Genomic DNA, 72,089 nt, shown 5'->3' on the forward strand with positions numbered 1-72,089 from the left:
AAATCAAATCTCTCCCCATCTTCTTATCCCGAAGACGAACTCTGCATGGTGACTCGATTTCTTCTGTATTTATCAGAGGCATCTATCCCTAGCCATTGTGGAATTCCCGGTAGCGAAAAGGTGGACGCGTTGGCAAAGGATGCGGTCCATTCCGGGAATCCTGCCTACAGTAACTTCCTACCACTAGGTGATATCCTTGTTATGACAAAGGAGAAACAAATTCGCACATAGCAAGAATATTGGGTAGCCTCCTCCCAAGTCAAGGGAAGACACCTTTTCCAATTGAAACCAAATGTAACAGAAAAACCTTGTTTATCCAAAGTGATTCTGAACAAATTCGATACATTTTTTATATGCAGAATGCGCATTGGACATTGTTGTAATGGTTCTCATTTGTTTAGAATCCATATCCGGGACTCTGCCATGTGCGAAAGTCAGCTTGAGGAGGAAGATCTCAATCATGTTTTCTTTGGATGCCCATAAATGATTGTTATCCTGAGTTCCTATTTGACCTCTCCGATATCAGCGTCCTATTTCCTACTCATATTTTAACTCTCTTGTCCTCACCCAATAAACATATATTTTAAATTTTATGTAAATATGTAGTTATAAATGGTATTAAAATAAATAAGTTATATATTATGTAAAGTGTATGTAATATTAAATACTAGCACAGTAACTTGTATGTATAGTACTAACACATGTGCAAATATTTAAATAAGTCAATCTCAAACTTGACACTGGCTAGAACAACCCAGTTAGGGGTGAAAAAGGCCAAAAAAAACAACTTAGAAGAGGTGGTAAAGGTTGCTAGCATTTATTTTGTGTTTTTTCAGAATCTCATTGAGGAAATTAAAAAATTTAAATACTGCTACCCTGTTGAAACCCAAAATGCATGCTTCAGATGTTGCTTCTGGTTTTCTCAGACTTAAATCAGTGTGACGCTTCAAAAAACCTTTAATCTAGTCTTCTCCGGCCATTCCCAAAGTTTTGTTGAAATTATGGCTGTTATTATTATTTTCTGCTAGCTGGTATACCAGTTGACGAAATTTTTTCTTTCTTAACTTTTTATTAACAAGAGCTTCTGGATTTTCCCGTCTTTTCCGAACATAACTCTCAAGTGTTGATGATGGCACTAAGTACCGATAAGACGCCGCCATGTATCCTATTTCTTAACTTATGGCTGCATTAACAGCTCGATACATAGCATCTGCAGACCTGGAGTGCCAGGTGGTTTTTCTTATATATTTTCGCACCATCTGCAGTTGAAAAAGTGACGTTAGAGGTATAAAAGCGTAACCAACAAACAAAGAAAATCACTTTCGCATTTATAATATTAGTTGGAAAAAGGATACCTACAAATATTTTAAGGGGCGGAACGGGGTACCACCCCGTTGTGCCCCACCCATTGTGCCCCGACAGTAGCGTTTTTTAAAACACGGGAGTTATGGCCGATAAAAGTGTAGATCTTGAGTTATCACTAGACTTTAAGTCAGTCAAAAGGAAGTTAAAATTAACATGTTATGTAATTTTTTTAGTAAAAAATGGTGTATAATCATTTACCTTGGTGTAACAGAGCAAATATTCGAAATTTCAAGCTTTTTCTCCAACATTCGATGAATTTCAAACTAAGCGCACTCCTACACTGACAGTAACCGTTTCATATAGCGCACCGCAGTGAACTTATTTATTTAACACTTAATATACATATACAATATATATTTATATATATAAGGGCGGGCATGTTGCCTTGAGGCAATTTCTTCCTACCTACCCAAACTGTTCAGTTTGAGAAAATTACAAATACATGGACATATTGAATCTTACAATTTTACACAAAAATTAAGATCAACAAAATAAAAATGTATGAAAAAATAACACTATACTATGAAGATAGGAGAGGGAGAGGGAAGGAAAGAAGAAGGCTAAAGGAACAATTTAAATATTAAGATAGTGACATTTCAATCTTGACTTAAATTTAAATAAAGAAGGGGTCTCTAACATTGGTTGGTAGATTATTCCACAATCGAGCGGCTACTACTGTGAAAGAAGAGGCAAGAAAATTAGAGCTTTGAATTGAACTGACTGTTGTGCGTAAAGTTTACGCATCTCTGTCGTACGTAGCGAATCTCCTGCCCATTTCCCTTTCCGTACCGGTACCCCGTTCTACCCCGGGTTCCTCTACCTGCATTAACATACTATCAGAATGAATCGGAAATGAAAAAAGTGATAATGTGTGGGGTACTTTCTTATTGAAATATGGTGGTGAGATCAAGAAAAAAATAATATAAGATGAGGCTGTAAAATCAATTTCCGCGTTCGCGCCTACAAATAGACGGAAGCTGTCCGTCTCTTCGCTAACTGAGAGGAAGCAGGAATCCGCCGATCGGAAGCGAGAGATAAAATGGAAGATCGCGTCTTCCTAGTACCATATCGGATATGTGGGATAGAAAGTTAATTCGCCACGTGTTTTCCCTATTTTGATTCCCCGACATGATAGTTTAATTCTAATTCAAACTAAATTAATTTAATGCCCAAAAGAAAGTAAATGAACTTAAATCTTTCCTGAAAACGTTTGAATTAGAAGACAATTTAAAGAGCTTGAATGTTTTATGTACCTATTTTTATTAATCCAGAACATGAAAAATGACTTAAGACTAATTAAAAACGTGAAAAAAATATATTAACAGAGCTATCTCCTTAACCAAAGCAATTCGCGATTGTAAGTTTTCACTTTTTTTTATGTACCACGGGCGCGGATAAAAAAATGATGGAGTAAAATTTAACCCTTAGACTGCTAAACAACGATATATCGTTGTTGTTAATCCCTATCATAAAGTTCTAACTAGACTGATGCTGACGTCATAATCCCCAAAAGGGTAAACGAATTCGGGAACTGCTTGTTGCACTTAACCGTCAGTGGTATAAAACATTTTCAAAACATAAAAGTTACTTATTCGACGGGTTATTATTCAGTTTCGTACCTATTTCAGCCCTACGGAAAATTTAATACAAAAAATGTTTTCTTACGCGCGGTAAAAATTCGAACATAAAATTGTACAGCAAAGTTTCTTGAAAATTAATAAAAAATAATATAAAATATTTTAATAAAAACGAACTACTTTGAACGACGTCACTTATTCATATGAATCATCCAAGATATATTTTACTCAAATTTTGTTTATGGAAGTGGTAGGTTTGATAATAAGGGCACTTTGCCCCGCAATCAACAAAAAAACCATCATAATACTGTCGTTTCAATAATAACTATTAAAACAATGCGCCTTGAGATTGCTGTGCGAGATCATTTTTGTTTATTTTTATTTTCGATAAGAAAAGGTTTACAACCGCTGTACGAGAATGTGTTGCGGGCGGCACGAGTCGTCTATCTTGCTCACTCCACTGGGCTTGAATTAGATATTTATGAAATAGAAGATTTTTCTTGGAATTGCTATTAATTTTTAAAACAGTAGTGTGTTTGGAAAACAACGTATTCGATAAAATATTTTTAAAATGTATGAATAATAAGATTTCTGATTAGATTCTTGAAAAACTGCGTAGCAGCGTAAGGGTTAATAGAGTTTCATGAATATATGTCAAAAGTTTGAATAATTGGCGCGCGTACATAAGATCACAGACTACAGATATCTTCATAAGATGTATGAATTTTGAACAAAGAGGTTTGTATGTCTGACCGAGGAATAAGGTTAGGGTTTTATTTAAAAGAGTTGATGTTTTCCCCAGCGGAAAACATATGGGTCGATAAATTTTAGAAACAAATGTTTTTTGGAATTCTAGAGGTAATTCATCGCTCGGTCATTTGAATTTAACCCAAGGTTGAATCCTAATTGACTTTAACAATAGACGGAATATTTTTATACTTAGTAAATGTTCAGATAAATATTAAATAAATTGATTTATTTTTAACGGCGGAATGGGGTTCTTTTCAGAATTATTAATATTTTTAAAACTTTATATATTAAATAACATATTTACAACTAAACACTATTTGTTTCTAGATATTTGCATAAAATTTTAAGTACTTACGTGTTTATTGGGGGGGATAGGAGAGTTAGAATACGAGTAGGGAATGGAATGTTAATATCAGAGAGGTCGGATAGGAAATCAGGATAACAATCACTTATGGGGCGTCCAAAAAACATTTAAATCTTCCTCCTCAAGCCGACATTCGCAAATGGCAGAGTCCTTGACATGGATTCTGAACAGATGAGAACCATGCACAGCGTTGGCTGTGTGCTCCAACAAATTATGAAAAATGTAAACTAAATTGTCTCTGATCCTATCTCTGACAACAAAATTTGCACTCTGCACAAAAATTTGACAGCCGCCGGCTTCGTAAGCAGAATCGACGAAAATTCGCCAAAGTCCGGGAGATTTAATTATTAGCAATTATTAAACTATAAATATGAATTTTCTGCAGCTGTCTTTGCCTGTCTTTTTAACATTGCTAGTGTTCACACTAGCCGACGAAAAGCCTAAAAAGAAGCTACAAATTGGAATTAAAAAACGCGTGGAAAACTGCACATTGAAATCCAAGAAAGGTGATTTTCTTCATATGCACTATACGGTATGTATTTTACTATTCGTAAATCTGTTTGCAGCTTTAATAGATTCAATTTGTTTTATTTTTGCAAATTACATTCATACATGATAATATGCTATGAATACATTATTTCATTTTCAAGACCTTTGATCGGAGATAAACCATTTGACAGAGAAATAATCTTTTCAATGTTTATTACGGTGTTTTTTGATATAATTTACTGCTCATACTTCATGTAGTAGTAGTAAAAATATCTATGTGTTTTTCACAGATACCACAAATTTAAATGTAGGGGTTTTTAAGTTTATCTATTCATAAAAAAAAGTGATTGTTATAAGCGCATTGCTAGTGACAGAAATGATTTTGAGTGCCTGCAGCCCAATACGTTTTGTTTTCAATTAATGGTTTTTTTTTCTTTACATTTAATGGTACATGAGATATAAGCCACAGATTTATTTTAGTGTAGTGTTACGCTTTTTTACTGGGGTTTTCTATTTCTAGGGAACCTTGGAAGATGGGACGGAGTTCGATAGTTCCCTCCCCCGAGATCAGCCTTTGACCTTTACACTAGGCGGGGGACAGGTCATCAAGGGCTGGGACCAAGGTCTGCTAGGCATGTGCGAAGGGGAGAAGAGGAAGCTAGTCATCCCTCCTGAACTTGGCTACGGATCTTCCGGGGCTCCGCCCAAGATTCCGGGAGACGCCACTCTCACATTCCACGTCGAACTGATCAAAATTGTTAGGAAAGAGGAACTGTAGCCAATAATTTAAGTTTGATAATATTTTTAACATTTCCAAATCCGAATTAAACCATCGGGGGATTATATTGACAGATTTAATACATCGCAGTCCCAGTTGTGTATAAATAACATGCATAAATTTGTCAAACTGGGAAAACCAATGCTGAAGATTTTAAAATTTGCAGTTTTTGGCTGCAAAAATCATAAACAATTAACTCGACATACCTTCTTTCTACTGTAATATTATCCTTGAATAAATGCTGTTTTTTCTAAAATTATGACAAAATTTTGTTCCAAAAACCTAAAATCACAATAAATAGCGCTGGTCACAGAAACATCACTTCGCGTAACCCAAATCAGAATGAATATTACTAATGATTGAATTGTTAATTCTATACGAATAGTTCGGTAAATATCTAAGGTATACTTTGATTGAAAAATCGAATTAAAATTTTCTAAATCCCATGAGAAATAAATGATGCAACTTACTTAAAAACACACGAAAATGCCTTTTCTATTTGCATCTTTGTGGCTATTGCAGACATTTAATTTCAAAATCGTTCAATAATCCAAGACAAAATAAGTTAAATAATATTCTAAATGTATTGAAACTGCATCAAAGTAATTCAATTTTCACTGTAATTCAGTTAAACTTTGGGAATAATTTGGATTGTTAAAGTAGCCATTTTGTGTCAACATTTGTAAGCGCACGGAGCGGCGTGGCGGTCGCGAAATTCTAAAATATATCAAAAATCAAAATCATTTATTTTTCAGTACGGAGTGAGACTTGGATGACGTTTGTTGAAATTGCGAATTATTGTTTTTTCATAAAATGAATCACATTCAAATTTGAAAACAAATCGTATGGGGGAAGTCGAGGCAACAGTTCGTCTCGATAAATATAATATGAAATAATAATATTAATATTTTCAATTTATTTCTTTTTTTACCTATTCAACTAACCACACAATTGTTTAAACATGTTTCAGGTTATCAAAATGTGGAAAAGAAAATTTTGGCCACCCAGTTCGTATAAATTGTAACAGTAATGATATTTGGTTTTTTGGCAACAATGCGAGTTACTGTACCAAATATTATTTATTAATTTACCTACAGTATAATATTTTATTTACTGAATATTCTACATATATATATGCACCAAAACAGGCCAGGAGGTCCGGTCCAATCACAGTTGTGAATTACATCACAGAACACCCAGGCTTGAGAATAATTGCATTTAATTTTTGTGTTCTTACCGGGAATTGAACCCGAAACCTTCTGTGTGTGAGTGAAGCGTCTTGACCACATACCACGGAGGCCGCCTAGCTGCCATTGTGCATATATTTTTATTTTTTTAAATGTTATTTGCCAAAAAACCTTGTAAAATGTATTCCTCGGCATGGGATTTCCCAGTGAGGAATACATTATAACCAAATCATGTATATTTTTCATCAATAAATTACTTAATATATAAAAATAAATTATAAAAAATTAAGGTGGAATCTACCTTGCTTAAAAATATTTATTTATACATTCAGACTTCATTACTTTGTCGCCATTTTTTTTAATGTTGGTTATTTAATTTTTTTTTTATTTGTTTGTGATTTTATGTTTTAAAAAATAATTATCTTTGTACGTCCAATAAAGTCAAATTTACCCCATGCAATTCTGCCAGTGTTTGCCCCAAGGTTCCCAACGTTAAGTAACTTGGCCAGAGTGAAAAAGTATGTATGTTAAATACCTAAAGCGCTTAGTCCGTTTAGATGGTACTGCGGCCTTAATTTTCAAACATAACTGACGGAGCTAAATGTTTAGATTATAAGTTGTTTTTGTGTTCGATTTGTGATTTTAGTATACATCCAATAACAAGAATTATAAATACTTTTTTAAAACTAAAATATCTTCTTCTTTATCTTTTAAGATATCCTAAGATCTGTGTTACAGAAGACTAGATGTTCTCCTGAGATGATGAGGTCCAACTGTTCCTTCATCTCTTGGGTAGTCTTCTAGGCGGACGTTGTCCAGATGGGATTTCATTTCATTTGCTCATCCTGCCCAAATGGTGCCTCCAGTATCTTCATCTGGATCTGCTCCATCGCCTTCTATTACCACCTTCTATTTCACCACTTATATCTAATTATAATATTACAGATTCGGTCTCAAGGGTTTTTCCAGTAATGGACCTTAAGACCTTAATTTCAGCAGTTCCGAGTAGGCCTTTGGTACAAACAGTGTCAGCCTACACTTCCACAGCATACTTCACGATGGGTCTCAGACGTATCTCGTATATTAAGACCTTAAAATCAATACGCACATCCTTATTTCTCCATATTACATTCCTCAGACACCCTGACGCAGTTGTTACTTTGTTGACCTGTTCTCGGACTTCAGTATACAAACTGCTATGACTTAAGATTTCTACTTCCAGGTATTTGAAACTCATGACTTCTTCCACTGGCTTGTTGTCAATAGTTTGCTTACAAACCTTATAGGTTGCTTGGATAGAATATACCTATAATCATCATGTTGACTGCCACATATTATGTTCCTTATGTAGTTCCTTATAAAATGAACTTTTTCTGTTCAGTGTACTTAATTCCAAATTCAATAAAATGACAACTTTCTTTTTTTACACTATTTTTCTTACTTTTGCCACTCTTGGGGGTGTTACAGATATGGTAAACCTTGCAGAGAAGGAATACGAAAATCTTGGTGTTTTCAAGCTTTGTGTGTGACCTGTCACTGGATGGTTAACACAGGCAGAATAGTGAATACAGATTGCTCATAGGTTCCTAAAATGCCCATAGTATTATCTTTTTTTTTAAAAAGGTTTTCCATATCTATTATAGTGTTTCTTAATCTGACAATTTTGATAAACGATTCTAAGTGGAAGTGCCCCTTCAAAAGAAAAATGACAATCAAATTTTTGATAAAGTAATATTCGTTTTCAGTATGTAGTGGTGATTTAACTGTAAAATGGTTTGTATTAAAATAAAGACAGTTGTAATATTCTCTTATTTATGTTCTGTAATTTGTTTAATAATTTATTTCTTCTTATTATCTTTTAACTGTTTTTTATTCAAAACCAAAATTGATTTTGGATAGTAATTTTTATTTGTAAAACTTATCAATCAATTTATTATATAAATGTTTGGACCAAGGTAGTATATTTTTCTTGATTAATAAAACAAAGGCACAAAATGCAAAAGCTAATCACAAACCAAAATCACAATAAACAGATATTTTTTAATAAAAAACCGATGGTGAGCTAATTTTTCAAATTACAAATTACTTTTTGTTTTTTAGTGAGTTTCAATTTGTGATTTTAGTATGCTAGCTGCCTATTAATGATCATCATTATAAATAGTTTATTAACGTAAGATTGTTGTGTATAAAAAACACGGATGCAGATTAATATTTTTTAATAGCCTTTCTAATAAGCGCCATTCTTTGTTTGTGTGCTTCTGTGACTGTGGCTCTCTTATATGGTCTTAATTCGTCGGTTCCAAATCCAGGGATCCACATATTCCAGTTTCGTTCTGAAATTAAACAAAAACAAGTTTTTTCAACCATACGAAAAAGGAAACTAACAACATATCAAGCTAATCTTTAAAAAATATATATTTTATGCTAGTTCACATCTATCAATGCTAGTCGTCCTTAAAGAGATTAAATTTAGTTAAAACCCAATAATAATTTAATGTCTAAATCGACAAGTACCGTGTTCAACCCTTGAATGATATCCAGCAGAAACAGTGTTTTTTTTTCTCAAAAGGCATCAAATTTATATGAGATTTCATAGTTCCTCAACTGGATTTAAAGAGTAAACTGTTTTGCCTTCATGTATCAAATGATCAAGGCATCCCGCAATTAGAGCAACTCAACACTGGGTTTGGATAGGGAAATAATAATGATGGTATTAAATTTATTTAAATAAAATGCATGTAGTTCCCAAAAACATCTTGTTAGACCTGGGGACCCGTTAAGGTTTGAAAGTCCAATTAAAATAAAAGTAAAAGAATTATTACCAGTTTCAGCTCTTTAACTTCACTAAAATCAACAAATGGAAGAATTGAAGAAATGTGGATGTTCAAACATAGGTAAAATGGTGAATGTTGCAGTGTGTAAAGTGGCCACTTAGACCAGCCCCAATGACAGGTCATAAGCCCTGTAAGTGCCTAGACTTCCATATTCCCTTTTTTGAGATATTCTCCATCCCTGTTGTAATTTGTTGCTTATTACCTAAATGAAGTTGGACATCTTTAACTTCTACTGTAGAAACATGGCGGTGTTTGGCCAGTAAACAGGCGGCATTCATTGTGCTGTCGATGAAGTCATCCGCCAACTGCAGCAGTAGTTCCTCTACTTCTTCGTCAAGTTGTTCTGTGGGGTCGACTTCACGCACCAGCTCCTGAAGTCGGGGTCTGGTTACTATCTGTTTACAAGATTCAAAACAGAGATTAAAAAATATGCTTGTATACAATAACGTCAGCATAAATTTCAAATACAGTAAGGAGTAGGGTGATGCTTAAAAGACACAAAAATATTTTTTGTTTCTTTTCTCTTGGATCACCCTTCCATTTTGTTCTACCTAATAAGAAAAACTTAACTTAATTTTTTGAGATTTAAAAAAAAAAATTAACGGTTGCTACTAAAGATTTAAAAAATCTAACATTTTCCCAAAAAGTGATTATTTCAAAAAATTGTATTTATTATAAAATTATATTTTTTTACATAATAAAAACTAAAATGAGGTTTTAAGGTCCATATATTTTACCCAAAGCTAGTTTTGTATCATATATGTGTTACAATTTACTTTCGAGATGTGAACGAAGAAGAGGAAAATTAGACAAAAAACTGATTTTTACAAAATTTCTTTAAGTGTCACAATTTAAAAAAAAACTTATTACAGAATTAATATAAGTTTATAGTAGTTGTCGAGTCCTCAAAAAGATTTTGATGCACAATTAACACATAAAAAACTCGTTATGCAGACAGCAAAGTGCAGAGAAGCTGATCCACCCCTTTACCAGAAACTAAAAGTGGAAGTCGGTCAACAACTTCATGGCCTGTGATATCTTCTAACATCTTTCCGTCCCAGTGCACAGTTAATGGAACATCAGGGTCAAAATCTTTTTTTAACATTTTTTATGAAATTCAAAGCTCGGTAGCGACCCCTAAAACTTAATGAAATCCAACAAAATTTTAGTTAACTCCATTTTATATATGAGAGATCAAAATGGGAGTGTGAACCGTTGAATTTCTTAACTTTCATTTTTAAGCATCACCCTAGTAAGGAGCAAAGAGTGAATTGTTATTGTGTAAATATATTTTACATGGCATTACTAAAAATATCCAAAATGATGTACCTATCATCGCGGCAACTCTTTCTTCAAGCTTATATAAAGGCTTTGTAAGGTTTTTTTTAAAAGTATTTCTCCTTGCAGTAGGACGTGCTACTACCTTACTACTACTACTACTGCTACTTTAAAACTTTCCAAATCAAAATGATCACCAACACCAACAACAATCACAACAAGCAAACGTCAACTCTCGACTTGGAGGGGGAATTTTAGTTCTTATAAAATATCGCGGTGATTCTTCCAAGTGTCTAGCTGTGGTGCAAAATAAAATTATGTCATTTATTTTTAAACAGCTTACATTTTTATTTTGTTACAAATTACATTTTGGGTCCTGCCTAGCTAGGAATTTCTTGTATTAAGTCAAAATTGTTTTTATATAAAAGAAAATTGCATCAAAATTGAAATATTAGCATAAATCATAATATCGCAAATATTTTTTTTAAACAGTACATAATATTATTATTGATTTCATAATTTATTTATTATGGCAATCATAGTCTTTTTAATAAACACAAGGTACAAGATAACGATTTTAAAAAGTAAGATCAATTACAGATTTCACATTCATTTATTATGAATGCAGGAGAGTGAAAAATAATTAAATACTGAAGAAAGAAATATAAAAATTAAAGAATGGGAGAAAACATGGTATAGTTCCAACTCTACTTTCCTCCCCTCTCTCTCTGCTTCCATGACCATTTATATTTATTGCTAAAAAATTACAACTAACATTAGATACAGGTAGTAGATGTATGTAAAAGTTAAGCAGAAGAAAAATTAAAAATGTCTTTAACAGAACTGATAAAACTATGGTATTTACAGTGTATAACGTACGCATTACCACGTTTGTTCGCTGGTTCGTCAACCGCGTCTGCCGCAGTCAGGCTTCCCGGCGTAAACGAGAAGCCGCCCTCCCAGACAGAGTCAAAGACAAAGTCGGAAGGTAGGGGCACAGCTGCACCGACCGCAAGTCAACCTCAATAGCCCTGAAAAGGACTTTCCACCCGGTCCAAGTGGTGTAGAGAGGCGAAGGCAGTCAGCTGGCAGAGCGGAGCGAAGTGCAGGAGGGCGAACAGGGCGGAGAACTGAATAAAATACGTCTGAACTGTTCAGAGTTAGGAACTCAACTGATTTATAAAGCAGTGCGCGTCGGGCTCCGTGAGTCAGCCATCCCACCCGCTCCGGCTGCCTTGGAGTGGTGGGGGTAGCTCACCCCCACCACTCGCTACATGCTGCCAGCCGCAGGTGGCGTAAATACGGGCGCCTAGCGCCCGTAGGGTCTATTTCATCGGCAGCCGCGACGTGCGCAACATGACAATACAATATACAATATAGGCCATTTTCAGGGCCTTACAAACACAATTAAGATACAATATGAAATACATAAAATACAGACATAAAAGAGTAATCTCTGGCTATATTCCCCCGGTAATACTAAGGCCAGGCTCGAAAGCGAATTATTTATCTTTATTGGGAGCCTAGCGCTCAGTCACACAAATACCGGGTTCCTAGCTGCGTTTATCAATTCACTCAGTTATTGTTTACATATATCACTTTCATTTGTCCGATTCAACGTTATTCGCGTGTCCGGAACACAGTGTAATACATAAATGTCACTAAAGCTGTCATTATGGGTAGTTTGTATTCTTCGAAGAGTGCTATTTTTCATATAATTAGTCTGTGAGCTCGGATTGTCGAAGAGTACAGAATGACGAGTTCTACGGACAAAGACTCTACACGAAATGCTTCTTACAATTTCTGGGCTATCGATTAGGTTATTGACAATTTTATAGAGAAAGCTCATATCCAACATGATATGCCAAGTTGTGAGATTTTGAATTTTATGAAAATTAGCGGACTCAGTCCTACTTGAAAAGGTGTAAACTGATTATCGATAATGAATCAATTGAACAAGACTCAAGTTTCAGATATTTAAGAATTTCTATATCCAGCCATGTTTTGTACAACTAAGTCTGAGATCAAGTCTACAAAGCCTCTCAAGTGTCAGGATGTCTAAAAGAGATAATATGGAAAAATAAAAACATGCAAATTGACAGTAAAGTCAGAATATATACGACATATGTGAGACTCATCTTAATATATTCTGTAGAAACACGAGAAGACCCCACGAGAACAAAGAACATCAAATATAAGGGGCCTCAGATTGATTACCGGAAACACTGCGCGACCAGGTCAGATGTGATTTTAAACAGGAAATATGCAAAATCGAAGATAGAGTACACTGGAGCAGATACTGTAGAAGATTCTGGAGAGACCACATAAACAGAATGAGCAGTGACAGACTGGTGTCCACAGCAGCTCAAGAATTGCTTTCCGGACGGCGTCTATCTCCTAAACGGTGGAAGGATAGTTAAGCCCCTTCACTGGAGACTGAGTAGTTTGAGAAAAACAGATCATCAGATCTACAAGAAGGCGAAGAAGAAAAACTAGAGTTGATGCATCATTCTGTTGATGATCCAGTATATATAAACGAAAATTATATTTAGACAAGATGAATTAAGGTGAAAATAGAATATAATAAATTCGAATAAAAATAACAATACCTGAGTTGGTTGATCCGAATTATTTATGGTTGACTTCCCGGCACCCTGTGATTGGCTGGACATGGGACTGTGTTGGGAAGGCGATGCCTGCATTGTGCTCGTTTCAGAATTAGCCGTTTGATCTAAAGGTGTCCCTGTTGGATATTGAATTGCTGAAGATTGATGGTTCATTATGTCCAAGGCGGGTGCTATATAGATTGAGGTTGTCCGATCGTGTTATAATTTGACATATCTCAAGCACCCTGGAATGCATCCACAAATCACACATAATATTAAGGACATTTTTGTTCGTCATGTAAAATCAACGTGCCACTATTTAATAAAAGCGGTATATGATAAATTGTGTGAAATTAGTAACGTAAACGTACCTGAATATTGAGATAAAACTCCAGTAGTTTAATTCATAAACGTTTATAATTTTTAATTGATTTCATGTAATTATAACAATCGAAAACATGTACAGACGAAGAGTAAATAAAATACAAAACGTCACAAACCCACAATGTCAGATTGTTCCATAGAGAATAGAGACAACCACAGATTACTAATAGGAGACAACTGCGACTGGTTTCAGTCATAAACACACCATAGACATATCGATAATATTACCATCGAGTATACCCTACCTTCCTGCACAATTGACGGTGCCATATAAAATTGTAGTTTTGGTTTTAAATTATTGTAAAAATCAAAGTTGTTCAACTTTTTTGATTTATTGCAGATAAATGTATTTTTCATATATATTAGTAAGGCCGGGCTCGTGGTGTAATGGTTAGCGCGTGCGCCTACCAAGCAAGAGGTCTCGGGTACGATTCCTGAGATGGTTGACATGAAATATTTATTTGTAAAAGTGTTTTTACACTAGAATATTTCATAGTCCCTGGACTGGTACTTCAAACCTTAGACTGATCATCTTAGCTTCATGTAACATAAAGTATCAAGATACCCTGCGATTGGTGTACCAATTCAATGCATGCACCATTAGGTGCGGAAAGGGAATGATAGTGATGAGTAATATGGGATTAAAGATTTCGGACATCTATGTAATTTATAAATAATTATTATTGTAGGTAGCGGACACAACGAACCTAATTATATAGCTATGGAGGTAGGACCATTAGATATTTAAAAAAATTATCTTACTATTGCGTTTTACATTTTTATGTAAAATTCGAAGTGCACAAATCAAAAACCTTTGCTCACCAGTATTTTATTTAATATCCCCACATTCTTACGTTATTGGGATATTCTTTTATAACCCTTTGTTATTTATCTTGTAAATTGATACCTTTTTAAATTGATCTAGCTTTTATTGAATCTGTTTGTATAAAAATAGAAAATAATAAGAAATATCTGAAACGCACAATATTGTTTTAATCAATATGACATGATAGAATGATATATATATAAGATTTATAATATATACTTCTGATGTCTGTAATTGGAGAAATATTGATTGAGATAAGCTTCTTTGAGTATTTTCTTCTTTATTTCCCTCACTCCGATTAATTTAATAGAATTGTTGTACATTTCATGGTGGTGGGCAAAGAAACAGTCCCGTATTGGCTGAAAAAAATAAGTTTTTATTTAAATTATCATGCATTATTATTATCTTATGTACAAAAGTATCAAATACATTTTTAATTCTGTAATGTGTTCAACAGACATTTCTGCGAAAAATTCGACATTTGTGTTCGACGAACTGACGTGTTTTTTTTGCGTTTCTTTATACAATAACTGTCTACTAGAGGGGAGTATAAAATAAAAGCTACTTTTTTTTTCATCAATAAATAAAGCATGGAACTTATTGAAAAGAAAATAAACAGTTTGATATACTTACCTTAAATTCTTCTAGTTGTAAAACCGTATATTTGGTATGTGTCAAATGTTGCTTTTCGTAACATAATCTGCACAAAAACAATTTGTTGTCGTGGTGCCAATAATCTCCTTGAGCACTACACCCGGTTGAACAAAGTGCACATACATCATTGTTATAGGGAACACATTTAATCTAAAAAACAAAAAAAGTTACTCGTTTGAAATTAAGTATCTAGAGTGAAGTCAGGCAGGTGAAGAATACAGTTTCGATTGTGAAATAGAACCAGAACTCTGCACGAGTGTTTTCGACTTGATGGCTACCTCAGGTAAATTTGAAAAAATCAATCAAGTACAGATAAGTCTGACAAGTAGCGTAGTGGTTGGCACGTTCGCCTACCATTCCGGGTTCGATTCCTGGCAGGGGGATGTGAAATATTGGTTTTAAAGGTGGTTCTACACTGCAATATTTCACTGTCTCTGATCTGGTAACTAAAGCGCAAGCCTAATCACTTTACCTTCTATGTATTAAAAAATATCCAAATGTGCTGCTGGTGGAGGCCAATACAGTGCTCTATGCACCACATAGTGCAATTAGGCAAATTGTGATGATGACAGTACATACTGCATAATGTAGTTTTAAGTTTTTGAGATTGCAGAACAAAAAAATGCAAGTGGCATCATGGCCCCGATTACAAAGTTAAAGTTGTCTTCAATTGCCTATAAAGAAAAACATAATTTTCTGTATGAAAATGTGTATAAATACATATTGGTATCTTCATCGGTAACCTGTAATTGAACATGTCTTGAAAAAAAATCTTACAGAACATTCTATTATTTTTTATAAACAATTGAAGATAACTTTGTAAACTTCCCATTGTAAATGGCATCCTTGTACAATATACGAGTACATACACATTGTGCAAATATTATGATCTCTATCCATCAAAACATGTTTCCGCGCATTTAAGATCAAATTTAAGGTTTATGGGTATTATATTATTACTGTATTATTTTACAACTTGCGCTTTAGTAAAGTACGTACGCATCATTTTAGTTATAATAATAAATATCAATATCGAAGTGAGTGAATATTGTAAAACAAATAATAAAGATACAAACAAATTTCGTAATTTTATCGCATCGCAGCGGACATAAATGCATGTTTATTCTTTTTTGTTTATTCTAAAAGATAACCTCTTTTGTACGTGTAAATTAGTCATTATTGCAAAATGATACAAAACATTAAGCATAACATCCTTAGAGCCTAAAAATAAATATCAAAGTAATTTTTTTAATTAGAATAAAAACATTGTGAAGGAAATGTGTTTTTTGCGAAATTTGCTATTTTAATTAGTTTTGACGAATCACAAAGAAAACTTTTTTTGTTGAGGCTGTAGATTTGAATTGATATATAACAAATTGTGTGTTAACAGTATTAATTATCTAATATTTTTATATAACTTACGTCAACTGCTGGAACAACAATAGTTTTTCCTCCAAAACTGTGATTGAATTTAATCTGTCGTTTTTTGTAGGATCCATTATAAGTCCCCGGTCTGAAACAGTCACGAAATTTCAACTTATTCAATTTATAATTATTATCTTATATTTGATAGGTGCCGCGGCGCACTTGGTTTGACGGCCAACTGTGAAACTAGCGTCACGGGTTCGATTCCCGCCAGTTGCAAGAAAAAAATCCAAGAAAGATTTTTTCCAATTGAGTCTGGGTGTTGTGGTGTATTTTTCATTACCTCCTTCCATATCCCCTTTATCCCACTTGCTGACAAGGCTCAAAATAGAGGCTTAGTGGGTTATTCCTTGAAAAAAAATTTTTTTTTTAAAGACATGTGCTTTATTTACCGGCAACACAAATACATATTATAAAAAAATCCATTGACATAGTAATACATAGACATGCCCTATAGAGTAAAATATATTTTAAAGCAGTGACACGAAAACGTACCCATAGTTATCGAGTTAGTTTATTATCATATCTACCTTTTTCAAAACTATTACTCGAACCGAATAGAATATTTTCATAATTTAATTAGTGAATGTTTGTCCTAATCAGTGCATGTGCTTATAAAAATGCATGTCGTGTTGGTTTTATATTTTTTGCAACAACTACGGTGAAGGTGTATAGTGGGTTTTGCATGTTGGTTTAATTGGTGTCCTGGCGAAGAGACGGGTACGTCTCGAAACCGGTAGACATAGAAAAGTCGGTAAGTGGTTATATACAAATATTTAATAACATTTAGAATATAATACCCTTAACAATTATTGGCGAACAATGTTTATTGGACAAAATAACTGTTTTTTTGAAAACTTGTAAGGCAAAAACATGTTTACTAAAATACGAATTCTAGTGTGGGCATTTTTCAAAACGCATTATGCCGCGTAGTATTGATTGACATTAATTTGTACAAGTACATAGATATTTCACTTCTGTCAATTAGCAAACAATTATAACTGACATATTTTCTTGTCAGTAACAGGGTCGATTTGATTAGGATCAACTATGACATTATTAAACATATATGTATATAACATATATATGTTTAATAATGTAGTATAATAATTTGTCTTTGTCTGGGCGAATAAAGATTAGAGTTATGTGTGTCAAATAGAACGAGAATCCTGGACTAGTGTTCTCGACTCGATAGGTTATTCTTATTCTGAAAAATGGGAGCCGGTGCTATATAAGATTCTGACGTCACTGCGACCTGTGTATACCTATTGTGATGGGTCCCGACGGGAATGGTAAATGTTACACAGTTTGTAAAATGTCCACTTAAGCCAGCCAATGAAAGGTCATAAGCCCTGTAAATGCTCAGACTTCTCCATCTCTGTTGTATGCCTGTAGTCAGTATTTTGAAAATGGGTGTTTTTAAAACAAAATTAAATGATGATAAACTGAACATTTTTTTTTTTTTAATTTTTTGTAATTATTATTGGAAATACATAATTGAGTTGGCAAATTATGTATCACAATTGATTTGTAAATTGCCTAAGTAAAGGTGTCAATAATCGCGTAAAGTTTTGCTAACTATATAGTTAAAATTATACATGTTTTAAAGGGTCATTTCAGAGAATTTTTGGGAAAATTTGATTTTTTAACCAAAATAAAATTAGGATTAAAAACCTATTTTACGAACGAAGCTATACGCATCGGACGCGGATTAGGGAAGCTGCGGGTAGGAGAGGGGAGGTGGTTTATGTAAGGGATGCTAGTTCGAGACATTAAGGATTGTCTCCATTTTCAAAAACAAACAAACAAACTAAACATCACGCAGTTTCCTCGTATTTTTCACATCATTGCACCTAAATCCTTCGAGCATAAAGATCAGAAATATAACAGTGGTCAGTCTATTTTTCAAGGATTCAATGATTTCTTCAGTTCGGTCTTCAGCGAACTTTGCACTTCATATTACGTAGAAAATCTTGCACCGCCATATTGTGATGACGGTAGTTTAATATATAAAATTGAAACTACTGAAGGGGAGGTAGGCAAGCTCTTGTCTACACTCGACGTAAATGGGGTGCTGGAAGTGACGGAGTACTTCCATATTTTATTGTAAAATGTGCTAAATCTTTATGTATACCATGTATACCCAACTTGATAGAGTTTATAGATTATGTTTTTCGTTTCATGGACAAACTCGAGCAGGTTGATGTAATCTACACAGATTTCGAAAAAGCTTTCGACCGAGTGGATCACATAATTCTTATGAGAAAACTTTTAAACTTGGGTGTAAAAGGTGACGTTCACAGTTGGACCTCATCTTATCTCAGCAAACGAAGCCAAGCTGTTGATCTCGGGGGTTTTAGACTTGAGTTTACTGATATTTCCTCTGGAGTACCCCAGGGATCGCACTCGGGACCATTGTTTTACAACGCGTATATCTATGCTATTTATGTTGAATTTAGGAACGCAAAGTTTTTAATGTACGCAGATGATAAAAAAAAATATCTTAAAGTTAAAAATCCCCTTGACTGTCATAAACTTCAAAATGATCTAAACCGTTTGACAGAATACTATTTGAAAAATCGTATTAACGTTAATGTATCAAAGTGTTTGCCTATTTCTTTTTCGAGCGGTTGACATCCCATCGCATATCAATATACGAGGATTGTGTAAAAAATAAGGTTCTCAAATTTTTTTCAGGTTTAAGGCATTTTTTATTTGAACTGAAAAATACATAATTGGAAAGCTTAATTTCTTAACAATTTTTCAACATAATCAACACATTTTTCAACACATTTTTGTTGACGACTTATCTACTTTTGGAATCCAGCTTCAAAGATGTCCGCCGCCAGTCCGTGGAGGAATTTGGAAACCGCTTCCTGCACTCTTTCATCAGTTTCGAAAAGTTGTCCACCCAAGTATTGCTTTAATTTTGGAAACAAGTGGAAGTCACTCGGTGCAAGATCAGGGCTGTGGGAGCCTGTTTAACGAGATTTTAGCCAAAATTTTCGAATAAATTCTTGGTTTGGCGAGAGACGTGCGGGCGCGCATTGTCGTGGTGCAGTCTAATGCCTTTCATCAGTCTTCCTCTCCAGCGATTTTGGATGGCTCTTCTTGTTTTTTCGAGTTTTTTCAAGGTCTTGCAATAATTTTCCGAATTTATTGTGGTCCCTCGAGTCATATACCCGTATGCAGAGACAAAACTTAAGGTGAGGAAAGTGCATTCTAATTTCAAATGCAGAGAATAACCCGAAGGTGAAGACAATAGAATGTACTTTCCTCACCTTAAGGTTTGTCTCTGCATACGGGTAATAAACTTAACAAGTAGAACGGTCAGGAAATAATCTAATTGAGATACACAAAAAACAAATGCTGTTTGTAAACATTCAAAAACAAACTTTTTTCATAATAAAAAAAGATCATTTTTCCATTTTTTTTCAAATGCATTCTCCTCGAATGCAACCTTGGTAGATCGATGAATAAAACATTTATGCTCCTAACGTATTTTTTTACACATTAGATTGAAAATTTTAATATCTACGAACATGCACAGCGCGAAAATCTATATTTCTTTGAAAACCGCATGTAAATCGGTTAAGCCGTTTAGGAGAGTACGGTGACATCACACGTACAGGGGAATTATATATATAAAGATTTGATGATTTAAACACACACGAAAAAGGGTAATAATCCTTATTTCGTGATTTCACAACAAAATCTTCTTATCTCTGCCGGATTAACAATGTCTAGTCGAATGCAATAAAATTGCGATAAAACTAATCATCAAAATTGCAAATGACAAGGACGTGGCGCAATAAATATTATGACGAAAATTTCAGTATGCGAAAAAAATTATGAATGTTTATTTAGGCTTTATTGATTGTAAAATTATTAAGATAGTTTACAAAGTATTCACATATTAAGGTGTTGACATAAGTTGTGTCCGATTTTTTACAAATTTAAAAAAGAGCACCAAAAGAAAAACAAAATGGTAAAGGTTTGTAATGGTCATTCTAAAGAAAATTTTCTGCTCTACAAGATATTATATTTGCTCTAACGTTAAACATTTTATTTTATTTGATTACAAGCCATCTAAATAAAATATCATTCCGTTTTGTTTGCCGTCTACTATGCTATGATTCATTCTCACCTATCTTATTTATCATGTATATGGGATTTTGCCAGCAAAAATGAGATCTCGGAAATACAAGTCAGACCTCTAAGAAACATTCTTGGACTTAGATGGGATTCCCATGTCAAGGATATTTACCGACAAACAAAGATACTTCCTTCAAGGTAATGCCACTTAATTACCAAATTAGAAAACTTGGATTTGTAATAAGGCTCTATGGTCCTTTAAATATAGCTTGATTATAGTGACAGTTGTCAGCAAACGTGACGACATAGTTTTGTAGTGACGTCTAAGGAGTGATTTATATTGACACGAAAAATCATTTGTATCCGGCATGTTAATTAATGTAATACAATGCTTGACATTAAATCCACATACTTACATAAAATCAGCTTTAAAATTAAATAAAACTCAAATAAACCTAATTATTAACGACGTTCTTACAAGGTTACGTCAATTTGCATGATGCAGATAAGACAAATTGATCAATGTAAATCGGTTGAATAAAAAATAATTCATTTGTTGTTGTTCGTGAAAAAAAGTATTTTATGTCTTAATTTTTAGTAAAGAATTGTCTTAAACACACCATAATAGGCTTGTTTTTTGCGTTTTTATATCAATTTTCGGAAACAGAGTTTCATGTTTGCACGAAAAAACTGATAAAATTGATTTGATCGGTACATGACCAGTGATCAGTAATTTCCCATCACTAGTGACATTAGTTTGGCAGCTATGATTTTAATCAAGCTATATTTTAAGGACTATAGGTGCATACAACATTATATTTAAACTCCATAACAGCATGACCTTTTGCAAGGTAAAATGTACTTGGCCGCGGGACCATCGAACGATTTCTGCTTTCCGTAATCATGTATAAACATTATTCACTGTAAACTATTTTTAAACAACTAAGTACCTACATACTATGATTTTTTTAAATAATGCGTTCGTATGTGGAGAAATGCGATTATAAACTTTGATTAAAATTCACTGATGGAACTTAAAATCAGATAAATTACTTTATAATCAATTTTCATAATTGGCAAAATCAGGTATATTTTTCATAAACATAACATGTAGTGACTAGTATTTTAATATTAAGCAATAATTTCATTTAAATTATCTCAATTATTACGATAAAATCGATGGTTATTTAAAATACATAATGTTATGAATGAACAAAATATTATCTTAGGATCAAGTTAGTTTGTTTATGATAAGATTACAAATCTAACATCGGAATCATTTTATATCCATCTAAACTAAAACCACAAATGCGAAAGTGTGTTGGTTTGTTTGTTTGTGTGTGTGTGTCCTTCGCGTCTCAAGTCTCAACGGAGGGACCGATCGACTTGTTTTTTTAGCACAGGAATAGTTGGAGAGATAGGAAGTAAAGTGGGCTTCTTAATCTTCATCCCGAAAAACAAAAAAGTACAATAGTCCCTGGGTAGCGGTTAATATTAACATATTACAACAGAGGTGAAAAACATTTTAGAAAAGGTAATGTAGACATAAAGGTTTCAGCTTTTTAACTTCACAAACATCAGATGAAAGAATTGAAGGGATATAAATGTTTAAATATGGGCAGAATGGTGAATGTTACACAGTGTGTAAAGTAGCCACTTTTACGAGCCAATAACAGGTCATAAGCCCTGTAGATGACTAGGCTTCTATATTCCCTTCTCTAAAATGATCTTCATGACTGTTGTAATATGTTAAATTCAATTACTATTATAATAATATTGAATTCTCTATTTATACTGATTTTGTATAAATACATTTAATTTTATAGTACACATAATTTCGCGGATGTTACGAAAGCGACGAAACCGGTTGCTGGATATTAAAATTTGTGGATTTCAGTATCACTTGACTTTTATTTCTATAATTATTGTTAATTCTAAATTCTACATACAATAAATCAAACAATAATGACATTACGAGACGCTATATTATTGTTATTTGTATTGGAAAACTAAATGTTACTTGTACTTTTTCTCACACGTGTTTATTAGTAAAAAATGTATTTTATACGCTGTTTATTGAGTGTGCAAGTATAGAAATGTTAGTGCGTTATTTCCAAGTGCAATTTGGATCATGTCCAAAATTCCATCGTCATTTTATGATCAAAGTTGACTAGTCATTAAACTTCGACGTTCGTAATTTGTAGACAGATGACTATTAATTATACACACATGTATGTGTATAATGTCTAATTATCTATTTTGATAACGTAACGGAAGTACCGATATACTATATAAATTATTTTAAAAATAATCTATTTCCTGTAATTTTGGTATTAATCAACATAACAAACTATGATAATACATCGCACAATCGCGCTGAAAACCCATTTTATTATAAAACTGTAGATATAAATCATTGTTATTTTACCACAATCCATACTAATTTTATCTATACTATACGATGTTTAGTAGAGAGTGGAACAAAAAAAATGCTGGACAGGGTCATTTCGTCATTTGGTACAAATTTGCTGTAGTGGCCCGTTCCCAAATGTCACCAATTATTTACAACGGGTTTTTCAAATATTTTTGTTCTCATTTTCCTAGATTTTAATCTCGCGCCTTTAATAAGAAAATCTAAGCCTTGTATCAACTCAAAATAAATAGAAGTGTTGTACCCTTAGAGTAATAACACGCCACAGGCTAATAGAGTCGTCCATGCGGACAAAAAACATTCTATGATTATCAACCACGAAGTTTGCTTCTCTATTTACAGCAATACAATGGGCCGTAGGTACTGGTCGAGAATTGCAGGCGCAAACTGAAACCACCCGTTACACGTTTGTTGTTAAACTAAAAACCAAACCAAAAATTTGGAACCCTTTGGTTCTATGCAATAGAGTTAATGGGGTTCTCTGGTGAAGTATTATTACTCTGAGGTTGTACCGTCATTCAAGGGCAAAAATTTTGTGCAGATAATCATTGCTAATCGGCACCAGGGAGCAATTGAACGTAGTTATACAGAAAGCAGCCAGCCATAGAAAAGTGAAACTGAGATAATAGCCATTTTGTGAAAAGAGTGAATTTTAAAATCTACACAATAGTTTGAATGTTTTTGACTTTAACAAACAATAAACAATGAATATATAAGTTTTTTTATGTATTATAAACAAGAATCTTATTGTGTATTTGATAAGTTTAAAAGATTTTTAAATTACCATAAGATTTTTCTAGTTTTGTGGGTGTTTTCGGCAAATTGAGAAATGCCGTTTTTATGATCGACACCTTTTTCTGGAGGTGATTAATACAGTTTTTTTATATGAAAGCGGTCTAGCTGTTTATAGCAGAACATAGAATCGACCTTACTGCACCCGATAACATCAATATATAATTTTTTTGAAATTGTGGACTGGCTGCTTTCTGCATAACTACGTTTAATTCTAAATCCTTTCGACCCCCTTCAGACTGATTAATTTGGAGATTTTTATTTTTTGCATGCATTTACACTTTGCTTCACACATGGCCACACTGATGATTAAATGTCCAGTAAATATGAACACGTGAAACCAAACATGATGGTTTTTTATTTAGAACATTATTGAGACCTTAAGCATTACCCAAAACACTTAATTAGGTTGAATTGACCGAACCGTATTAGTTTTTTTCCATTTTTCAAACAGTTTTATACATCATTTGATGTTTAAGCATCAGTGTGGCCATTAATGAAGCAAAGTAAAGTCGCATGCAAAAAAAAAAAAAAAACTCAAATTATCCACTCTGAGAAGATTCAGAATACCACCCCTGGGCCGCTATTACAAACGCTATCTTCATCGGTACATATTGAGATGGTATAAAGTAAAATCGCTATTTATACACGAAAAAAAATATATAGACATGGATAAAAATTAAAATATCTTTGTCGGTAACATGTAATATAATTTTTTTTAAATTTTTTTTTAATACATATATTTTAAAAATATATATAATAAAGTAATGCCTAGTAGGAGAAGACCCGTGCTAAGGCAGACTAACATATATGTTTATTTATATATCTCCATATACATATACACACAAACACACACATTCACACACACGTGTACACCCTTATAAACCTCTTTTCTGATTTGAACTGAAGTGAACATGTTTAGAAAAAATGTATTTTAAGTAATGTATTCTGCGAAGTTCAAATTTATCTTCAATTTTAAATACAAAGTAAAATTAAGTTTTCCGTATGAAAATTAGAATATGTTTACATTTTTTTTCTAAACGTGTTCAATTACTGGTTACCAACGAAGATACTTTGAATTTTCATACAAATATACACATTTTCGTACATAAATATTGATGTTAGTTTAAACCTTTTACCTTCCTATTTTTACAAACAATATGGCACATTTTAAGCCCATTTCAAAAATGTTAAGACTGCAACAAAATAGAAAAAAAAATTAACATGGACATTAATCATGATAGAGTAAATGATTATAAAAAATCTTGTGTTTCTGAAATCAAATGTCTAATCTATATTTTGGTGCGTGTAAATTAATTTTAGTTTATTTTATTACTTCTTATTTCGTCTTACTTTCTCTTTTCTTTTCGTTAAAAAAAAGTAGTTTCTTTAAGTCAATCTTTATTATTACTTAAATTTATTTAATTATGCTACACACTTATTTGATATAATTTATGAAAGATGGTGGAGTTCTGCAATGCTTACTTACAAATTGTATCTATTTTATGTATCCTTGTTGAACTTAAAATTATAAATAAAATTTAAATTTAAATTTAAAAAAATACCGTCTCGATATGTACCGATGGAGATAGCGTTTATAATCGCGGCCCTGGTGCAGGTAATAAAAAATATTCACAATCATAGGTAAATAAATACTGACAAAAATGGAAATACTTAACAAGGTTATGAAGCTATTGTCTCCCTTACCCTGGAATCTTCCTGTCGATAAATTTAACACTGCGTTTGGAGCTGGAGTTGAAAGGGACGTAAGAACCTCCCTTACGGGAGGGTGGGGGCGAGGGGATACGTGGAGGGGGTTGATACACCTTCACATCCACCCAGCGGAGTGCCTTGGAGATAGTCACCATCTTTGTCTAAAAACCACTTTATTTTTTATTCAGAGTAACCATACTTTCGAAACTCTAGATATTTCAATAATACTACTGCAATTCGCACATTTTATCCGCAGCATACTGTTCTATTTTATTTATTTATTTATTCATATTTTACTCTTACAAACTATAATCAATAATGAAAATAATGTGACCTCACTGGGGTTACCCGTGCCGAGGACACTTAACAATATTCTTTTTTTAAATGTTTTTTTACATTTGAGAATAAACAAAGAAGACTAACAGAAGAAACATAGATAATTAACAAAATATTCAGACAGTTTTAAAAACTAGGTATATATATGTATATCTATATGAATATGAATACTAGTTTTTTTTAATATTACAAACAAGAATCTAATTATGTATTTAATCAGTTTTAATTAATTTTAAATTACCATAAGATTTTTCAAGTGCTGTGGATGTTTTCTGCAAATTAAGTAATAGCGTTTTTGTGATCGACACCATTTTCAGAAGGTGATTACTACAGTTTTTTGTATGAAAACGGTCTTGCTGTTTAAAGCAGAACATAAAATTGACCTTTTTGCACCCGATAACATCAATGTATCATTTTTTGAAATTGTGACTGGCTGCTTTCTCCATAAATACGTTGTAATGCAAGTCAGAATTCCCCCACTAATAGGACAATTCGCTTGCTAAATACGGCTTCTGCGGATAATATGGATGTATTTTTCTGTTCATTTCAGCAGTTTATCAGCTATCTGATTTCTATTCATAAGCTCCTAACTTATATTTACACTCTACATTACGTAAAGAAATGCAGACTACAATTGTCATTTTTTTCGATAACTTTCTTTTTTAATCCGTTATATTTCAGTAATCCAAACTATTGAAACCTGTCATAACAGAGAGGGAAATCATTTTTGAGAAGATAATATCGAAGTCTAGGCATTTACGGGGCTTTTGACCCGTCGTTGACTGGTTTATGTGATCACTTTACAAACTCACGTACTAATGATAATATATGTAGTATGATATATATTGATTATTAATTACTATAGTTACATAAATAATACATGTTTTTTTCTATTTTAATCTACTTGTATAATTTTAGTAAATGTTGTCACTTTACAAAAAAAGAGATTAGCTCTTATGCTTAGAGAGTGACTAAACTCTTATTTTATTTTTTATTTTTTATTTTTTTTATTTATTTATTCATATTTTTCTCTTACAAACTATAATTAAAAATAAAAATAATGTGTCCTCGCTGGGGTTACACGTGCCGAGGACACTTAACAATTTTCTTTTTTGAAATGTTTTTACATTAGAGGATAAAAAAAGAAGACTTAATAAACAGAGATAATTAACAAAATATTCACAGTTTAAAAAACTAGGTATATATGTACATCTATATAATTTATATTACAAAACGCACAATGAAAATAACAAAAACCTAACATAAGCTATACACTATACACATATTTATTTATTAATTTGAAGTTATATAATTTTGAATACCCATAAGAATAAAATAAAAAGAAAAACAGAAAATAATAATACAATAATGCAAATTAAAATGGAATGCTGGTTTTGTTTTTATAAAAACTGAATATTTATGTATAAATTATAATATGTATATATATGTATGTGTGTTTTTATGTATATGCACGTATGTTTATGAATGCATTGCAAGTGCCCCGACTTAACACGGATTTTCTAGCGAGTCGAGGCAGGTTTACAGGCATGGGTCGTTCCTAGTTGTGTTACTATAAACTGTACCTCTGCAATCAACTAATGTATTTATAATATTTTATAATTATTTTTTTTAAAGGATTATCCCGCTAAGCCTCTATTTAGAGGCTGTCAGCAGGTGGGATAGAGGGGATATGGAAGGAGGAATTAAAAAAATAAAATTTTTGATTGCAACTGGCGGGAATCGAACCCGCGATTCCAGTTTCACAGTTAGCCGTCTTACCAACTGCGCCACGGCGCCTGTTAATAAATTAATTACGTGCTAGTAATGCTTTATCTATTCTCTAGAGATGGATTCCACGGAATCCTATATTTGTCTGCATACGTTTGTACATGAGATATTGCTAAAATAATAAATATAATATATTAACAATATATTGTCAAAACAGTTGTTCCGAGCATGAAGGTACTGGATATATAATAACTTTACGCAAACGATGTACTAGCGCACTTCTGGTCGAACAATAAAGGCAGATTTTAGGAAAATGTTCGTACGAGGTTTTCCTAGAGCACGAATTATATTATACCTAAAACCCGTACGCCTTTTGCTCAGAGACACCTCTTCTTTATCGCACTGAGAGTGTTCAATATTTTGGAAGAGCATATTAAGCTATCAAGGACAAAAACAATTTTTAAGAGAGGTGGTAAGGACTGGATTTTCCTTAGCGAGAGGGGTCTGAGTAACGATTATTCGAATATTTGACCACCTTTTTTCTGTTTTATTTATTATTTATTATTAAATTTAAATAAAATATTTGTGTTTCCTGTTTATCAAATTGATGTGCCATATATACAGGGTGTTCTTTAAACCCTGTCACATCCGAAACCACAATGATCAGTATGGGCAAGAAGACATATTAGCATATTTAAAAAAACATTTAGAAGAATGAAAATTTTCAATAATAAAACATTTAAAAAAACAAATGGTTGCTTACATCTGCAGGGGAGAAGTGAGAGGAGCGCGGCGCAGTATCAGACTCCCTCTCTTTGTTTCTCCTCTGCAGAAGTAACAAACCATTTGCTTTTTTTGATATTTTATTTTTTTAAATTTTATTCATTCTAAAAAATATTTTAATATGCCAATATGTCTTCTTGCTCATACTGATCATCGTGGTTTCGGATGTGACAGGGTTTAATGAACATCCTGTATGTTTTCTTTATTTTTTTATAATCATTTTTCTGATTTTATGGAAATATGCCTGTGTTAATTAATAATTATTCGTCCCAACTCAACACGGGACTTTGGCCTTATGGAGCTGGGACTTATGTTTAAAAAATGTATGATAAGCTGTGAGTAAATAAAAAAATAAAATATATTTATAAGTGCTATCATAAATAAGCTATGTTTACCGTATCGTGCGGCGGGGGCACATGAGTGGCCAGCCCAGTAGAGAAGGCGGGGATGTAGCCCCCCGTCTTGCGCATAAAGCCCGTTATATTGGGGCTCCGCGCCGGCCACACGACCCGAGGCTCCTTTGAACCGAAGCAAACTGACGGGCGAAATTTCTTGTCCACAACGTACTCAAAACCTACGAAAAAATAAATATAGGTCTCCTATTAAAATAAATTCAATTCAATTCAGAAAGCTACACCCGTCCAAGCCAGTTCCGCCGCCGCATCCTCAAAACGCTCATTATAGGATGCTGCTGCGTCCGTTTGTCGGAATTTTAGTTATGAAATCTAACCACCTTATGCCGAATATTTTCCTCAAGCAATTTTTTAAAAATAAAATAAAATATTCATAAATTTCATAAAAGGTACTTGTTTTTTAAAAGTTCTATAAAGATCTACTTTTATACATCTAGTAAATGTTATCACTGTAACTCTCTAAAAAAAGAGACTAACTCTTGTGCTTGGAGAGTGACTTACACTGTTGTAGTTGTTTATTTATAAAAGTTTATTCAATTTTAAATAAACGAGTACATGAGAAAAAAAATACAAACATAGGATATATAAAGAAGAAAACATAAAACAATAATACATTCATACTAATTAAGATTAAATGTAGTTTTTACACGTGTTAAAAAAATTCTTTAGATTTACTTTAAATTTATTTATTGATATATTATTACTCTCAAAACTCAGAAGTTTGGTTTTTGAGTTTTGGTAAGGTGCCAATGTTTATATTAATTTGACAAAAAAAATCTAAAACTTGGCAAAACAATTTATTTTGCATAACATGCTACTGTTTTTTTTATTTTTTAAAGAAAAAAGAAATGGCTATTTGAGTTATTATTTTTTACCCAAATATTAAAAAAAAATTAGACCATTTCCTTAAAAGTCGTAAACAACTTGTGCTGGAAAAATAGGAATTGTGTTGTGGAGCTGGTAATCAGATTTTCATCCGTGAGTCTACAGCACTACCCCGGGACCACAACCCGTTTAATTTATTCAAATAATTTTGTGGGTTTTGAGGTTTTAAGTTTCCCTCTGTTAGAACTTACATTTACATATAATACATACATAGGTCCACATGTCTTCAATTTTGGAAACCTGCATAATATTTGGAATCCCTAAAGCTAACACTTTTTGAACATGAAAATATGAGAACGTCATACAAAGCATTGCTTTTAAAGTTTAAACTTTTAAACCTAAAACAGTTTGCATTCATAACACTTAAATACATGTCTAGGTATGGGTACAAGTTTATGTAAACTTACGATGAAAATTCCTTTGAAAATAGTTGTTCAATCCACCATAAGAACTTGTTGATTTACCAAGTTTTGAAGAAAGTGAGCGGAGTTTCGTAAATTTTAGTTGAAATTATGATGACTTTATAGTTCACAATTAAAACATAAAAATTGATACAGCATGGAAATTAGGTTGTAGTGGGTCTGATATGATTCTTTTTTTGATTAGAATAGTTTTACATTTTGAATCCTTTTTATTTCTAAAGGTATTTGATTAAAATTATTTTTCCCGAGAAAGAATAGTGATTTTGTGCTACATAAGTGTTGCACCTAGGCACGCTTAAATCAAATGGATTTTTTTTTCTTACTGAGTAAAATAGTGGTTTCTTTCTCTTTAAAAACTTGTTTTATAGATTCTTCAAAACGGAATTAATTTTATTAATTACTTTTGGCTTTTATTAAAAACTACATGTATTTTTTAATGCTTATGTTGATAAATTTGTGGTTCCATCATAGTCTAAAATACTGCAGTTTTAAGTTTAAAGTTCGCTTCTCGTTCTAAATTTTATTCCCATGTTTTTACTCAGTTACGTAAAGAAAAAAGGCTTAAAAAATATCTTTATAAACCTAAATAATTATTCTCTTTTGGCATAAATATATTTTATATTAAAACATAATATTTACAGCACAGTCGAAAAAAATATATAAATACTAACTACGCAATGTAAAAGATGGATTGCCTAAAAAAAGAAAACTGAACTAAAGCCTTATGTATTATTATAGCCATTAAGTATGCACATCGAGTGTACAAGTATACAGCCTTCAACATAATTTTCAAGTAATATTATTTTGCATTCTATCGGGCCTAGAGGCCCGATTTCGGTATTGAAATTAATTTATTTGATTTTTGTAATTTCATCGGGAATCGAACCCTTAACCCTACGTACGTGAGGCAAGTGTATTATCCATTTCATCGCCAGGACCACCGACAAATAGTTAATTTTTCATAATTCAAAAGTAGTACCTATTTATTTATCTTTTTGCTAAATTTCATTTGTAGATTGAATAACTTATTGCCAAATAGTAATTTCTCATTACTAATATATACTTTATAATCAATTTCTTTTTTGTTCCCAACCGTGTCACCAGTAGTCAAAATCTATATTTATCAAATCTTCTATAAGCAACTTTTGTTTTTGTGCCCCAATGTCCAGAATGTGTAGATTAGTCTATTCATCGCACAACTTGGAATTCTTTGGGTTGGATCTTCTCGTTTTCGTAGATCTCTTCGCCATTGTAGGATAAAAAAGGGATTGGCTCGGGTTAGATCAAAGTCTTATATATTTGTTGATTGTGTTCTTGAATATATTGTGCACCATTATTTTACTGCCCTTGTTTGTCTTTGCTACATAGTTTTACGTTCTTTTTGTTCAGTTTCTTATACATGCGTTTCTTCATCTGTACATACTTAAAATAAATAAATAAATAAATAAAAAATAACCAACAATGTTTTGAATATGTCCGAATACTTGCAGACTGGACGGATTTTTCCCTAGGGAGTTGTTCATATTTAAATTTGTTGCAACAGAGAGGGAAAACAATTTTAAGAAGGGAATATGGGAATATGGGAGTCTAGGCATTTACAGGGCTTATGACCTGTCATTGGCTGGTTTAAGTGGCCACTTTACACACTGTGTAACTTTACAGCCAGTCTGCAAGCATTTGGACATACTCAAAACATTGTTGAATTAACTACCTGGTAAAAGAAGTATTAAAAATTGGAAAATTGTTTTCAGGCGTTGCCTACTAGGTGAATTGGTTGAGCCGGATGAATCTCACCTACATGATAAAGGTTTTAGCTCTTTTACTTAACAAAAGTCAACAGATGGAAGAGTTCAGGAAATATGGATTTTCAAACATAGGCAGAATGATGAATGTTACAGTGTTTAAAGTGGCTACTTAAACCAACCAACGACAGATCATAAGCCCTGTAAATGCCTAGACTCCCATATTCCCTTCTCAAAATTGTTTTCCTTCTCTGTTGCAACAAATTTAAATAATAACCAACCCATGACATAAATAAGCAATGTTATTTAAAAATCAATACATGACAAAACGAAATACGTATTGAAATAGAACTAGTAACCAGTAATATGCAATAAATACGTTGTTTTTTATAATCATTTCAAAAGGAAAGAGAGAAAGGGGGGAATACCCAACGAAAGAATAAAACAATAAATAAAAGTAAAACTTAACAAGAACGTTTTCGATGGTTTATACTAAAATATATTAAAACAATATGTATGTTCGTATGTGTAGAGATACTTACCAGCTCCTGTGAAATCTTTGTCGGAATATGCCATTTCGATTTGTTGCACAAATTATTAACTATAATTTTATGTAAATTTAACTGTCGATTCCAAGTTCCGCTTTGTCTGATGGTTCCGAAATGACTAACGGAAGTTCTCTTAATTCGTTCTTTGTTTATGCCAGTAAATAAGACAAATCGCTATGTAGAACAAAATGCAAATATTACTATAAAGGTTCATCGAATAAATTTCAGCGGAAACGTATTTTTTCGAATTATAGATACAACTTTCTGCACGCAACCACTTTGCTGGGAACCAATCCGGATGGGGTATATTGCAGTTAGGGCGTGCACAATTCGTTTCAGGTAAACCGGATTTGCCGAATATTGTTACCAGATCGCCACACGTAACGTTGACAGGCGCCACACCATGTCGCAGTTGGTTTAACCAACAAGTACTCATTTATCTTGAGAAAGGTAAAATAATTAATTCTAAATATTTTACAAGGCTTTTGGATCAACTGGATGAAAAAACTCGTTAGCCTAGACCAGGATTGGCGTAGAAAAAAATCATTTTCATCAAGACAACACACCTGTTTACAAAAGCGTTTTGACAACGACTAAAATCAATTAATTAAAGTACGAATTGCCTGACTATCCACTATATTCGCCAGATTTGCCCCCCCCCCCCCCCCCAGTGACTATTATCTATTTTCAAACCTGAAGAAATGCGTTGCTGAAAAAGCGTTTTACATCGATAAGTCATTGAATCCGTGAGTATTTTGGATACAAACCGGAATCGTTTTATAATGATGGAATGGAATTATTGGAAAAACGTTGGAAAAGTGTATTGAAGTTAACGGAGATTATATTGAAAAACGAAAACTTATTTCACGCCAAAAATAAATGTTTTTCATTACTATTCTAAAAAGTTATCGGACGGCCCTCGTAAAATCCTTTTTATTATTTTTTCATACATTTTTAAGAAACTTCGGAATGCAATTTCATATTCTAACATCGCGCGCAAGAAAACATTTTTTTATATACGATTTCCCGTAACGCTATTCTTTCTCATTACTTTTGGGTAAATCGAATTCGTCGAGTATTGTTACCGGATCATTTAAGCTAATTAATTTGTTATTGGCTGTCGGTGAACAAGCGAACATACAAATTTCATTTATTTTAGTAGGCAGACTAGAATATTTTATTTATCACGCACACAAAAGCAAAGTTTATTAAATACATATTTAAATGTACTGTACGTAACGTTGAAAGGCGTCGTAGCGCAGTTGGTTAAACTACGGTTTCGGAGGAAGGACACACAGAAGTTGGCTATCCAGAGAAAAGAAGAAAATTTCAGGATACTGTATGCTTCACCTCAGAAGCGGATATAGATTGGGTAAGTCTGTTATAATCTAGATTTTACTATAATATATTAAAAAAATTGTATGGTTAGAATGAAATTTTTGTAGTAATAGTAACCGAACATGTTACAACAGAGATGAAGAACATTTAAGAGAAGGCAATATAGTAGTCTAGGCATCTACGGGCTACACTTAAACTAGCCAATAGCAGGTCATAAGCCATGTTTTCATAAGCCTGTCTTCATCTTTGTTGTAATATGTTCATATTAACAGCTCCCTCAGGGAGTTGAATCCAGTCCTTGTCTACAAAAAATTGGACAAACTCAAAATATTGTTGAAATAGTAACCGTTTAAAACCGCAATTATTATGAATGATTGGTAATTTGGGAATGTACTACTCTGCTCCGGGATATCTAAAAATAACTACGTACGAGTATTCCAGGACGCGATTATAAACGCTATCTTCATCTGTATCTATCGAGACGGTATAAAGTAAAATCGGTATTTATGTACGAAAATGTGTATCCATATTTTTCATGAAAATTTAAAAACATCTTCATCGATTGAACATGTTCAGAAAAAACATTATTTACATATTTTATTTTTCATACTTCTTCTTCGATGGCGCTACAGCCCGAATCAAGCCTTGGCCTCCTGTAACTTTTGCCTCCAACTCCGCCTGGCCATTTTCCAATTTGCTAACTGAAAGAAGTCTTACGAAAAAATATTTGAACGTGCATTTGCGATAGCAGGCCCTATGACATGTAATGCCTTCCTGCCGAAGTGCGAAACTGTGGGAGTGAAGTGATGTTTTAGAAAAAAATAAAATCTACCTTTTCTTTAAATTATTTTGAATAAATCCGTGGCATGTGATGGCAAAATTTTTAGTCATTTAAATTCATATTCATCGAATCACTTTGTAAAGCGCCCTTAAGAGGAAACACGGTCTGAATTTTCTTCGCGCAAACCGTTTCCTTATTTCCTCCCTGGATGCACGTTGTGTACAGACTTGATATTTATTATTAGCGTGTCTCTATTATTTAATTTTTTTGATCAATTGTTTCTTTTAGGAGCTAGCACCATCCAAAATCCCTTAAAAACACATTGAGGTATATAACTAGAGTGAGCATGAGCGTTCGAAATATGGTCCCTCAACCTGCGGCCGGTATGTTTGATAGAACGGACTTTAGTCTGTTGCGAGCAGTCTCCGGCTACTTTTGTCTCCTTGCAATTACTAAAATGATAAACAATAGTGACGCGTATGTGAAAGGAAGTGACATTCTGAATAGAACTTACAGTAGACCGATGTAAACAGTCCGTGCTTTTTACTGTACTACTTGTTTTGCTTGTCAAAGTCGACGTGATATGACGTGACGATACTTGTTCCCTCCGCTGTTATTACCTCTCCTTTGGGGACAACTTTTTAGCTCGGATTTGTAAAGAGTGTCATCTCGATATATTATCTCTTCAATCCGTGCCTCATGTCTGAGGATGGTGATTACGCCTGACTCCAGGCATGGCTCGTCTGTGGACAGTCTCCCTCCATCTGGAACGGTCTTGTGCTCTTCTATAGGCATTCGTCAGTGATGATTCTGATAACTCAGTGACGTACCGCTCCATCTTGTCGGTTGACGTCCACGCGACCTTGTCCCTTCGACACTTCCCAGGAGAATAGTTTTCTCCAAACTATCAGAATCTCCCTGGAAATATGCCCAAAGAACTGCAGGATTCTTTTCTCGCACATGGATATCAATTTTTCTCCTATGTCCAGTTCCTGGAGAATAGATGCATTCGTACGTCTGGCCGTCCACGGAATCCGCAGCACTCGCCGCCAACACCACATCTCGAAAGCTTATATAGCGATATATTATATGTCAATGCAATAGCACGAAATTTAATCTGCTGTCTTAGGACGTACGGTATACAAATGATTAATATATTTTTTTGTTAATAAAAAATAAATATTAGCGTTCTTATAATTTACCCAAATATTTCCATTTTGGTGGCCATATTCAACGAGTTGTAAATAACTCACTATTAGAAAATGGAAATCAAGTCGGGGTACAGAGGCGTTCGAACCTCGGACCTCTAATCCGTGAGTCCGCAACACTAGACACGGACCCACAACCCGATTTAAAAATGAAAAAGGCATTTACAAAAAATTTCATTCGATATTCTTAAAAAAAAAAACGTCAAAATCGAATTAGTTTTGAGGTGCGGGAAACGGGACAACGAAACCTCGACTTTATCAATATCAGTAAGGTATTCCGTCGTGCAATTGTCTTTTCCGCACTGTTTCGGGGAGACATCTGTAAGAGAGTGACAGAAAGACATAGCTCAAATACATATTCGTTAAAATTCTTATCTAACGCATATGCTCTTAAGGTATTATATTACAAATATGTCGCTACATAAATTATCCATAATAATAATCATCCTCTCGTCACAACGAATTATCGCTAACGTTCCATTTCGACAAATTTGCATACCCTAGTTGCAAGCGATACAGTAGAAATACTATAAACTAATTTGTAAAGGAAATTATCGATTATAGGAATGACTAGACGGCATTGGATATAATGTCAAGTTATAAAAGAACATAAATTTTTATAATTAAGAGTTATTGATTGGAAATAATGTATGGTCCGTTAAAATAAGAAATTGTTTCATTAGGAGTTTTAAAAACTAGTTATCTATCTTTGAACACATTCTGTGTTCAGGCGGATGATAATACAGTTCTGTGTGTGAAATAGAACCAGATCCCTGGACGAGTGTTTTCGACTCGATGACTGCTCTCAAGTAAAAATTCTGAATAAGAAAATCGAGTGTAGATAATTCTGCCTCCCTGTGAAGTGTTTGTCGTGTTCGCATAATATTCTTGAGGTCTTGGATTCGATTCTTGGTAGGGTGGACATAAAATATTGATTTTAATGGTCATTGAAACTGCAGTATTTCGTTGTTCCTCGACTGGCACCCGAAACGTAAGACTGATCTCCGTACCTTTGTGTAAGAGATGATCGAAATACGCTGCATTTGGTTTACTAATGCATTGCCCTATGCATCACTCGGTGCGAAATGGTGTGATTTTAAAACTCTTTAATAAAATATTTTTTTCACAGTCCGTATTTATTATTTTTTATATGATTTCAATATTTTTGGAAATATTACAAAAACGCATCAGAAAATCTTTTTTTTTTTTTTTAATTTGGTGAACACAGTTAAATACATATACATATTTTTTTGTACTAAGGCACGTTTTTCCCACTATCGTTAAGTTAACGTTTGAGTCTAGACATGGAGAAAAAATTTAGTTTATTCAATTACTAAAAAAAAATATTTTAATCTAAAAATTACACAGCTGACAAATATTTCAAATCGATAAAATTGTTTTCTACGGCCGGGAGAGCGTTTGGATATTCACCCCTGTAGTGGTATTCTGAATGCAACAGCGCGCGTAGAAAACGTATTTTTAATGAGTATTTGTGTACTAAATACGCGCTAACATAGCGATCTCTTCGCGCGCAATTCCGTTTAGAATACTAGCCTAGTGGTGGTCCTGTGGCTAGTGTCTCGGACACACAAATCAAAGGTCCGTGGTTTGAATCCCACTCTACCTCAACTTGATTCCCATTTACTAATAGTGAGTTATTTACAACTCGTTGAAAATGGCCCTCAAAATCAAATATTTGGGTAAATTATAAGAACGCAAATATTTCTTTTTTAAAAAAATAAATTATCTATCCCCTAGAAAGTGGTTAGTTTAGGATATTTTTTTTCATGTGACGACACTTTACTTTATATAATGGCCACACTCAAGATTAAACGTCATATGATATAAAAAACTGTTTAAAAAACGGAAAAAACGAAGACGGTTTGATCAATTCAACCTAATTAAGTGTTTTGGGTAATGCTTAAGGTCGCAATAATGTTTTAAATAAAAATCTTCATGTACGGTTTTACGTGTCCATATTTATTTGAAGTTTAATCATCAGTGTGGCTATCTATGAAGCAAAGTTTAGGTGCAAGCAAATAATAAAAAAAATCAAAATTAATCACTCTTTAGGGGATAGAGAAGATTCAGAATACCACCCCTGGGGTTGTATTCTGAACGCAAAATAGATTTTTAACGCGTATTTACGTTCTTAATACACGCTAACAGAGCTATCTCTTCGCGCGCAATTCCGTTCAGAATACTAGCCCCGAAAAAGCACATGATGACTGATGACTATACTAACCACGAGACATAACATTGCTAGACCTAATAATATTTCTTATATCCCTAACGGGTTTTTAAAGATAATAAATAAAAAATACAAAAAAATTAATATATATACATATAAAAATTATATATATACAAAGGAAGCAAATAATCCAGTTGTTGAAATAAACATAATTTAATCTAAATAGTGGTCCCGTCGTAGTGTTACCGACACATAAATCAGAAGAACAAAATTTGAATACCGCTCTACCACAACTCAATTCATATTTTTAAACACAGCTCTAAAATGTAATATTTGGAAAAATATTTGTTTTCTTCAAAAAAGGAAAAGTATTAAGAGCCCTTTTCTTATTTTTCAAAATCCGATCGATTGAAAAATAATAATACCTTCTCTTCATTATCAAGAGTCTTCAAATATTAAATTAAGTGCATTTAAAAAATATTGTTTTATCCATTTTTAGCGTCCATAATTTATTCAAAAATAAATTAAATAAAACAGTATTAAAGTTTCATGATGTCTTTAAAATTGATTGACAGTAGTAATGATGTATTTTGACAAGATTATTATTACTATTATTTATATGTGTATAATTAATAATCTTGTATTTTTTGCGGTTGACAAGGAATCTTTTTGACTATTGCGTGACAAAGGCAAAGAACATTAAGTTCTACATTTTTGTTATGTTGTCAATTTGATTATATGACAGACTATAGAACTGTCACGCATCGTTGTATTTCCACAAAAGATTTTTACAAAAATTCTTTATGTTGCAATTTTGTAATCAAATTACGAGATACTTGCACTTTTTTAATATATTTTTATAAAAAATAAAATATTTGCGTTATTATGATTTAGCCAAATATTTCTGAGGCCAAAGAAGTTGTAATTAACACACTATTAAAAAATGGGAATCAATTTGTGGTAGAACGGGGTTCGCACTAACGTAGGACCTCCAATTCATGAGTCTATAACATAAAGCACGAGACCAAAACCCAGTTCAAATATAATAATAATTTTTAATATTTGTTTTTATATTTAAATGTTTAAAATCGTCCATCAAAAAAACATCGTTTTTCAAAATATTGCTCATAACATTGTGCATGTACCTATACCCAACGTCGTAGCTAGAGACTGACCAGTAGCTCAATCACAAATAACCATCTACGAGCTAATAAGCGCCGTGATAACAATGTCTTGCCATGGTTGTTTATCGTAATGGAACATCCGTGAACACCTAATATTAAATGTCAAAATATTTACGTTGCGCGACGTATAATCCTGCTGCGCAATCACATATTTGAATTTCACCGGAGTAAATATGGAAAATATTCCAAAACTGCTATTTTCATTTTTTTATTCATTATTTATCATGCTATTTATTGCATTTAGCCAGCGGTTGGCAAGCCAAATATCGAGAAAAGCATTCGCCTTAAAAATTGTTTGTAATTTAATTTTCACTTTTTGTATGAGATAGTCTATACTATTTTGCAAATTCAATACGAGTATATTGTATTATTTTTTATGGTAAACGCCGACTTTTCGCCAATGAACTGTATTTATTTACGAGGAAAACAAAAAACAAAGCGACACGAGCGTTGACTTAAAGATTACACACGCGTTGACTTATGACTGCGATAACTAAAGCATGTTCATTGTGATCGCTTATTTAAGCATTTGCTTAGCATGTTTTTAAGCGCGCCGATAGTTATTTGTGATTGAGCTACAGGCGGGCGGCTGCCAGGAGCGCAACCCTCAGGGGGGCCACAGCCTATTTTTCTATTTTTTTTCCTAGAAAATAAGCCTTGGGGGGCGCAAAATTTAAATATTGCCAGGGGCATTCATGACCCTAGCTACGACTCTGCCTATACCTTGTTTTTCTTACCTTCCATTTTTCCTTGTTATTAAAACAGTTACTTCAAATTTAAATTTTGTAAATAAACTTTTTTTTACAATACTAATTATTATCACTAATCGTCTCCGTAAATTTTATTTTGACAGGATGACACAAACTCTGATTTTTCCATAGACGAATTTAATTTTACCTTATTTTCTTTTTAATTTTTGGATTAAATTTACTTGGGTACTTAAAATATTATTTATGGGTAGTAATGTTTAAAAAGGGAACATTTAAGATAACGGCGAGACGAAGTAACTTGAAAATCGCGGGGTGACCACGCTTATTAAGAATAATTTTATTTTTAAATGAATACCTACTTGTAAATCTATTATTATTTATTACAAAGAAAAATTCGTAAAAACCCTTCTTTGGGTGCCTTACTCAAATTTCGTCTGTGTCCGGACGAATAACGAATACAGTTTTCTATGTGAAAACTAATTCGCCCATATACGCACTTGTTATCACTTACTAATAACCCACAAATTACCGATTAGTATTAATTTTATTTAAATAAATTTGTTAAAATATATTCAAGATTCATTGATATCTAATCTTCTTTTTGGCTAGCTCCCAATAAGCGTTTATTAAAAAATGTTTTGCGTTGTAGTATTATTTGCATAAGTTTAGTAATACATTCAGGCTACGAAATTTATAATCATGTTATGTCTGACGGTGGAATATGTAGTTAAATAACACAGCAAAGGTATACAATATCATTGCAGGCGTGCGGTTGTTCTTCGTAATACGAGTAGTCGGTAGAAATACGAAACAACAGAATTAGCATGTTTTCTATTTTAATATTCACATATAAATGTGTATCGGCGCCTCGATAGTGTTCTGCAAAAGTTATCGAACGTTTTATTGCCTTTTTTATGTAGAAGGCTTGCGTTTACTGCAAAAAACGGTTCTTCTTCTAACTAGTGTAACTATTGTTTGAGGATCTGGTGAAATAATCGGCTGTGGTCATGTTTTAAGTTTCTTCGCATTTGCTTTAAGATGAGGACACCACAGAAAAAATATTCGGGAGAAGCCGGACTGTTAACAGGCATCTAAAGACCTTCCATTCCACTTAGACAGTGTTCGGCATTTTGTGTCCTTTCGTTTATTTCAACAATAATTGATTTTACTATTTTTACCATGTATGATGTTACCTCATGTTAGTCTGTATCACTTATTACTTTGCGATGTTTTCCAGGTCCTAATTCAGATTTTTACATTGCGCCACTAGCTGCATTCGCTCTAAGCTGAAAAAGAGACAAAGCATCAACAAATAAGGAACATCTTGGAGTGTCTCATCTTCACATGGGCGGCTTTTGATTTCTGAGAGCTTAAAGCGGTGAAGATTGAAGAAAGCTCGTAAAATCACCGTAGCCGGTGAGGATTTGAGTCAGTTCGTAGCCAATTTGCTGCGTTTTCCTGAAATCAAAGACTGAAAAATTGCCCGGAAAAATATTTTAGAACCCTGTCCAGTAGCTTTACTTAAATACCGGTCTTGAAAGAAAAGCAACGAAAAAATATTGTAATTTCCCTTTCGAGCACAGGGATTTTTTATTTTTCAAAAATAAATCAGAAATGCCTTTTCACAAAGGCACTGCGAATTTGACATAAATAAATTTAAGAGTCAAGTCCGCCTCGTGGTCTAATGATCAGCGCATGTGCCTACCACGCAAGAGGTCGTGGGTTCGATTCGCAATATGGTTGTTTTGAAATATTTATTTGAAATGTTTATATAATGCAATGGTTTTTTTTGCACCACAATAGGTCTTGAGGCCTAATAACAGTGGTGAATCACTGCATAGTACACCCAGGCTGGAGAAAAATCACATTTAATTTTTGTGTTCCCGGGAATCGAACCCAGGACCTTCCGTGTAACAAAAATGATCAAAATACGATGCGGTTGGAGCACCAATGAAGTGTCCAATGTACCATTAGGTGCGGAATGGGAATGACGATGAACGATTCATAGATTCACAATAAATAAAAATAAATACTCGTTAAAAATGCAAGATGATGATATGTTAGCTTGTGCGGATGTTTGGTTTAGAATTACAAAGAATCGTTTTTACGTTTTGTATTAGTAAAGATTGGACACACAAAGATATTTTTTTGGGAGATCGGTTACGAATACATATTACGTAAATAAAACCGAGGACATCTTTTATTCTGTTTTAAAATACCTTTTAATTAGTACTTATGTAAAATGTAAAAACAGTCATTTATAATTTATGTTAGTAAATAATTTTATATAACCATTTACTGACTTTTCTATGTCTACTGGTTTCTAAACGTCTCGTCGTCAAGACACAGCTACAGTTCAGCTTCACTATAGTAGTAGCATAAAAATAAAAACCAATTGTTGATTTGTATTACACATATATAGTTGTAATTTATTGACGTCTATAAGTGATTCAATGAATCCTATGTCTAACATGGGCTTGGCTTATTGACCACTTTACACGCTGTGTAACATTTACCATTCTGCCTATGTTTAAACATCCACTTCTCCTCAACTCTTCCATCTGTTGACCTTTGTGAAGAAGAGCCGCGAAACTTGTATTGATGAGGGTGACATTTTTCTGGCTGAATTGTTTCACGTATTAAGCAACGCTTAAAAATGTATTTTCAATTTTAATAGAGATTTTTAACTTATGCCTACATACGAGTATATGTATAATATAATCATTTTATAATTCTAAAAAAGTTATTTTTAGTTAAATTTAAAGTATTAGAGGAAATAAATAAAACAATAAAATATTTTACATTATTTATTTTATTAATATTTTGCTGTTTACATAAAATAATGACATAATTTACCATTAAAAAACAAAAAAAAATACTTTTACCTACAATTCACAAATAGGGTAAATTGTAGGTATATTATTTTACTAGACGCATGTGCGTCTGAATCAGGGGGATGATTATAAATTTTCCGCTATCGACAAATTTTTACCATAAATTTATCAATGTTATATTATTATATTCATATAATTATTTCATTACTTGATATGGCTGTTTGATATAGACCCCTTTACAAAGATGCGAATGGCTCATTTCGTACGTATCACCCAAATCCACACGATACGGTAAAATTAGGTGGATTCATATATACTACATATTTTATTCATTTATTTAGTGGCTACTTAAATCTTAGGTAAAAATCCTGCAAAAGAAAATCGGGTGGAAATTAGTCGGCTTCGTGGTGTACGGTGTACTAGGGGAAGGTGGTCTGATATGGTCAGTAGCGGAAATGACATAACTCCGCAAATAAGCACGAGGTGACGCCAATGATGTCGGGGTTGCGTTCTCAAATGGTTTCTTGTCATAGATTGTCTGACGCCACTATGCGAAAGAAATTTGGAATGAAACCTTGTAAGATTGTTTAAAACCAGTGATTTCAAAATCATGTGAAGTAAAAGTTTAATTCATTTTGGTAGAAAATCGGCGTAAGCTATAAAAAAAAGTCAATTACTTATTAAAATGAAAAAATAATTTAAACAACACGGTGAGATAGCATACGAGTATGCCATCTAGAATCCGATGAAAACGAATCAGTTAATCGTCAACATTTAGCGAATAAAATGGTTAGATTGACTCCAAAGATGAAGATCCTGCTTGCATTTATTGTTTAGAGCCTTGTAATCATTTCAAATCAAATAATGGTGGCTTAACTGCCAGATCTGCCAATTGTAATATGTATTAGGTAACCAAAAACGGCAAAAAGTTTTATTTAATGATGTTTGCGCTACGTAAGCGTAAGTTCACTGTACTTATAAAATAATATATGTCTTATATAAAAAAATTATTGCACAAGAGGTATAATGTTTCTAATAATTGCATTTCTTCTCAAAATTAAATGAGTATGCCATCTTAACCCAGGGTGCTTGGTGAAACGGTTTTCCAAGTTACCTTAACTTACCTTAGTCGATATTTGGTTTTAAAAAAACGATTTCTTGTGTATAATATAACAGTTTACGTTGTTCAATTACTAGTAAAAAAAAAATTAAAAGTTTTTAAAAATATAACATTTCCAAAAATGAGCCATCTCAGACAACCTTTCCCTAGTGACAGCGTTTGGTTGCCATTAAATAAATATTATTAAAAATAAAAAAATTAAATAAAATTCAAAAAGAATCAATCCACTACATGTTAATTTATCGTACATTTTTACGATCTTCTGAAATAGGAAAAAGTGTTTAATTAAATGGGATAGCTATTTATACTATGGAAAATATTATAAATGATAGGTACTGACGTTAACAACATTTTAAAGTGAATATGGTTTTGCGTATAATTAAATTAGGTTTAAAATTTCAATTAAAATTATTTAAATTATAATTTAGCGTTTAGCATTTAAAACTTTCGATATCTAGGTACAAGTCATAAGTATGTATATGAATAATGAATATGTTATATTTTATTACTATAATAGTATTTTACTTTTATATAAAATTGTACCTATATGTAAACAGAAATTACCTAATATTAACATTAATGCATAGAATAAAAACGTATCAAGACAAAAACTAAACAAATATTTTTTTAGCTATATTATAACATGTATACAATAATCACAGTAATTGAGGAAGTTCAGTGGTTTTTTAAATTTGTTTTTTTGTTAATAGACTTTTCAAACTAAGTAAATAAATAAACAAATTTGTGTATCGTATTATCAGCGCTATGATTTTTTAAAGGTTTGTTATTACCCCGTCCGTGAAGTCACACGTTCTCGTCGATGATTTATGCTTATTGGTGAGTTGGCATTCCGGAAACCGGAACTCTATCACAACTCTTTATAGTTGATTGATTCGGAAGAACTAGTAATATACTTCAAAGAAGTTCATTTTTATTGAAATAAAAACTTCACCGTACAATTAAATGCAGTAATTTTTAACGCGTGTTAGAAAACATGTTTTATATATCCGATTTCCCACCGCACTGAACTTCCTTAGTGAGACTGTCACCAAATCTCGAGACTTCTCATTTTGAATCTTTAATCAACATAAAAAACGAAAAACGGTCTGCGTTACACAGGAAAATCTTATGCCAAGGAATTTAAAGTTGCTCACAAGCAATTTACAAATGCAAAAAAAATCTGAATAGTAAACAATGTTTTTTTATTATAGAAATAAAAGACGAGTGAAACTTTAAACCAGAAATTTGGAATATCCAGAGACCGGTTTAATCCCCTTACGACATCTGAATTTACTTAAAAACATTCTTAAATAATAAATGGTATAAATTATTATTGTATAACTGTAAAATAAATTAACTAGTAGGTAGTAATGTTATTGTTTATTTTGCATAAAAATGTCTGCATTAAAACAGGTTGTACCTAGTTAGGCAGACTAGACATAATCCAGAGAAATCTTTACCTAAGTGTGTATGTAGTAGATAAAGACAGCGAATTCAAAATGATATAATATGAGAGTAAATTAAATTAAATTATTTTTGTCTTAAGGATCATTAACAAAGTGTTTCACGTTATCTAATGAGTTCATATAATGATATTTCTAATGAGTTCTAAGTATTGTATATATATATTTTTTACTATTATATTAGTATTGCATATATATTATTTTTATTTAATAGAAGATATTTGAAGTATATCGAGCCCTGATTGATTAATTTATCGACGATTTTATTTTAACGATTTTAAGTTGAATCTGTCGTGGAGAAGTTTATTCCAGCTCTAGATTCATAATGAGGCATAGCCTGCAAAATTTATTTAAATCAACTAATAATAATAAAATGAAAAAGTTTAAGGTTTTATCTAGTTCTTCTTGACTAATTCTTCTAGATCATTCGTAAAGATCATGATTATTATTTGGCGAATTTTCCGTGGTGTAAGAATTATGCGCTACTGTCCTTTTGTGCAGATCTTTGAGTCTGCATTGAGTTAAAACAGTTTGTATTTCCGCTTGTGCCAAAACAAATTGCTTAGTTGACAGTTTCATCAGCTGTGTGGCAATATGTCTGCCAAATACGTAGTACTCATTATCACCGTCATTGTCAAACTGGTCGCCGTCATCTTCAGTCGCTTCTCGGACGTCCGCGGATCCCTCTGCTCGAAACCTTTTGGGCTTGGAATGGAAACTTTCTAGAAGCGCATCGGTTTCCCTTTTGATGGACTGGCCAGGCGTTGGCTTGGGACTTTTTTTAATACTGTCCACATAGCACATTTCCCAAGATTCCTTGTCTTCCTGATACTCATCTTCCTGTAAAAAATATCCCCAGATTCATTAAACTAGTTTATTGCTAATAAGACTGATAATTATTAACTCTAGATTATACTATCGTAGAATCAGTTTTCCAGGATATAGTCGTTGCATCGATATCTGTTAAGTAACATTGTAAAAAATAAGGAGATCAATAAAACAATGTACGCTTTGAATAGGTGCGAAGGTTTTCACGGTCACTGTTATCAATATGTTTTTTTTGTGTGATACCGTGTGTGTTGGATTTGTTCCGACGTTTCAGCTACCATTGCAGGAGCCATCTTCAGGGTAAACTGAGTGTTTTGTAGAAAAAAGTGTGTGTTTAAGTACTGGTAATTTGTACCGTGTCGCAGTCGGCAGTAGGCACATTTTTATTAATTTTTGTAGTATGTAGTCCTGGGAACCATGTTGAGTTTAATGTAAGCCCGTCGTCTTTGTTTATGTTATTTGGGTGTCTGTGTATTTCAATTGCTTCTTTTATTATTCGTGCACTGTAATTACTGGGATTGTACAAAATTTTCGGTTCAAATGCGAAAAAATGTCCGGTGTCTATAAAGTGTTCTGCTATAGCAGATTTGTCAGGATGCCCAAGTTTACACGCTCTTTTGTGTTCATCAATCCTTTTATTTGCTGTGCGTCCTGCTTTTCCTATGTACACTTTATCACATCCTTGGCAACTTTATAAACAGCTTCCATTTCCAGGGGATTCTTACCTTTTGGGCTCAATAAATGGTTATTTATGTTTCCTACAGTCCCAGGAAGAACAAGGAAGAAGACATTATCAGAGAAACTGCATATCTACCATATGTATAGAATGTTAATGACAGGATAGCCAAAGTGCTGAAGAAACATAATATTAGAACAACGTTTGGGACTGTAGGAAAAATAAAGTACCATTTATTGAGCACAAAAGATAAGAATCCCCTGGAAACGGAAGCTGTTTATAAACTAAGTTGCCAAGGATGTAATAAAGTGTACATAGGAAAAGCAGGACGCACAGCAAATAAAAGGATTGATGAACACAAAAGAGCGTGTAAACTTGGGCATCCTGACAAATCTGCTATAGCAGAACACTTTATAGACACCGGACATTTTTTCGCATTTGAACCGAAAATTTTGTACAATCCCAGTAATTACAGTGCACGAATAATAAAAGAAGCAATTGAAATACACAGACACCCAAATAACATAAACAAAGACGACGGGCTTACATTAAACTCAACATGGTTCCCAGCACTACATACTACAAAAATTAATAAAAATGTGCCTACTGCCGACTGCGACACGGTACAAATTACCAGTACTTAAACACACACTTTTTTTCTACAAAACACTCAGTTTACCCTGAAGATGGCTCCTGCAATGGTAGCCGAAACGTCGGAACAAATCCAACACACGGTATCACCCAAAAAAGAAACATATTAATGTACGCTTTGATGATGGATTTTTTACATATTTTTATCGATAAAAAAAGAAAAATACGTTATTTTATTAAATTTTGTTGAAGCAAAATTGTGCAATTCAAACAAGAATTTAAAAATGCTTTTAAAAAATAAAAATCATATTACAGACATTGCTGGCGTAATGACGATATGTAGGAACGCAGATTAGTACCGTAGAAATGTTTTTTTTATCAATCAACATACCTACATTTCTTACATAAACATTAATTATTTATAGCATCAAATGGTTCTAAGCCATACCGACTAAAATTAGGCGATGCCACAAGTTCCACAGAAGTAATATTTTATGGGGTGTTATAAAATCGCAAATCCATACAACAACAAAAAACACAAAAATCTAGCTCCCCTGCTAAGGGGTTGTAGGAAAAGTCGTATAAACATTAATTATCTAGATACTTACTTACTTTCTAATAGTTTAGGTACCTAAATATTAAAACTTTGGGTCCATTTTACTTTGGTATCAATTACTATGTCAAAAACAAAACAGAAATAAAATTGAGGTAGCTATGGTGGAATCAAACCATTGGTCGCTCACCTAGAATCACCTAAATTTTCGATTTGGTCGGAACATTTGGAACTTTTTTTAAAAATTTCAATATTTTATAAATTTGAGAATGCAATTTATAACAATATCAAGGATTTAATAGTGTCGTGTTCTCACGATATATTTCTATATAGTATAATGTAATATGCCACATAACCTCAGAGCAATAACGCGCTACTGCTCAGGCGGAGTTTTATTACTCTGATCACGTAACTTTGGACCCGGGCTCTAGGGTAAGAATGATGAAATTAATATATGTACGCCTAAAAATATATTGCATATTTATTTATGAATACATAGTATATTCTGGCGCTCATCCACGCCCAATGATCTATAAGGCACTGCTTTGGATTGCTGCGTGTATTATACACGAAGCTTTTCAATATATTTAGTAAAAAGTTGAGTATTTGAGATGGGATGAACAAATTGAAACTATAACTGCAAAAATTAAGCGCTTGATTCATTTTTTCATTCATTTTTTCATCCCACTTAAAAATATACTTAAAGTCTCGGACTTGAAACACCTATACCATGCACTGGCAAATTCTGTGTTGACTTACGGTCTAATTGGTTGGGGAGCTTGCACAAAAACCGCCCTTGAACCTGTAGCAATTGCACAAAAATCTTTAATCCGAGTCATTTAAAAAAAACATTTCGTTATCCAAGTGACTTGCTCTTCAAATAATTCAGAGCACTGAATATTATTCAACAGTATATATTGAGAACGGTAGTGGTTACACACAGAAATAGAGACATCATACAAGATACTCTAGTAGGGATCTGATACTAAGTGAAGGGGTCAACACTGTTCTGGCATCGAGACAACACTATTACGTAGGCAAAAAGGTCCATAACCTTTTGCCAGAATCGTGGAAAGACGGGAGTGTTGTCAAGTTACGGAAGGTGTTGACCTCGCTCTTTCATGACATTGGACGTAGGGAGTCAGAAAAGTGGATGCATGTCACGGATTAGAGAATCTTACTGGATGTCAAAAATAAAATATAAAAAATAAGGAATAATTAAAAAATAATATATTTATAGATGACCTAGATACAACCATGAAGTTTCGCATAAATAAATTGTCTATGTTTTTATGAATGTATGTATGTGTATGCGCATGGGTGTATGTACGTGTGTGTGTATGTACATGTGTATATGTCTGAATGTACATGAATCAAAATGTGTATCCGAATGAGTTTATATTTTGTTTGTCTGTGCTCTATATAAATTTGTTAACTATTATAATATATTAAAATGTAATTGCCTAGCTTGGAACGGGGTATGTACCCTTGTTAGCTGGGCAAAGTGAACATGGAATTGTATTTTGATGAAGAGTGTGAATAAAAAAAATAAAATATATAAATATAAAATAAATAAGAAGTGCAGTTTTAAAACAATGCGTTCGAATCTTTAAGAGGAAAGCGGTCTGACCTTTCTTCATACAAACGTATTCCTGCATTTTCTTGCTGGATTATGGTACCCATTTGAATAGTTTCTTATGGGAGCTAGGACCATCCAAAAACTCAAAACATCGCCCAGCTTTATCTGCCGTCTTCAGACATATGGTATACAAATATGATAAATAATTTTGAAAAACGGAAAAGGTATCGACACAAAACATTTCAATCTGATACCCTTTCTTAAAAAATATAAATAATTGGTTCAATTTTGAGATGCGGAAAACGGGACAGAAACTAAGAAACATTCTCTGTCCAAAAAATATTTTAACTGTTTACTACGCAATCATACAGTCTATTCTGCAGTATGGAGATAGAGGCCGGGGAGGAACTTAAAAGTTATATTTACGTCCGCTTTTGAATGCCCAAAAAACAATAGCCAAAATTATATTTAAAAAGCCAAGAACTTACCCTTCAAAATTAGTTTATAAGAAAACTAGATGTACCCTTAATTGATGACATCTTTAAAAAGGCAACTATTTTAGAAACTTAAAAAAACCCACTAGTTTACGAAATTCTCGGAACCCCAGATTTGCCCAAATGTGAGGGAAAAAAACAAAAATTATAACATTTAAATCTAAATTGAAAAAACATACGAGACTCACCCTATCCTAACTTTATACAGTAAAAAAATATGTTCTTTTACAATGTAATATCTAATTTAAAGGAACGTGTTTTGAAAATAAAAATTAATGTAAAACGAACTCTTTCTCTGAACACGAGTTTTTACTATAATAGTGAGGTAGAAACGGTAGGTATTATAATTTATGTATCTACATACCATGTATAAGTTTATTATTTATCTTGTAAACTAATTTTGATCAATAAATAAAAAAATATGCAAATCAATATATTGTAAACATTATTAAGTTTATTGATTGATTTGGTGTTTATTTTGTAGAACTCCATATTTAAACTTATAATACTAGTAATCAAACACTGATTTGAGTCTACTGACATTCATTTGAAAATACCCTAACAAGGCGAAACAATTGTCACGAAGTTTTTGTTTTTATATTTGTAAAAATAAAATAAAGTGTTCAGTAGACTCAAATCAGTGTTTGATTTCAAATATTATAATTTTATTAAGTTTACTGTCAAAATAGTACAATCAGCACCGTAAATACACTCACCGGCAATCGGACTGGCTTTTGTTGAACTTGCAAAAATTCATTCATAACTGCGAACCATCTCATTGCAGGCACGTAATAATTATCAGGGTTCTCGATGGTCTTCTTTGATTTATTAATTTTCGACAGTTCTTGGCTGTAAGTCGAACGCAGATTTTTTATCTTTTGTTTCACATCGGCGGGCAGAATATTGAGTCCCATTTCGTGAATAATGTTCAAAATTGCTGTTTCCCGTGCTGGTTTGTTTTTGTATAGTGGGTGAGCCGAGTGCCATAGGCATTCGTTGTCTCTGTATAATTCTACGAATTTAAAAGTAACTTCCTCTCCCCACTTACCCATTTCAAAAGCAAAATAATCTAAGTCGACACACTAATACTAAATAATAAACGAGTTCACTAAATAGCAATAATTACTGATGGTTAGGTGACATTTTACAGTAGATTTTAGTAAGTTGAGTACGCTAACGCCCGACGCTCGACTGGCGCTCGGTTCGCGAACTAACTTGACAGCTTGAGCTCGCCCGGGGAAAGACGTCACGCCAGTAGTATCGTTCCAGTAATGTGCGAGGAGTGCAAGTTATGTAGCTAGCGGAAGTGCGAGCGAATACAGCGTTTTCTGTCGCTGCTCACTTACTATTTTTGTGTCTTTGGTATTGAATCGGCAACTTGCGTACAGTAGCGTTGCGCGAATGCGAGTAAGCGATATACAACACTTGCATAGTACATTAGTATATCGTTTACATTTTGAGATTATACCTTATACAAACAAAACATTCTTCATATGCAGTTACTGTTATTACTTTCCCAACAAAAAACGAACTTCTAGCTATTTATTTTCCCCCTTTTGGTGTTTAAACGACATATTTATATTTCGCAGGTCTCGAGTCTCTACAAAGACCTCTACTAAAAGATTATCAAAAAAACATGACATACGAGTAACTAATCTGTAAAATAATTAAATAACTCATAAACATAGAATTAAGAATAGTCCAGAAGGAGCGTAGAATCATATTTTAATACATCGGACTGTGTCCAGAAAACCCGCAACTTTGCCCCACTTTCGCCGCGCGCATGTGTAAAGTTTCCGCGTTTCGTTGCCTGATCGCAAAAAATATAATCACAACCCAAGTATAAGATAATTATATTTAAAAAAGAAAGCAATTTGTTCTTTAAAAAAAAAAATTGTACAGCGGAAAAATTGACTGACACAACAGAGTAGATAAAAAAAGGGTCATTTAATAAGAGTAGTTGAATTAATGTACTTTGAACTTAAAAAATAAAGTAAATGTTATTTTACATAAAACAGATATTTTTATGTCAGGTTAAATAATGTTTGATGTTTTAAAGATAATGTCTGTTAAATGTCCACCACGGCATTGTTTAATCAAGAAGGTCCAATTTTCATTCGTTCTCTCATTAGATCAGCAAATTAGCATAAAAAATTTGACCACCCTGGCAACACTAACAAAATGTCCATTTTGTTTTCTTTGACAATCTGACAGATGGAAAAATAATTAAATTTTTTAAACATGCATCTGCTACTTACGCATGCATTTGCTACTTACACATGAAATGTGATCCCATCCTGTTTCTTTTTAATCCCAAGCAGTATTTCTACACTTTAAAACGACACAACACGGCATAGTTTAATTCAAAACGGGAGTTGCGTACTGAGCGACGTCTACAAAGGAACTTATGGGTCATAACGTAAAACTATTTGTTTAAGAGTAGTTTAGTCGCCTTCTGTTTGATGCGCGTATGCGGTTTCTGGACTATTCTTAATTTTATGCCTATAAAATTATTAATCTAGTAATTTATTTTTTTTACTAAAGAGGGAAAACGTCTTCAATTTCTTCTCATCTTATCCTTATTCATTGGCATTGCATCTGTTTGCCAATTGCACTGTATCTCATTTATTTATTTCATGATAATTTCATGATCAGAAGATAGATAAATTTTTCATTTTAATTTGATTTTGCTTTGACCTTGCTGGATATGTTTAAGAAATTTTCTAATATGATTCCAATTCGCTGTATTACTTAGAAAGTAATAAAATCTAGATAGATAATTGAAGTTTTACTGTATTCCAAAATGATAATAAGTATATTACAACGGAAATGAATAATATTTTAGAATATATCTCTATTTATTTGCAAGATTTTCATGTAACACTAACCATTTTACCTTTGTTTGAATATCTAGGTGTCTTTAATTCTTTGATGTGTTGATTTTTGTAGAATAAAGCAAAACTCTTTTAAATGGGTAAGATTTATCATATACTCGTATCTATAAATATTGGTACACCAATTGCAGCGTATCTTTAGCATTTTTGTTACTTGAAGGTAATATGATCAGTATTACGCTTTAGGTACTAATCCAGGGATTTTGAAATATTATAGAGTAAAAACACAGCTTTAAATCAATATTTCGTATCATCTATGTCAGGACTCGAACCCGAGGCCTTAAGCATGGTACGCAAACGCGCTGGTCACTACACCACGAGGCTGACGAGGAACAACATTGTTAGTTTATCCGAGCGTTTATGGACAAGGCTGGATTCCACTCCCAAAGGCGCTATAATTGAAATTTATTGCAACGGAGAGGGAAAACAACTGTTTTTAGGCGTTGCTTAGTAGATGAAATACAAAAAATCAGCCGGATGAATCTTACCCACATCAATAAAGGTATAAGCTCTTTTACTTCAGTAAATTTAACATATGGAAGAAATGCGGAAATAAGGATATTCAAATATAGGCAGAATGGTCTGGTCTATGTCCGGACGGATTAGAAATACAGTTCTGTGCGTGAAAAAATCCTGAACGAGTATTTTTGATTTGACGGCTGCTTTCAGGTAAAACACTGAAAAAGAAAATCGAGTTAAGAAAAGTCTACCTCGTGGAGTAGTGGTTGGCGGATACGCCTACCATGCTTGAAGTCCCGGGTTCAATTCCTTCAAAGGTCGGTATGAAATATTTGTTTTCAAATGTGTTATTTTACTCATTGTCCTTGGACTGGCACCTAAAACGTAAGACTGATCACCTTACCTTCCTGTAACAGATGGTTGAGATACGCTGAGTTTAATTTAACAATGCCGCGCCTTATGCGCCATAATATCCGGATAAAGGTTGAATGATAACGATGAAAGAGGCCATTCAAACCAGCCAATGACAGGTCATAAGCTTATTATAAAATGTTTACCCTACACTGTTGGAATAAATTCCGGTAATATAAAATACATTATCGTAAAGTAACTATTAACAGATTACGCTGATGGAGATTTTTTTTAAATTTTGATTTCTAAACTTCTGTAAAGTTTAAATCCATACAAAGATAATTAAATTTAGGCATTCTTAAAATTGTTAATGAAGTAATTTAATTCACCGTATTATTTTTAATACCAACTCACACTCAAATCTAATATATAAATGTAGAGTAAACTTTTTGATCGACCGTATCTATGTTCTCGCGGACTGGGTAAGGCATGCGCAGTAGACCCTTTGTGTTATGGTCCACACTGTACTAGCCACAAATTCAGCTCAAGTCTCAATGCAAAAAGGATATTGAACGATTTTAATTCACCTGATTTTAAATTCACATGATTTTAAATCCGACCGATGCATTCCAATATGTCAAAAACATCGCCTTTGCAAAAGCGTCGGGAAATAGCTGATATAATTTATCTATTAAAAATGGCATCTGCAGCTCGATCACAAAGAATTATCGACGTGCTAATAGGCGACGTGACAACAATTTCTCACCATGGTTGTTTATCGAATTCATAATCACAATGGAATATCTGTGAACACCTAATATTAAATGTCAAAATATTTACGTTTCGCGACGTATAATCCTGCTGCGCAATCACATATTTTAATATCACCGCTGAAAATATGGAAAATATTCTAAAACAGCTATTTTTATTTATTATTCATCATCATTTAGCCGGTGGTTGGCAAGCCAAATGTCAAGAAAAGCAGTCGCCATAGAAATTGTTTGTAATTTAATTTTCACTTTTTTCTATTCACTCATTTCATTTTATATTAATACGTAGACCCCCGCCCTATAGAGTGAAATATTTTAAAAAGTAGTGACTCGAAAACGTACCCATAGTTACTTAATTTGTTTGTTTACACATATTTTTTATATAATTTTCTTTCATTATTAATAAAAATATATTTTGGGTTGTGGTCCTGTGGCAAGTGTCTCGGACTCACGGACCAAAGGTCCGTGGTTCGAATCCTACTCTACCCCAACTTTATTCCCATTTTCTAATAGTGAGTTATTTACAACTCGTTGAATATGGCCCTCAAAATTAAATATTTGGGTAAATCATAAGAACGCAAATATTTCTTTAAAAAAAAAAAATATGTATTATATTTTCTTTACTAACTTTATGCAATTTGTGGAAACCTGTTATTGCTTCTGAATTGATGCAATAATATATGTTGTTTACTATAAATATATATGTACAACTGTTGGGTTTTCTAAATAAAATAAAATAAATAAATACCCGAGATGCATTCAACGAACATGCATTTGCTACCAAAAAATGGGTAATTATATTTATTTATTCATGCATTTCATAATATATACAGTTTTTTGTTCACTTTGCCCAGCTGTATGAAACAGTACTTATGATTATCTCGTTGTATTACTGTATAATGTTTTATTATTTTAACTTTCTACTGAATATGCTGTATAATTTTTAGGTTAATTTTTTTAATATAAATCTCGTATGATTTTAGGTTTATTTTTTTTTTTATAAATCTTGGGTATAAGGAAATTTATGTTTTTTTTAAAAAAAAATATATATTAAGCCAAATAGATTAGTATTACAAATGTTTGTAAAAGACAGATTTGCCGTTTATGTTAATAAAATAAAATAATAAAAAAAATTAAAAAAATTATAATAAATAAATTAAATTAAATTAAAAATTCCTTTTTATTATTTTACTTGAAATTCCCAGCTGTTTAACCGTTCACCGGTTTATACTCGCCGAGAACATCTGCACATTTCTGCAACGCGCGGTCTCGGCTCTCGAAACCCCGCTGTTGTTGTTCAGTGAGTCAGTCGACGTCAGTTTGTCAGTAAAAAACAGTCAGCTTCGTCCGCCGGTCGCGTACCTGGTTTACTCGCGTTGACAGCAAAACACAGCTAAAATCTTAAATTCCAAAGATGCCGAAGACTGAAAAAAAGATAAAATCTCTCGTAAAGTCTCATTACTCGCACGAGACTCGCAAGGACGTGCATCTTGACGACCTCAAGTCCTTGAAACTGGAAGATGCCTGGCCGTTTATAAGGGAAGAAATAGAGAAGGAAATAGGAAGCGATCAGCTGGTTTGCGTACCCTACATCACAGAAGCCAACCTCTACCAAGTCTCGTCAGTTCTGCTGAAGCCCGAAGATGAAACCAGTGCCACGCTAATCGGACCCATTGGGAAACTGGAGCAGATTATCGACAAGGAAAAAAGTAACCCAGAATACTTGGAGTGGTTGGAGACCACAGATTTCGTCGAAGAATGCTTCAAATTCCAACACGAGAGTATCAAAGTTAGTACGATTCAATATTTCGCATTTTTATTTAACAAACACGCCACGTTTTATAAATCAAAACAATAATTTTATATAAACCCGTCACTCACTCGCTACTGTTACGCATTTCAACATTTTTCCAACACACATAACGGATTAAATTTATGTACTGTTTATTCAAGTGAATAAAAACCAACCGAGGTTAATTACGTAGAAAAAATAATAAATGGAATTATTGTCACATTCTAGAACTATCGTAGACGAAGATTTATGAACAACTCACACAATAAAAACATAAAATAAGGTTGTTCTTGAAAATGTAATGTTATTGTCCATCATTGTAAGAATGTTGTGTTTTCAACTTACTTACATAAATCTATTGTAAAACCTAGATAGAAAAACCACCTTTTAAAAGATCTACCTAACTTGGCTATTTAAATTTTGATTTACTGCGTCACAAAATATTGTTATTAAATTCCAACTATAATTTTAACAATCCGATATTATTTTGTTTTTGTTACTATATCGTTTTATTAAAGTATTTTTTAGTAATATTATAAACACAGTACTCGTGCGTCGCTGAAAATCAATACATATAATATTCATATGTAGGTACAGTGAATATAATGTGAGAGTCGGTAAACGGATTTAACTGTAGGATTATAAAATAACTTATTAGAGTTATGATTATTGTTTTATTTTGTGACTGTGATACTCAAAACATTTATACGTAACGATACAACATATTCGACAGAGTTGAAGAACAATTTAGAGAAGTGAAGATGGAAGTAACTATAGACGAAGAACTAAAACTTGTAAAAAATTGTAGTCAACATGGACATAATACGAGAATATCAGACAAATACCATATACAACTTTCTAAAACAAGACAAGAACAATCAAGACTAATGAACCAGGGACTAAAATTAAACAATAAACTACCAGACAAAACTAAACAAAAGACTCAGACAAACCTTTCAAAAGATGTAAAAAATATTATTTTGAACAACAGAGTATAAATGAAAAATGTATATATTATTTTTTGTAAAATGAATGTAATAATCCGTAAGGGTTTAAAAATAAGTTTTCAAATAATAAAAAAAAAGTCTAGGTATTTAGAGGCCATTGACTGGTTTAAGTCGCAATTTTACACACTGTATAACATTCACGATTTTGCCTATGTATCTCATCCATATTTCTTCAATTCTTCCAACGATTGTTTTTGGCGAAGTTAAAGAGCTGAAACCCTTTTTGGTGCGGGTGAAATTCATCGGATTTTTTTAAACTTTTGGACCAGTTAGTTTAATCAACAGTATTTTGAGTTTGTGGGTGTGTAAAGTGACCATTTAAATAAGCCAATAACAGGCCATAAGCCCTTGAATTTTTATAACTCCTTGGGGGTTTAAATCCAGTCATTGTCATCAAAATATTGTTCTGTATTAAATAGTAAAATTTATTTTACTAGTTGTTAATTTTCACTTTACAAGAACCTTCCTCATTTCTAAAAAATAAAATGTATCGTCGATGGCGTCACAAAAGTGTGATGCAACTATGACGAAACATCTGAATATGTACAATGTGCACGCAACAGCAGATTTTGAAAAAATCAATAACATCAGGTGAAATCTAATACCGAATAACTTAAAATTGCCCTGCTTTCGTGAAATAAAACAAGGGAAATTACAACACGTCTTGCAGCTTCTGTTTAAAAGCTGTTAACGTATTTTGAGAAAAAAATATTTTAATAATTCTTCAAGACCGATAACTGCTGGATAAGACGCTTTGCCGTAAAAAGGCGTATTTACGATAGAAATATATAAGAAAAATAATTTAATAATCTGAGGGATTATAAAAATGAACATCCATGTAAAAATCATTTAACTCTTTGAAGCACAGTGGTGTAAAAAACGTACCACACATTTAATTCAATGTATTTTTTTTATACTGAATCGTGGTAAATATTAGTTACAACCGTGAAATTACAAAAGTCCAGAAACCGCGTACGCACACCGAACTGAAGCCGACAAAACTACCAATAAATTAGTAGTTTTATAATTTGGCCATTAATTACTCCATACGCGTCGCTTAGTACGCAACTGCCGATTTAAATTCGATTCCGCCTTGTTGTGTCGTTTTTAAAATACTGCTGGGATTAAAAGGGAACAGAGTAGGATCGCATTTCATGTGTAAGTAGCGAAATCAAAAATAATGTTATTTAAGAATTCGATTATTTTACCGTCTTTCGATCGTTAAATAAAACAAGGCGGACGTTTTGTTAGTATTTCCAAGGTAGTCGAATTTTTTACCCAATTCTCTATGAATAAGCCTTACGGTATACATTTTCATCAATTACTAAATGATTATTTCTGTACTTCAAAGGCAGACGGATGCAAATCCAAACGTCAATTTGTTAAAGAAAAGCCCAAAGAATCTACTTTCTCGAAGTGATTTCTAATAATTCATAACATTAATTAGTATTTTTAGTATATTACTACGACGATTCCTTCATTATAAGACTAACGTTTTTCAAAATCAATGGACACGATCATAAACTGGATTCGAAAATCGAAATGTCATTTCATAAAATTCTGGATTTGCATCCGTCTGCCTCCGAGGTACAGATTTAATGTTTTTTTACGTTGGCCTAATAAAAGTACCTGCTTTTTATATAGTCCAGTAACATAAAATAACACAACATTATCTTATATTTGCATTACGATAATGTATTGTTCGCGGTTTGGCAACATTACGCGGCCACTTCACGCATGCGCGTGGGTAGGATGTCGTGCATAGGGGGGGGGGGGGACATTTGGACACAGTGCGATGTATGCAAACTTTATTCTACGCGCCTTCTGGTATATTATAATTCTATGGTTACAACATTGATAATAAAATATGGACATTACATTTTCGCCAACATAAGTCACTAGTCACTAACCGATTTTAAGAGTTGTTTACTTCCTTTCTGGCATGGTGATAAACAAATTTATACCACCTGGAAAGGCGTTATTTATGTTTTATATACATATATATTTTTTTACTCAATAATCACAGAAATAACAGTAATTTTTTTAAAATAAAAAGCTGTGCCGCTCAAAGAGTTAGGCTGATAAACCAGTTTCACGATAATCAAATTTTACTGATGATAGCCAAATCATCTTGCGACCAAACGTAATACGCTGAAAATACGAGTAGATTACCTATTATTCGTGTAAATTATAATTTCTCTTTTTTTTGTTAATCTGTTGTTTGGTTTGTAGTTGGTTCTACTTCATAAAATCTTTTAAGTGTTCTTTTCTACGATTTGTGACTATATACATAAAATATACGAAAGTAAACTTAAACTAGATCGCGCCAAACTGATAATAAACACTTGTTTTCTGGTTAGTCATCGCGGCTTGTTTTTTTGCGTTAATAGAATGTACATCAGTGTTTTTTTTACTCATATAATATATTTTTTTCTTAGTGAAATTCATGTTTCTTAGAAGTTATTAATTAAGAATACTGCACAAATTAATTTCGCCAATATATCTTATCCGTTTGCAATTTACCAAAGTTCCAATTTAATAAAAAAAGATCGTAGATTCGAAATTTGATTTTATAAACTTAATAATTCAATGTATGATTAAACACGTAGTTTATTTAAACAATGAACAGCGCCATATGATTACGAACTTTATTCTGTAATACGATCCTCAGTCCACAGTACACCTGTCGTTTTACGAGTAATATTTTTTTTATTGTTCCTTATAAAACTGCTTTTTTTCTGTTGCTACGCCTCAAAGATTTATTGTCCTTTGTACTTGTATATAAACGAATGCTGTATAGTAGGTAATTATAATAACGATTCATTAGGTTTGTACACCGTCACTCAGCGGTCAATAATAATGAATTTAAAACAAGCAGACCAAAACGGTTTGGCAGAAGCCAGACGCCATTTTTCTTATCGCAAATTGACAGACGATAAAGTAGATGCGCTAAAATTAATCCGTAAACGAAGCGCTTTTTTATGTGAATGAGCTTATAACTAATGATGAATTATTTTGATTTCAATTTCTTGATTGCGTATGCCCTTAATATGTACATATTATACGTACATAATATGTAAATACGAGGAAATAAACGTTTTAACACTTTGGATTTTTTTTTGTTTTAAAAAGAATATGTGTATTTTTTAGTTTAATTTAATTCAAATGATTATTTCAATTTAAATTTAATTTAATTTAAATCTAATTTAAATCTAATTTAATTCAATTGGTCCGAGGTTCGAACCCCAATCCACCTCAACTTGATATCCATTTTCTAATAATGAGTTATTTACAACTCGTTGATAATGCCCACCAAAATTAAAATATTTGGGTAAATTATAAGAAGGCTAATATTTCTTTAAAATAATAAATATGTATATTTTTTGAAAATTCAAAATTAATATTGTATATACCTATCATTACTATCTCACAACGTTAATGCCTACATGCTATCGCTGATTTCCATTTTGACTTTAATATTATTCAAGTTCAACATATCACAATAATGTTATTTTACAAATTGCAAATTCTATGTATGCATTAAAAAAAATAGAATTAAAATACATTGCATTTTATGCATTAAATACCCAAAGTATAACTTGGCCATATTTGACACTTAATGTTCATGCAATTTGGAAATATCACATACTACGAATACCGATTAAAATATATAAAATAGATTTAGAACAATTAATTGTATTTTCAAAATCAGTATGAATATTGCGGAGAAATGTTTTCATACATGAATGTAAAAAATAAAATAAATTAAAATACGTTCGTAGAAAAACGCGACGTGTTTAGCCTTGGTTGTTGTGACGTCAAAATTCGTGATAATGTTCTAAACAAAATTCAATGGCTAGGAACAATTAATAAACATGAATCGTGACGAATGAGCGTTTTTGTGGGAATTCAAAATTACAAATTTAAAAATATCTTTAGTGCTACTAATAATTAACAAAAAAAAAATGTATACTTCACAGTATTTTATAGACCTTTACTACTTTAAAAATGTTTTGAAAAAATGATATTTCCTTATTAAAGCATGCTTACGCGATAGCTTTTTTGAGAATACCAGAATCGAGACAGTATATATTCACTTTTATACTTCAAGACTGATATGGCATCTTTATGCGGTAAGGCAGTGGTCGGCAAACTCATTCGTCAAAAGAGCCAAAGATCAGCGGTACAAGAATTAAGATTTATTTCAGCGGTACAAGAAGAAAGATTTATTTCAGCGGTACAAGAAGAAATTTATTTTAATGTGCCAATATGTATATATCTTCTTGCTCATACTGATCATCGTGGTTTCGGATGTGACAAGGTTTAAAGAACATCCTGTATAATACCTATTTAGTATTACCTACCATACCTACCTACCATACCTATTTAGTATTAAATTTCATAATCACTAATCTTTTATCCGCGTCTAATGGTGTTTAAGGCACTGCGTACATAATCTACACCAATCGTAGCGGATCTCGATTATTTTTCTGACACGAAGGTAAGATGATCAGTCTTACGCTTCAGGTGGCGGTCCAGGGACCATGAAATATTGCGGAGTTAAAACACCATTTAAAAATTTTATATCATGTAAACCGTACTGGGAGTTGAGATCTCTCGCATCTTTTGCATGGTAGGCAAACGCACAGACCACTTGACGCGAGGCGGACAATTCCATTTACTTAAAGTTTACCTAAAGTTTACCTAAAGTTGTAGTAGCAACAACTAATACTTTTTTGTAAGATATTCGCTGAAAACTTTTTTAAAAAAATAAACCAAAAAAAAGTTAATAAGAGTTTAAAGTTAAATAATTTTTTTTTGTCAAAATAAGCAAAGGAATTTCCCATTTTCTAGTAGTGAGTGATTTACAACTCGTTGAAAATATCCCAGAACCTAAATGTTTAGGTTGAAAAAAAACGCAAATATTTTTTTTATTTTTTTTATTTGATCATTTAAATCATTTTTCAAATATAATCCACTCTGTTAATTTTGACGAAAATGCAACCTCACTTTTTTGTGCAACTGGCCCTTTTTTGTGCAACTAGTCCTTTTGTGCAACTCGCCCTTATTTGTGCAACTAGTCCTTTTATGCAACTGATCCTTTTGTGTAACTAGTCCTTTTGTGCATCTGGCCCCTTTTGTGCAACTAGTTATTTTGTGCGACTGACCCTTTTTGTGCAATTAGCCCTTTTTTAATCCAACTGGCCTTTATCTTTAAGTCGAATGGAATCAAGCACGAAATAAATTTTATTAATAACAAAGTAAAAGTCAACATATTACAGAGATGAAGAACATTTAAGAGAAGGGAATGTAGAAGTCTAGGCATCCAAGGGGCTTATGACATGTCATTGGTTGGTTATGGCCACTGTGCACATTGTGTAACATTCACCATTCTGCCTATATTTGAACATCTATATTCCTTCGATTCTTCCATCTGTTGACGTAGGCGGTTGAATCCAGTACTTGTCTACAAAAATTTGGACAAACTCAAAACATTGTTGATAAAGTAAACGCTGTTTTGTGGCAATGAGACTGAGATATTTCACGCATAAATATTCGATAAAAAAACAAATCCGGAATAATTTATTACATAGGTACACCAAAAATATTGTCATTTGCTTTAATTATTACTTTGAGCATTTAATTTCTTGGCCATGATGTTAAAAATTAGATACGAAGTTTTGTACATTTGTACAATTTTCACGGTCAAATACTTTTTAAGTGATAAAAATCAGCCATGATACAGTCTACACAGTTTTTATCGCAGTAAATGCTATTGCGGTGTGCTTTGTTGATATCACTGTGTAAACATTATATTGATCCAGGTTGACACCATTTTACACTATCATATTCTTTGGTAAAGTTTAATGTAGGTTTGAGTTCTTGGATTAGCATGGAAAACACAATAGACACATTTAAAAAAAAAAATGTACTGCAAATAAATCTTGTTGTAGATGTTTTTTTGAGTCGTGTATAGTTCATGTTATAACAGCATGCTTTTTATTTTCTTACTTTATATTTTTGAGTATAGGCTTGTTGTGTCATATTACATTTATGTATTATAACTACAAAGTTAGAAAAAAATGGAATGGCCCTCGCTCAGACATTGAAGATTTTGTAGGCATTTTTTTCCAAATTTCGGTCTCTTCGTTAGTTTTAAGATGTATTTTTTGTAATGCGTATTTTTTTGTTGGTAATATTATACAATAGAATATTTGGTAATATACTGTACTTTGAAAAAAAAAATATTGTTATTCATATTAAATCCATTTAATACTTTTTTAAAGCGTCATCTGGAACGTAAAAACTTGAAAAGATGTTTACTAGTGGTGACTGTTGATAAAAGAAACATTAATTTTAACGAGAAAGTGTGTGTGAAACACAAAAAAAATACAAAAAAGTCCAAATGAAAAACACATACATATTTTCCAAGGTCAATATATCTTATTAAATTATAAATTATAGACCCTTCAATGTGTATATTTTTTATCTGCATTATAAATGCCAATGAGTAAAAAAACTGTTTCTGTGAAATAATCTTTGCCCCTTTATTCAATGTTATGTTTGCACAATTATGTTTTAAGTTCCGCTGTCAGCTGCATAAATGTTTATATTTTTCAAGTTCAAAGAAATCATGGTTTATAAAATAAAGTGATTTAAATATACCACAGTTATGAACTGACAGCGCTTTAAAAAGTTATACCTATAGAAAAAAACAACGAAAAATTGGCGAAACAATCATTTATTCAAAGGGGGCCCAAATGCATGTCGGTAAAAAATTAAAATAAGCTTCCTAGTTTCTAATAAATAAATGTTTGTATACTATAAATAAATATTTGAAAGATGCAATTGTATGAATTAAAATATAATTAATGTAAGCAATAGACACCATAATCCTGTTTTTACTGTTTGTGTTTTCTTAACTTTTTATTTGTTTATTTGTTTTTGGTCGGGCTGTAAGAAATTGGCAGTGACAATAAGTCCGCCATTTAACCATGTTTACCTTTGTTTTATTTTATATTTATCACATTGTATATTATGGTTAATAAAGATTTATTATTATTATCAATATAATTCTATGGAAAATAATAAAAACAAAAAATATATATTTATTATATATTTCCTATTACTAGTTATTTCGGTATCACTATTTATATGTTTGATAGATTTCTAATGGATTAGGTCTGACGAAATAGGACGCATCTAACATTTTTTTCGAAAATGAGTTTAATGCATATTGGGAATCAAGAAAAAAATACGCATCTACTAAAAATACATCTACATATCTCCCTAAAATAACCACAACCCTATTATTTTCACTAATAAATGAGACTAAACTGCAAAAAGTCTTGAAGATTACTAAATATAAAAGGCTGTTCTGACTTATATAATTATTAAAGACTGATTAAAATACTTATTTTTTCTTCTATTCCGTTTTTAAAAACATCTGAAATGAATGTACCTACTCGTTTACAATTAAATTTAAGATCTGCTGGCAATTTCGAAGTTAATTGATTATTAGGTTGGCGTTACTAGTTTGAAAAACAGTAAATGGCTAGTAACGTCTATTTTATTTAGTTGAGTAGAATCAATTGGCATATTAACACTAAAAAAAAAAAGACGTTTACTTAATTACTAAATAAAAAGGGCGTTTCTAGTTAGAAACGTCTTTTCATTGAAGTAAAACATATTTTCTTGTATTTTTTTACTAAAAAGAAGATGAAAATGTTATTTTTTAAATATATAACGTAAAATTTATTAAAATTAATATATATATATTATGTTAGGGCAAACCATAATACATAATGTCGCATAATAATAAACTTCATTTTTGTAGTCTTTTTCACACAGCGAATTTTTCAATCTCCGAGTTACAAAATATTTATTTTCTCCGTTTTTTGTTTTATATAGAAACGTCCTTCTTTCTTATGACGGCATCGGTAGATACTTATGTGTAGATAAAAATAACTATCGACGTGCTAATAAGCGATGTGATAACAATTTCTCACTATGGTTGCTTATCGTATTCGCGACCACAATAGAACATCCGTGAACATCTAATATTAAATGACAAAATATTTACGTTTCGCGAAGTATAATCCTGCTGAGCAATCACATATTTGACTTTCACCGTTGTAAATATGGAAAATATACCAAAACTGCTATTTTTTATTTACCGTGATATTTATTGCATTTAGCCGGCGGTTGGCAAGCCAAATGTCAAGAAAAGCAGTCGCCATAAAAATTGTAATTTAATTTTCACTTTTTTGGATTAGAAACTCCTTAATATTTTGCAAATGCAATAAATTGTGCTTATTTTTTTTTGTAAATGCTGATTTTTCGCCAATGAACTGTATTTATTAATATGAGGAAAACAAAAAACAAACCGACACGAGAGTTGACTAAGAGATTACACACGCGTTGACTTATGACTGCGATAACTCAAGCATGTTCATTGTTGTTCATTGTAATCGCTCAAATGCTTAACATGTTTTTAAGCGCGTCGATAGTTTTTTGTGATGGAGCTTCAGGTAAATGTAATGACATAGGTACTAGGCCGTAGGCTATAAAGTTCCAATTAACCGTGTAGCTAGCTCTACCTACGCTTTCTACTAAAAGATTCCTACCCTAAATAAACAAGAGCGGTACTGAAATCAATCAAATAAGGATGGAACCGTGTGTGATATATATTTTACTAACGAAAGTAAAAAGGGGAGGTTTGATAAATAAAATACGTGGAGGCGTTATCGATTTCCGGTAAATATACGAACTTTCCGGTAAACTTATCTAGACCAGACGGATAAACTAAGTAATGCTTTAATTTTGGCTATCAGATTACGATAAGCAAGAGTTTACGAAAAACTAAACTACATAAATGTACCTTTATTCATATTTAATTTATAGAATTATATTATTGTTATTATAATATACAAAAATGTGATATAAGTATTATTATTAAAAGTATCACGAAACACACTAAAGCAAATGAAAAAAAATCCCATCATCAAAGAACAATATTAATTTAAAAAATAAAAGGTGCATCGAACGGTAATATATAGTACCAATATGATATAATTTGATATCTACATCCCACATGATTATGGAAATTAATTTACATACAACTCAAACTACGAAATTTCTGTTTTAGTTTTTTTAAATATTTTAAAATCAGAAATAAAAAAAGTATCTAATTACAATATGGATACATAATAAACAAAAACCTATTTAAAATCAACACTTCGAAACACATATAGACTAGGTACAAACTAAAATATTAACATATATGAACATTAACGTATAATGGAGATGGCCCTTATACGGATTTTATACTTAATGGTGATGTCTCATCTCTGTTGCAAACAATTACTTTTCATGGTTCCCGTGCCACTAGAAGTCAAAATCTGCTATTAATCTTCCAAGGGCAACTTTTGTTTTTATGCCCTAATGTCCAGAATGTGTAGGTTCTCAATTTGTTGCACAACTTGGAATTCTTTGGCATAGATCTTCCAGGTTTTTGTAGACCTCTTCGCCATTAACGCAGTATGGGATGAAGATGGATTAGCATGATTTAGCTCGAAGCCTTATATGTTGATCGTGTTTTTTAATATATTGTATACCATTGTTTTATTGCCCTTGTTTGTCTTTGTTACGTAGTTTTATGTTCTTTTTGTTCAGTTTCTTGTACATGTTTCTTTATATAACTGTTGTAATTGGCTTAGGCCGTATATGTAATAAATGAATATATCATGTACATGTATGTACAACCAAATTGTTTTCAATTTTATTGTTAAAAAAGAGTTTGACTTAATAAGACTAGAGTTATATTTGTTTAAACTTTTGAATATATTTTACCAGGTGATATTAAAATGTTTCTTCTTTAGCCTTATTCTCTCCACTGCTAGATAAAGGCCTCTTCCAAACGTCTCCATTCCTTCCTATCACCCGCTTTCATCATCCATGTTTTACCGGCAATAGAGGCGATGTCATCGATCCATCTTTTCTGTGGCCTTCCAGCACTTCTTTTGTTTGCCCATGGTCTCCACTTTATTATTCTGGGTGTCCACCTGCCATCATTTTGCCTCGCCAAGTGTCCTGCCCGCTGCCATTTCAATTTCACTGCACGATCCATGATACCCACGACTTCGGTTCCGCGCCTTATTTTTTCATTTCTTACTCTGTCTCGTAGACATACACCGAGCATCTGTCTTTCCATGGATCGTTGCGTGCATTTTAATTTCTGGCTACTTTTTTGTGTTACATATATGGTTTCTAGTCCGAATGTTGTCACCGTTCAAATGTTTATGTGAATATAAGTATTGAAACTATAATAATTTAAATGTCGATCTACAAATTACACTGAATTTACCTACTACTTATTATAGCTGCCATTTTGAATACAAGTATCTAGTAACTAGTACTCAATGTTATAATATGGATTAACTTTATTTATTTGGGTTTGGTTTACTAAACATAAATTTAGATTACATAACAATCGTTGTTTTACATCCCAACACAATTTTTTTTGCATATATTTTTCTCACTACTTTCTCTATTTTATTCGGTTACGCAATTGTTACGGCATCTGCAATAAAAATTCTAATATCGCGTTATTAGTGTTGAATAGTTTGTTCGAGTAACCTACAGTCAGTGACGCTCCAAATTATTCCGAGAAAAAACGTTTTGGAATGAAAATAATCGATTATTTTCCCAAGTTTTCGGGATATTTCAGAATGTTTCAGTGGGAAGAATTTTTAATTCTTTCAATTTTGGTAGGTAAGGTAGGTACCAATTTTTTGATATCTTCTTTTTTTTAGATTTTTTTTCGCATTTCAATATAACATGCTTGTTTTATAAATTGTAAAAATAACTCGTATGGTTTCTCAAAATAACCCTCCTGTTTTTATTACTATTTTATGTTAATAACAACCTACTTTGTTGTCTATGAAACATAAGAAATTTATAAGCCCCTTTTCAGCTATTTTTGTAGTGAATTCTTTTCTTTGATGTGCGCCCCGTTTGTCCAAAATGTACACTTTATTCAATTCAATTAATTTATTCAATGAATTTAATTGAAAAATAACATTAAATACATGACAAACTTAAATTTAAGGCGTACATATTATAACAAGAAAATAAATACATTAAAGAGGCTTTTGTCAAAGTAGAAGGAGAATCCTGTTCGGAAAACCTCTTCGGATACATGGAACAGATCAACATCCAGAGCGATGTTGTTCAGCATAGCAGCATAGTTTATTACATCCTTGGCAGCTCAGTTTAGTTTACAAACGGGTTCAGTTTCCAGGGGGTTCTTGTCTTTTGGGTTTAAAAAATTATCCTTTATTTTTCCCACAGTCCCAAATTGGTTGCGACACGGTACAAACTACTAGTGCATAATCACATGTTTTTAACCTTTCAGTTTACCCTGAAGATGGCTCCAGCAATGGTAGCCGAAACGTCGGAACGAATCCAACTTACACGTAATCACACAAAAATGTTACATACTTTTTTATTGGTAATTAAAAATAATCGGTTGTCTAAATAACTTTATTATTATTTACCAAAATTACGAAATTATTCGATTTCTTCTATCGATTGTTCGCAACATTACCTTTTATGGAAATAACCGCCCTTGTAGGCGACCCTGAGGCGACCGTAAACTTATTTTTGAACTTGAAAAGTCCTTCGGCACCGAATAAGCTAGGATCAATACAGCGCTGTGCGTTACCACACCTCATATCTTGGTCAAATCAGATCAAGTATCCGCATAAGCGTATCCAGCTCAAGGGGAAGAATATTCTGAATTTATCCTCTTTCCCAAGAAAGGGATTTCTTCTGGTTTCTCTGGGGTTGATTTGCAACGAAAACCCTCATCTCCTTCTCCATTGATTCCTCTCCTCGGTGGTTCTTCAATATAATCATTTACTAACAAATATGATCCTAAAGCAACTTTGTTTAAATCGCGTCAGAACAAAACATCTCCATTCTCTTCCACGATCTCTTCTCTTTTCCCCTTCTTTTATCCCCCTTTTCCCATTGAAGAAAGTATCGATATTTTTTCATGTACACATTTTGATAGTTGAATTTCAGTGTCTATTTTTTTGGCAAACGTATTAAAACTAAACAACACATTTTGTTTTATTGGCTGGTTGGATGAATTGTCATTTGGCAATAAGCTCGCTAATATACAAATATTAATACAAGTTAAATATGTACATCAATAAAAAATAAAATAACTGCCTAATAAAAACAACCTGTAAAATGAATATATTAAATTTAAATTATAATTTCATACGGTTCAAAATCAAGCATCGTCATAACAGATTTGTACGTCCTTATCATTATTAAATTTTAATTGATGAAATATTATATTTTGAGAGCTAGAGGCAATCGCACTAACCAGTAAATACCTAGAGATGAATCAGATATCCGGGATCCGGCATATCCGGCCTAATTTTACTATCTGGCCGGATACCAAATAGTAGCTTAATATCCTGTGGGTACCTAATATTCATTGAACTGCTAATATTTTATGAAATCAACGCCGCCAAATTGTTTAGTGATATCTACCGCGTTGGGAAAAATAAAGTAACCATCATTATTTGAAAATGGTTTTTTTTGCATAAAAACGTTCGTCAGTGTTCAGTGTACACTATGAAAAAATTATTTAACCCGGAAATAAAAATATATGTAGGTATCAAAAAAGATTTTTGAACTAAAAATATTTTTTTGTAAAAAAGAAACAGTAGGCCGGATATCCGGCTTAGGGTTTCGCCAAACATTCGGTATCCAGAACAACCACTATCCGTTTCATCAATACACTACGAGACAGTGTCGTAGCTAGGGGCTGGGCAGGCGAGCGGCTGCCAGGGGCGCAACCCTTAGGGGGTGCACATTGCAGACCTTCAGCCTTCTTTGCTTTTCCTTAAAAACGTTCTCCATTACTGTCGTTATATATCTGAATTGCGATGATTATCCAACATTTTTGACGAAAATATAAATTTTTTAAATGCGAGGATTAATGTTTTTAATTTTTCGGAAATTATTAGGTGGGTAATCTCAGCATTCTTTTTATTTAGATTTTCGTCAAAACTATTAAATAATCATTCAAATTTTCAAGTACACAGGTACCAACAACAGGTATAAACAGTTATATGTTTTGATTTGCAATTTGTATCAAGTGCCAATACTGCTGATTCAACCGAAAACGCTTTCATCTCGAGAATTTAATTTGCTTTGAACTTGTATTCAATTAGTTAAAGCGTCAATGTTTAATATTCTTACAAATAAACACCGTCTTACTAATGGAAAATAAATCAGAAGTCAAAGAAACGAAAATGTCGATATCGTAGTTTTACAACCTGTGATGATTTATTATATCAGCTTAATAAATGTTTTTTCACGTATTCAGTCGGAAGAAGCTACAATATACACACCTACTACGCACAACTTTATATTATTATTTATTGGAATACAATCCATTGGATTTTGTCTAAGGGAAGAGACCATTGCAGGAGACTGCTGCGAGACATTGCATAGATTTATGTTCCATTACGCGTGTTTTTATTTTATTTTATTGACATAAACGGCAAATCTGCCTTTTACAAAAAATTATAATACTAACATATTTGGCTTAATTCTTTTTTCTTTTTTAAACATAAATTTCCCGATACCCAAGATTTATTTTAAAAAATGAAACCTAAAAATTATACAAGATTTATATTTAAAAAATTAACCTAATAATTATACAGCATATTCAGTAGAAAGTTTAAATAATTCAAGAATAAATGTAAAAAACCAAATTAAATAATAAAACATTCTACATTTATACAACAAGAAAATCATAAGTACTGTTTTATATAGCTGGGCAAAATGAACAAAAAACTGAATATATATATTTTTTTATTATGAAATACATGAATAAATAAATATAATTACCATTCACTATCTTTGAAAAAGTTCAAAAGGTTTGTTCTATAGGAACAATACCCTAGACTAAAAATATTAGATACGTGGGAATAACTATTGCCGAGTTCATGAAGTCTGTTTAATACGGCATTACAAGTATACACTGTCCGTGAATTGTTGCTACAAAACGGTGGCACCTGTTCAGATGATTATTAAAATTTATGTTTAGGTAATAATTTTTATTTTTAATATTCTTTAATAATATGCGTGCTTCCACTTTCTATTATGTTGTATTCCAACTCAACACAGGACTCTTGGCCTCATGGAGTTAGGGATACGTTAATATTTTATTTTTTGGTAATATGTATCTTTATATGAATAAATAAATAAAATAGTAAATCAAAAACCCCCTTTTGATGTTAATGCGATTGTACCTAAAAGGACGGCGAAAACATGACTAAAATATTTGCGGTCCGAATATTGATGCATGCAAAAAATGAGGAAGACCACGAAAGACATGGCTGACCAAATTCAATAAATACATGAAAATGGTCCAAAATTCGGAATACAAAACGGATACAAAAGTCGAAATAATCGGCGCTCGTGCATGAGACGATGAATGAATATCGAGGAAGCAAGTTCTGTTTGCAGACCAGAGCGATATGGCGTTCTATTCTCTCAGCCTATCCCTAAGGAGAAACGGCGTGATAGTTTGTTTGCTTGTGTTTACGTACCACTTTTCTCAGAATTTTAAGCTGCGTCGTATGGGCCGACACCCATGGATATTGGACGGGAATTTTGGCGTTTAGATCAATATCCTTCTTGTGCGACGCGACATTCATTATCAACGGATTAAATCACCCAAAAATGGACTTATTTTTACGATTTGTCATTTAAGTTTACATTAGAATACCATTCTTCAATTTGGTCTCCTCTCTATGCTACCCGTTGTAATT

General features: G+C 32.5%; 5 protein-coding genes across 14 annotated transcripts in view; 2 read left to right on the forward strand and 3 right to left on the reverse strand.

Moving 5' to 3' along the window:
• The first annotated feature begins 4,069 nt into the window (after positions 1-4,069).
• Positions 4,070-5,579, forward strand: LOC148274080 (peptidyl-prolyl cis-trans isomerase FKBP2). The gene is made up of 2 exons (XM_088237652.1): positions 4,070-4,588; positions 5,066-5,579. Exons 1-2 carry the CDS (start codon positions 4,427-4,429, stop codon positions 5,321-5,323), a joined length of 420 nt encoding a protein of 139 aa, XP_088093778.1. The 5' UTR covers positions 4,070-4,426; the 3' UTR covers positions 5,324-5,579.
• A 3,076-nt stretch (positions 5,580-8,655) lies between these two features.
• Positions 8,656-13,826, reverse strand: Taf12 (TATA-box binding protein associated factor 12). 2 transcript variants are annotated; one of them, XM_088237651.1, is made up of 4 exons: positions 13,600-13,826; positions 13,232-13,365; positions 9,547-9,739; positions 8,656-8,843 (listed from the first exon to the last, which is right to left on the reverse strand). In XM_088237651.1, the coding sequence occupies exons 2-4, from the start codon at positions 13,322-13,324 to the stop codon at positions 8,716-8,718; spliced, it is 414 nt and encodes a 137-aa protein (XP_088093777.1). In that variant the 5' UTR covers positions 13,325-13,365; positions 13,600-13,826; the 3' UTR covers positions 8,656-8,715. The 2 variants fall into 2 exon arrangements, with proteins under 2 accessions (XP_088093777.1, XP_088093776.1); XM_088237650.1 differs by having other exon boundaries at positions 13,232-13,473; positions 13,600-13,750.
• Positions 13,827-14,585: 759 nt separating this feature from the next.
• Positions 14,586-39,972, reverse strand: LOC148274082 (uncharacterized). Of its 6 annotated transcripts, none has more exons than XM_088237654.1 (6): positions 39,845-39,972; positions 28,791-28,969; positions 25,543-25,709; positions 16,515-16,605; positions 15,072-15,242; positions 14,586-14,797 (listed from the first exon to the last, which is right to left on the reverse strand). In XM_088237654.1, the coding sequence occupies exons 1-6, from the start codon at positions 39,849-39,851 to the stop codon at positions 14,645-14,647; spliced, it is 768 nt and encodes a 255-aa protein (XP_088093780.1). In that variant the 5' UTR covers positions 39,852-39,972; the 3' UTR covers positions 14,586-14,644. The 6 variants fall into 6 exon arrangements, 4 of the variants coding, with proteins under 4 accessions (XP_088093780.1, XP_088093779.1, XP_088093781.1 ...); XM_088237653.1 differs by lacking the exon at positions 39,845-39,972 and adding an exon at positions 32,400-32,510; XM_088237655.1 differs by lacking the exon at positions 39,845-39,972 and having other exon boundaries at positions 25,543-25,719; positions 28,791-28,914.
• A 5,166-nt stretch (positions 39,973-45,138) lies between these two features.
• Positions 45,139-53,692, reverse strand: LOC148274083 (uncharacterized). 3 transcript variants are annotated; one of them, XM_088237661.1, is made up of 3 exons: positions 53,560-53,692; positions 50,672-50,804; positions 45,139-46,074 (listed from the first exon to the last, which is right to left on the reverse strand). In XM_088237661.1, exons 1-3 carry the CDS (start codon positions 53,592-53,594, stop codon positions 45,658-45,660), a joined length of 585 nt encoding a protein of 194 aa, XP_088093787.1. In that variant the 5' UTR covers positions 53,595-53,692; the 3' UTR covers positions 45,139-45,657. The 3 variants fall into 3 exon arrangements, with proteins under 3 accessions (XP_088093787.1, XP_088093788.1, XP_088093786.1); XM_088237662.1 differs by lacking the exon at positions 53,560-53,692 and adding an exon at positions 51,004-51,169; XM_088237660.1 differs by lacking the exon at positions 53,560-53,692 and having other exon boundaries at positions 50,672-51,169.
• A 1,970-nt stretch (positions 53,693-55,662) lies between these two features.
• The window catches only part of LOC148274084 (uncharacterized), a 22,591-nt gene continuing 6,164 nt past the window's right edge, over positions 55,663-72,089 (forward strand). For both annotated transcript variants that reach the window (XM_088237657.1, XM_088237659.1), the window contains exon 1: positions 55,663-56,218. In XM_088237657.1, the coding sequence (XP_088093783.1) occupies positions 55,844-56,218 (375 nt within the window). In that variant the 5' untranslated portion in view covers positions 55,663-55,843. The remainder of the gene's footprint in view (positions 56,219-72,089) is intronic.

This window comes from Micrasema longulum, unplaced genomic scaffold (genome assembly GCF_059751315.1).
Source record: "Micrasema longulum isolate JH-2025_06_02 unplaced genomic scaffold, ASM5975131v1 h1tg001764l, whole genome shotgun sequence".
Taxonomy (NCBI): domain Eukaryota; kingdom Metazoa; phylum Arthropoda; class Insecta; order Trichoptera; family Brachycentridae; genus Micrasema; species Micrasema longulum.

What these genes read in the sequence shown, in the direction of transcription:
- LOC148274080 (XM_088237652.1), top strand. Translation starts at nt 4,427, where the DNA reads ATGAATTTTCTGCAGCTGTCTTTGCCTGTCTTTTTAACATTGCTAGTG. An exon ending in TTCTTCATATGCACTATACG is followed by an intron (nt 4,589 to 5,065) that starts GTATGTATTTTA and finishes TTCTATTTCTAG; the next exon opens with GGAACCTTGGAAGATGGGAC.
- Taf12 (XM_088237650.1), bottom strand. Translation starts at nt 13,402, where the DNA reads ATGAACCATCAATCTTCAGCAATTCAATATCCAACAGGGACACCTTTA. An exon ending in ATTCGGATCAACCAACTCAG is followed by an intron (nt 9,740 to 13,231) that starts GTATTGTTATTT and finishes TCTTGTAAACAG; the next exon opens with ATAGTAACCAGACCCCGACT. An exon ending in AGATGTCCAACTTCATTTAG is followed by an intron (nt 8,844 to 9,546) that starts GTAATAAGCAAC and finishes GTTTAATTTCAG; the next exon opens with AACGAAACTGGAATATGTGG.
- LOC148274082 (XM_088237653.1), bottom strand. Translation starts at nt 32,433, where the DNA reads ATGGCATATTCCGACAAAGATTTCACAGGAGCTG. An exon ending in TGCCCCCGCCGCACGATACG is followed by an intron (nt 25,710 to 28,790) that starts GTAAACATAGCT and finishes AGTGGTTTTTAG; the next exon opens with ACAAAGATGGTGACTATCTC. An exon ending in TACAACTAGAAGAATTTAAG is followed by an intron (nt 14,798 to 15,071) that starts GTAAGTATATCA and finishes TATTTTTTTCAG; the next exon opens with CCAATACGGGACTGTTTCTT.
- LOC148274083 (XM_088237660.1), bottom strand. Translation starts at nt 51,007, where the DNA reads ATGGGTAAGTGGGGAGAGGAAGTTACTTTTAAATTCGTAGAATTATAC. An exon ending in AAAAGCCAGTCCGATTGCCG is followed by an intron (nt 46,075 to 50,671) that starts GTGAGTGTATTT and finishes TATTTTTTACAG; the next exon opens with GAAGATGAGTATCAGGAAGA.